Below are 72,089 nucleotides of genomic sequence, written 5' to 3'. Positions count from 1 at the left end.
TGTACTGTGTAAAACAGAGAAAATGACATAGAAAGCAAACGACTGACAAAATATTAGCACTATCCGCTGTGTAGGAAAGGTATTGCCTCATATGATTTTTCCGAATTTTCTACAGAAAACGTAATTAGCCATTCTGCACTGGGTATGTCCCTCTTGCTGATACGTTAACGAGCACAATAATCATGCTTTCTGATACTGGCCTGCTACTTACTTGAAGTATGCACTTTAATACACTTTGTGATTAATATTCAGGGTAGAAGGATAAAGAAGGCACTGGAACGAGCCAGAAAACTTTGAGCGGATGAGAAATGCGGAGAACTGAACAACCGACGTACGTTCTTACCTGGTTTGGTTGAGAGTGGCCGAGAGTCAGAAATGGCACATGGTGTCGCGGCAGCGTCGGCAGACTTCCTCAGCTCATCGGCACTTGTTAACCATATTTAGCCAGCCGTAGTGGCCGAGCGGTTCTAGGCGCTACAGTCTGGAACCGCGCAACGGCTACGGCCGCAGGTTCGAATCCTGCCTGCGGCATGGATGTGTGTGATGTCCTTAGGTTAGTTAGGTTGTAGTTCTAAGTTCCAGGGGACTGATTACCTCAGAAGTTAAGTCCCATAGTGCTCAGAGCCATTTGAACCATTTTAACCACTTTTATGTAACAGGCAGAGATGGATGTCCTATGATGAGACTGTCAGTGTAACAGCGTCTCTTCTTTGTTCTATACGGGATGACTCATATCTACCACGATCCAATCTGGAGGAGGTGAAAGCAGCGAATGAGAAAACGGTGTGGTGAGTACAGAGTTTTGTCAGCTCGGTTCGGGAAAAATGCCTGTCTGCATGCTTACCATTTTCGTGAGCAACGTGCCACGGGCATGTCCCCATCCCACCAGGTGCTCGAGGGTCTGTTGAAGAAGGCATTCAGTTGGCATCTCCAATGAGCGGCAGAGGGAGGAGTTTTTAACGAAGTGACCACGTTCAAATTTATCAAGCACGTGGTGGACGAAAAGTTATCGTCATTGGTGTCGGCAGTGGGTGTCGCATTGGAGGAATACGAAAACTATTGACTGGACGCGAGGTTTCCACGAACTGCGTGTGAGAAAGGAATCACGCGAGTAACGAAACGTTTGAAGAAATTACGAAACGGTACATCTACATCTACATCTACATCTACATACATACTCCGCAATCCACCATACGGTGCGTGGCGGAGGGTACATCGTACCACAACCAGCATCTTCTTTCCCTGTTCCACTCCCAAACCGAACGAGGGAAAAATGACTGCCTATATGCCTCTGTACGAGCCCTAATCTCTCTTATCTTATTTTTGTGGTCTTTCCGCGAAATGTAAGTTGGCGGCAGTAAAATTGTACTGCAGTCAGCCTCAAATGCTGGTTCTCTAAATTTCCTCAGTAGCGATTCACGAAAAGAACACCTCCTTTCCTCTAGAGACTCCCACCCGAGTTCCTGAAGCATTTCCGTAACACTCGCGTGATGAGCAAACCTAACAGTAACAAATCTAGCAGCCTGCCTCTGAATTGCTTCTATGTCCTCCCTCAATCTGAACTGATATGGATCCCAAACGCTCGAGCAGTATTCAAGAATAGGTCGTATTAGTGGTTTATAAGAGGTTGCGAGGTGCCGGGGCTAGCAGTGTATTTAACACTAAATTCTTCTAGAATCTACGTACGTAAATGATGCTCTAAGCCCCCCCTATTCTAACTCCGACTTTTGCTGTTGCACAAGGATTTAAAAAAATACGCGAACTGACTCTAATCAACCCTTCCAGTGGAGTAGAAGAGAGTTTGGCACCTGCAATAATTTAATTTGATAAATAAGTTAAATAAACGAAGGTTTCATTAACATAGTGAGGAATGATAGGGTTGCTCTACCGATTAACAGAATGAAAGTTCTGTCCAAAAATAACAATATGATTTATTAAGACTAAACACAAAATAATAAACAAAAACATATGAAACATTTACAATACATCAAATTGGCTCAAATTGGATACTCAAACAAACGCTGTGAATGTGAAGTTGTCCCTAAACTAGATTGTGAGGATTATGACAAAGTGGTATGTGAAGCCAATTCCTTGCAACTCAAATCTTAAGAGAAAACACATAGCAAACCCATCATTAATTGCTGCTAGCCAAGACAGAACAAAGTTGGAAAAAGACGAACAGGCGCGCTCTGCTGAGCTCTGATTATCACCTAGGAAAATCCCTGTCTGCCGGTGCTGCGGACATACCTTACCAATCTGTCTTCTTAACTGCAAGAACACGCTTTGGCGTACCGGAGGCGATGGCTGGTTGCTTCGACGTCCTCGACCGAAAAGCGAGAGCCGACTACCTAGAGCACCCGTACAGGCCGAACACACAACATTCCCGCCCCCACGACAGTGGCCGTGGTTAAACGTTCCAATCAGCAACTCGAAAACCGGCGGAAAACTCCACTCTATTGCCGGAGCACTACTATTCCACCAATGGAGATTCTTGGCGCCAATTTCTGCGCTGATTTTGCTACGTCACGGAGCTATGCCCTGAGCAAGCCAATCACAGTTACTATTTTGCAGAAAGCGCGGGAATTTTCCCGCCACAACTGCCTGGGTACACAAGTCATTCCCACACCTCGTTGGTAGCCCGCCAGAAAGTGTTTTCGCAAAGTTTCTGTGAAGTAACGGAACCTCTAGCCCAGCCGCTACTTCAGACCCCTCCGGGCGTGTCTTTTGACAATATCGGCGTCTGCAAAGCATTCACTCGACTTCCTCACACCCGTAGGCTTAACCCTTTCCAGATCAGAAGAGCCCGCCTGTCACCGGACCACCCGGGGGACGAGAGACGCTGCGTGGGAAGCCCGCGTGTGAAGGAATAGCGACTTTTCACTGCATGCAATTAGAGAGGAAAATCGTAAGATAGAAATATGAGAGGGAGCTCATGCCACCTCTCATAGCCCCTACGCCATTTTAGATTGTAATTGGTGAGCGGTTGGCTCTCTTAGGTGCAAGGTAGTGGGTCAATCGCCCAAGAACAATCTCGCAAACTAGCTGCACATGCCGCACTCTATAAAGAGAATCACTGCAACTGAAAAATGCAGCTCATAGAGGGAGGATTATTTATGATTTAGCCAACTTCACCTTCTTAATATGGAACACTAACACTCACATCACACATCCATACCCAGGGAGCCTCTTCCGAACACCGATTCACACAGACATTCACTCTCTAAATATGGCCCGGGCATGTGAACCAAATATGGAGCAATTTATTCTTTACAATCAGAGTTGGAGTGCTCCGCAATTAAATGCCCAAGATGTTACAACAATTTTAATCATTAAACTAACCTGAACTCACTCACACATGATACTATTTAAGTTAACAATCTCTTTGTGAGCTTTCAGAATCTAATTACAACCTCCAATTGATTCTGTGTCCCAGCAGCAGGAATAACCTTTACAAAATGTTCCCTGAACTGATGGTCCATTCACAATGACAGTGGTGGTATCTGCTTCAGTTTATGGGGACTTCAGGCACACTGTTTGCATACACACAACAATAAATACAAAATACAAAAAAAACATGGTGTGGAGAACAATACAGTAATTTGTAATAAGAATTACAGTGTAAAACACAAACACATACAAGGTATAACATACATTACAAAAACAACGCTAGAGAAAGAAATTTAAGAAAAAAAAACAAGGTTCATGGGGCATCAAGTTGTGCGTGCACACTGCACAAAGTTCACGACTGAGCTGAGAATGAGGCACTAAATCACATTGTTAGAAATATTCGAAGCTCTTCACAAATTCCACAGTACTGACATCACATAGGGCTAAACGTCGGCTGTTGTTGTTACGTTGTTGCAACGGCAATAGGGTGTGCTGGAGCATCTGCAGTACTCTGTTGAGATTGCACCAAGACCCACGCATATGATCACGGCAGTACGGTAGGAAGACACAGTGATAGGCTCTCCTCACGTCAATTAATTGTCTCTGAGGTCTACTTGTTGGGATACATCACTAGTCTAGGTCTCTTCTCTCACTGGACAGTACTTTACGTTTCCCAATATTGCAGTTCGACGAGGGATGATGGCACGTGGAGTGACTCCACAAGTGTGTGAGGTCATCCATACAGGATCGAACTAGGAGCGACGATTGCTAAAACTGCTCTCAAATAGAGAGGAGAAGTTAGAAATGAGATCATTCATTTGTTAGAGTGTGTGGCACAATACTGCTTTGTGTATGCAGATCGGCCAATGCTAGTGAGTTGTAAAAACCCAAACAGGTGAGTATATAGCGTCCCTTTCTGTCCTGAGGCACATGAGGCGGGTTCTGACACGATATGTGATCTTCTTCGTGTACTCACGACAACGTGGTCTGCCGCAGGGAATCCCTCCAAACGGCTGCCGCGTCCGGAGAGCTAGCAGGCTGTCGCGTGTGGGTCGCGTGTCAGTGTCAACGGCCAGCCTCCCTTTCACTTGTGGCCCGGCGAGGATCCCGCCTAATCCTTCAGGTATACGGCCCGGTGACTGTCAGCTTGCAGGACCGGACGCTCGCCTTCTTGCAGGTAGCCGAAGACCTCTTGTTTTTGTGCAAGCTGGCCTCTGCATTGCCATGATACCCGTCATCTGCACAGTTCTGACAAAAATCTTATGCCTAACTTTTTCCCATGATCTTCTATATTATAATAAATTTACATAATGACACATTGATGGTCTGTCATTTCAGACACTCTTATTTTACTTTTATAGTTATTAATCTATGGCTATCATTATAACAAAATCTTGGTGTATCAAATTTAGACATGGAAATAATTTATCTTGATATTTGTGTAGAGACCGGTCTCACTACTGTACATGGTGTGTGACGCTACAATGGATGAACAGCTAAATGTGCGGGCCCGCACTAATATTACTATTAATTATACAGATCGACAGTAGACATGCTCAAGAATTAACTACCATTTGCCAACGATCTACATTCTATGTCTTTTGAATAAATTATGTTATTATGCAGGTCGAAGTTTTACTGAGCTTATAAAGATCAAGCAACTATTCTACGTTCGCTCGCCGGCCGTCCCTCCATCTTGGGTCTGTGATTTGATGACCTGAAAAATAACATCCCAACAGGTGCGCGCCAAACACTTGTGGTAGAAAACCCCCACAATATTAATCTAGTTATTGTTAAATCCTACAGTTTAACTTATCCTAGTATATCGTACCCCTTTTTTTGTTTGTTTACCTTATACAATACTCTTACATAATGCCTGTTACGTTGAGATGTCTCGCTGCTCGCCGCTATTGACGACAGTGATGTGCGCGCCGTACGACATGACCTCCGAGTTTTCATTACGCCTCACTGAAACTCCAGAGCCTGGGTTAGCCATGGCTATACACGACAATAAATTTATAGTTGCAACTTCCTTCTCTATGTGATGCGGTTTTCGCGATCAAAGCACACCTTTCCAGAGGCAATGTAATATGACCAAGCCAGGACTGGTTCCTGTTGAGGATTCAGTCGCCCAACACACGCCAGCTACACAGTATGTCACGAATATCCAAGTATAAGTCCCTGGTTATCCATCTGTGACAGTCACGAGCAGCACGCTATATCCCCAACCAGCACATTGGCATGGTAGGCTTTATGCCCGCATTTCTCTCGTCTAGGGCACCATTGGAGTCAAACGCTCACAGGTTCACCCCGACTTGCAAGACAACGATGCTGGCGCAGCTCTGCAAAAAACTATACTGCCCATATTCATCCTCGAAATCACGCAATATACCACAATCTTGCAGTGCACTGACGCGTGCCTGCAAGTATTGGTATGAATGTCTCACGAACTGGTTGTGGCCGCTATGGGGCGTATCACGACTTCTCAGAACGGTTCTAAGAACACGTTCTTGTATGCGCCCGTTTGTGCGACATCTCGTCACTCATCTTTATCCCTTAACATGGATACCAGATAGGAAAGGACAAAAACATTGCTCATGGAAAGGTAGTGCCTCTTATCGCAACGACAGAGGAGATCCCGAACATAGACAAAAAAAGTTAACAGCAGTAAATTCTTATGCGAGAAAACGCAGCGTGTAAATACTTTAACAATCTTAATCTATTAATGCAACGATTATTGTTCCCCGAAGAAAGGTTCATATATTTGCCTATTCTACTATGTACACCACTTACACTACTACTATAGCAAGGTTCATGTATTTGCCCATTCTACTATGTACACCACTTACACTACTGCTATTCCACGAACTCCTTTATGTGAGAGATGTGGTGGAGTCCTATGGACTTCTTTCCTTTCAGCGTCTCCAATTCATAAGCATTGTGGTGAGCTGCTCTCCTTATACGGTACGGGCCGTTGTAAACAGAATAGAATTTTTGGCATTTCATTTTTTGTTTGTTCGAAAGTCGGAAAGACTTAACGAGTACCTTTTGTCCAATTTGGAAGTATCGTAGACGGGCTCCCCTGTCGGCACGTCTCTTCCTGACCTCTGCTGCAGCCCGTATCCTCTTGAGAGCCAAATCCACTATGGCTCGGTGCTGCGTTCGCGCCCTTGGTGGGAAGTTTACGACCTCGGTTATCAAGTCCTTAGGAATCCGGTTTTTCAGTACTGTAATGGGTGCCAATTTTGTTATCCCATGGGGTGCCTCATTGATCACCTCCTGGAAGTCTTTAAGGAAAACGTCCCATGTCGTGTGCTGTTTGTTACAGTACAACCGGCACAAGTTTCCGAGTTCTTTAATAACCCGTTCTGCAGCATTCGAGCGCGGATGGTGTGAAGATATAAAAATGGGATCAATTTTACATCGACGCAACGTCTCCTTCCATGTTTTTGACTTAAACTGTGGCCCGTTATCAGAAATAATTCTACTCACATGACCAACCTGTGGTAGGAAATCCCGGATTAGGGCTCGTGATACAGTTCGTCCTGTCGCCCTCTTCAGTGGCGTAAAGGTAACGTATTTGGACGTTAGTTCAAGAAACAGTAATACGTAAGTATATCCTCTTCTTGTTCTTGGCAAAGGTCCCATCAAATCTGTTGCTGCTAATTGTCCTAATTTGGTCGGTACGATTGGGTATAATGGTGCCTGCATGCTCACAGTGGTGTGCTTAGCCTTTTGGCAGTCTTTACACACCGACAGTACCCTCCGAATTCAACGCTCCATGTTTCGAAAGTAACACATGGTCCTTAGCTTGAGATTGCACTTGCGTGGTCCGAAATGTCCATAGCTGAGGTGAGTATGCCATATAACCTTGTTTATTAGGTGTTCAGGGATGCATACCACCCATTCAGTGTCATTTGCATAATTTCGGTGGAAAATTATGCCTTTCCGCAAGAGGTAGAACTGCCTGATGGTGGCGTGTCTTCTGTCTATCCATTTCTGTTTCAATAACACTAGGGCAGGGTCCTTGTCTTGCTCCTTCTTGATGTCCTGCATACTACAGGTAATAAAATTTTCAAAGGCTACTTTCTGCATATAGAAAAGGCAGTAGTGATTTTCCTCCAGATCTTCTTCAATGTTGTGCTCAAATCCGATCGGTGACCGTGATAAGGCGTCTGCAATAATGTTCTGACTGCCAGGGATATATTCTATCGAAAAGTTGTACTGCTGCAGATATGATGCCCAACTAATGAGCCGCCTGTGATTAAGCTTTGCAGTCATCAAGAACTCGAGTGCCTTGTGGTCTGTGTAGACCCTCGTCTTGCGACCAAACAGAAGGTATCTGAATTTTTCAACGCCCATACGATAGCCAACGCCTCTAACTCGGTTACTGAGTAATTCCTCTCACTCTTGGCTAGTACTCTGCTACCAAACGCAATTGTCTTCCACACCCTGTTTCCTTCATGTACATAGTCTTGGAACACCATGACACCCAGACCTGAGTATGAACTGTCCGTTACTAAGCAAAGCTCTTCTGCTAAATTAGGGTGTGATAGGATAGGTGCTTGTAATAATGCGAATTTTAATGCTTTCCATTCGGATTCGGCCGCCTCATCCCATTCCCAAGGAATCTTCTTTCCTGTAAGTTGATGCAACCTAGGACTGCTCTGAGTTTTGATATGTATAAAGCGGTTGTAAAAATTTATGAGCCCCAAGAACCCCCTTAACTGCTTCTTTGCCGTAGGAATGGGAAACTTTTCAATCGCTTCGATCTTTTCGGGACTTGGCGCAATGCCCTCACCCGTGATGATATGTCCTAGAACTTTGACAGAGGACGTCCCAAAATTCGATTTTTCGATATTGATAGTCACTCCGTATTCCTTGAATGTCGCAAGGAGTTCACCGAGGACCGCATTGTGCTCTCCCCAAGATTTCTCCGCGATCAGCAAATCGTCCACATAGCTGGTGACATGACGTTTCAAATTATCGCTTAATATGCCGTCCAGCCCCCGAATGAATGCGGCAGATGAAACGTTCAAACCAAATGGTAGACGACGAAACCGGTAACATCTTCCAAATGTTAAAAAGGCTGTGTACTGTCTGCAATTTGAATGGAGCTCGATCTGCCAGAAACTCGATTTTAGATCAACTGATGAGAAGATTGATATTCCATGGAAGTTTTGTAAGAGTTCCTCTAATCGTTCCGGTCTGTCTGTTTCGGGTTCTATTATGGTATTAATTTGTCGCGAGTCCAAGACTAAACGAATACTACCATCTGCCTTCTCGACTACTCTTAACGGGTTATTATAGGCTGAAGCCGTAGGTTCTATTATTCCTTCACTCAGCATTCGCTTAATTTCAGCTGCTACTTTCTGTCGATATGCCAAGGGGATTGGATAGGGTGGCACACGAAACTGGTTGTGCGGACGTACACGAAATTCATATTGGAAGTTCTTTATTGATCCTGTCTTGGGAAGGGAGACCTCCGCATGTTCTACTAGTAATTTATGAAGTTCTTTGCGGTGGTCGCACCTTATATTCTTTATTGCTTCCACTTTTTCTCCTATTTTCTCCTTTATTTCTCCCATTATTCCGACTTCATTCTCATCCGTGTCCTCTCCCCTACCCGCAACGTCGACCTGTTCTTCCTTTCTGTCTTTCAGACACGCATAGTTTATCCGTACACAGTTAGACGGTAGTTGAGCTGGGATCAGCTGGTCGTCGAACTTAATGTGGACGGGATTCCCTTTCCTCAAAACCACTTCACCTCGTCCTAGATCAACTATCGCTTCATGTTCATTTAGGAAGTCCGTTCCTATTATCATGTCGATCGCCAGATTTGGCACGATCCAGAAGTTAGACTCTATTTTGTGTCCTTGGCAGCAGAATTCCAGTCTTGTTTGTTGGGTGACCGCCGTACATTTACCCGCTAATGCCCCTTTTATTTTGGTTTTCTTAACCGACAGGACAGGCCAGTCCATCTCCTCAGAGCACCTCTTGTATGCTGCCTCAGATATTGCTGTTATGTAGCTTCCACTATCTATTATCGCATTCATACTCTTTTCAGCTATTGCTACTGTGATAAGAGGCTGCCGATCTTGTCGAGGAGTTGCTTTATGTTCCTCGAGCAGGATTTCTGATAAATCTTCGTAATGTATCATCCGTAGTTGGCCAGGTCCGAGATTACGTGCGAAATTCCGGCGGCCTGTGTTCGCACTAGTCTGGCGTCAATCCCTTGTTAAGCTCCCCCTCCTCTGACGTGCATTAGGATTTGCGGGTCTAGTTTCAATCTCCTGGTTCCACTGTTGTCCTTGGTTTCGCTCTCTCCAATTACGGTCGCTTTGCCGTTCGTTATTCCTCCTATCCCAGATTCCTTGTCTAGATTGACCCTGCTCCCTGACGTTCTGGTTTCCGTGTCTTTGGTTTCCATAACCTTGAATAGCGTAACCTTGACGTCCGTAACCCTGGTTTCCTAACTGACCAGTGCGATTATGCGATCTGTTGTCGTCTTCCCTTCCTGGCCCATGGTATTTGTTACTTTGCCCCTTCTTCCTGTCCTTTGCGTCTTGTTTATCAAAGACTACTTCGAGTTAGCGCAATAGACTCTTGAATGCTTCTATGTCAGATCCACACTTCCCGACAAGTGTCTGTTGGTACCTAACTGGCAATTTGGAAAAGCAAAATTTAATGATTTCTCCGTTGCTATATAGACTATCTAAAAATTGATTCTTCTTGAGTAAATGATCAAGAAATTTGGTTGCGCTCCTATGCCCGGACACTTCCAGTTCAGGACAAAATATTATTTCCTCTTCAATCCTGTCTTGCGTTTCCTTTGACCAGTAGGTCCGCAGGAATGCACCAACAAATTCCTGATAAGTCCGACACGTCACTGCCACACCCCGCATCTTTTCCGCGGCTTGGCCTTCGATGTGTCCACACATGAATTCTAATTTTGCCTGGGTTGGCCATGATGCCGGTAATGAATTTGTAAACTGCATCACCCAGCTCTTCGGATGCATCGACCCTCCATTTTCTTTGAACTTCTGGAATTTTAGTATCGACAGGAAGTGATTGTGATCAAAATCCTGTCTCATCCTCGCACTGGTGTTGTCACTCGTTTCCGATACTTGCACGTCTGCTGAGTGTCCTGTTCTATCTTGCTGATAACTGTGATGTGCTACCTCTGTAACACAGTGGAAGTGGGACTCAGAATTCACTCTCCTAAGTGGGCTATAATTATTGGAGCTATTACTCGCTGTTTCTGCGTGTGCATTGTTAGTTCCGCACTCGGTCATTGGGCTAGAGCACGGCGGGCTTTTCCTCGGAGACACAATTCTGTGTACTCCATCATTGGTATCCGAAGGCGCAGTGCTTGTGTGCCCGTTTTGCTCTAGTTTTGCTATCCGACTCTCTACTTCTTCCATTCGTTTCGTGGTGTTCGCAACCGCGATATTACCTTGAGTTTTTAAGAATGCTAGGGATTTTGTGTGGGATTGTGTTGTACGTCGCAAGCGCCCTGCGAGTTTAGAAGTTGCTTCCGCGACTTTCATTGCCCCTATTGCTGCCGTTTTGGCCAGGCCTGCTACTTTTTGTGCAGCCATTGACATTTGTTTTACTTCTCCACATTCTTTCTTTATTCTTAGTAATTCCTCACGAATTTCCCCTATATGCGAAATTATTGCCTCAGTGTCCTTCTTACGCTGTTCGTCAGCTTCTTCCTTCTCCTTCTTACGTTGTTTCTCCTCTTCTTCCTTCTCCCTCTTATGCTGTTCGTCAGCTTCTTCTTTCATTGATCGTACGAAGCTGAGGATTGAGTTTACGTCATCTTTTTGATCCTCTTCAAACGTGGGAGATGTAACTCTGGACACCTGGGCGCTAGAGCTCTGACGTGGCCGAGCTAGCCCCTGTCTGCTCTCATTCGTTTGATTATAAACTTCTGCTACCGTCTCGACCTGTGTGCCTGTCTCTGTTTCATCCTCTACTTCACTATCATAATCACGGCCGCAACGCTGCTCTGAGATCGCGTCCAAATCACCTTCCTCATCAATGACCCTGGCGTCCTGTCCTGCTAAAAATGTGCCCATCTCATCTCTGAACCTATTCCCGTCAGTAAACTGCCCCTTATCCATTATGCTATCCTCTTTTGTCTTAGCTTCGCTCGATAATAGTCGTGACTTACATCTCGTTATCATTCATGAAAAACAAATTTATCTAAAATGCACAATAAAATTAACCTACTCCATATATTTTTTACACATAGACATAAAGTTTCAACAACACCTCTCCTATGCTGTAATTATACGCACGATTTGTTGTGGTACAGAAACTGCACACAAACCCGACAAAGTGGGATGTGATACGGACACACCATCAAAGGAACACAAAAACAATGAACAAAAGAATATACACAGTGAAAACAAAAACTGTAATCATGCGCCGCTTCTTAAAACTAAACACGAAACTACCAGAAAAAAATTAAGCAAAAAAATTCTGAATGTCCCTACTACTAATAATACTTGCTTATCAGCGATTCACTGGACAGATCCTGGCAGGGTCGCCATTTTATGCGAGGTGCCAGGTCTAGCAGTGTATTTAACACTAAATTCTTCTAGAATCTACATACGTAAATGATGCTCTAAGCCCCCCCTATTCTAACTCCGACTTTTGCTGTTGCACAAGGATTAAAAAAAATACGCGAACTGACTCTAATCAACCCTTCCAGTGGAGTAGAAGAGAGTTTGGCACCTGCAATAATTTAATTTGATAAATAAGTTAAATAAACGAAGGTTTCATTAACATAGTGAGGAATGATAGGGTTGCTCTACCGATTAACAGAATGAAAGTTCTGTCCAAAAATAACAATATGATTTATTAAGACTAAACACAAAATAATAAACAAAAACATATGAAACATTTACAATACATCAAATTGGCTCAAATTGGATACTCAAACAAACGCTGTGAATGTGAAGTTGTCCCTAAACTAGATTGTGAGGATTATGACGAAGTGGTATGTGGAGCCAATTCCTTGCAACTCAAATCTTAAGAGAAAACACATAGCCAACCCAACATTAATTGCTGCTACCCAAGACAGAACCAAGTTGGAAAAAGACGAACAGGCGCGCTCTGCTGAGCTCTGATTATCACCTAGGAAAATCCCTGTCTGCCGGTGCTGCGGACGTACCTTACCAATCTGTCTTCTTAACTGCAAGAACACGCTTTGGCGTACCGGAGGCGATGGCTGGTTGCTTCGACGTCCTCGACCGAAAAGCGAGAGCCGACTACCTAGAGCACCCGTACAGGCCGAACACACAACATTCCCGCCCCCACGACAGTGGCCGTGGTTAAACGTTCCAATCAGCAACTCGAAAACCGGCGGAAAATTCCACTCTATTGCCGGAGCACTACTATTCCACCAATGGAGATTCTTGGCGCCAATTTCTGCGCTGATTTTGCTACGTCACGGAGCTATGCCCTGAGCAAGCCAATCACAGTTACTATTTTGCAGAAAGCGCGGGAATTTTCCCGCCACAACTGCCTGGTTACACAAGTCATTCCCACGCCTCGTTGGTAGCCCGCCAGAAAGTGTTTTCGCTAAGTTTCTGCGAAGTAACGGAACCTCTAGCCCAGCCGCTACTTCAGACCCCTCCGGGCGTGTCTTTTGACAATATCGGCGTCTGCAAAGCATTCACTCGTCTTCCTCACACCCGTCGGCTTGACCCTTTCCAGACCAGAAGAGCCCGCCTGTCACCGGACCACCCGGGTGACGAGAGATGCTGCGTGGGAAGTCCGCGTGTGAAGGAATAGCGAGTTTTCACTGCATGCAATTAGAGAGGAAAATCGTAAGATAGAAATATGAGAGGGGACTCATGCCACCTCACAAGGTCTCCTTTACAGATGAACCACATCTTCACAAAATTCTACCAATGAACTGAAGACGACTATCCGCCTTCCCCACAACTGCCATTACATGCTTGTCCCACTTCATATCACTCTGCAATGTTACGCCCAAATATTTAATCGACGTGACTGTGTCAAGCGCTACACTACTAATGGAGTATTCAAACATTACGGGATTCTTTTTGCTATTCATCTGCATTAATTTACATTTATCTATATTTAGAGTTAGCTGCCGTTCTTTACACCAATCACAAATCCTGTCCAAGTCATCTTGTATCCTCCTATGGTCACTCAACGAGGACACCTTTCCGTACACCACAGCATCATCAGCAAACAGCCGCACATTGCTATCCACCCTATCCAAAAGATCATTTATGTAGATAGAAAACAACAGCTGACCTACCACGCTTCTCTGGGGCACTCCAGATGATACCCTCACCTCCGATGAACACTCACCATCGAGGACAACGTACTGGATTCTATTACGTAAGAAGTCTTCGAGCCACTCACACACTTGGGAACCAATCCCATATGCTCGTACCTTAGGAGTCTGCAGTGGGGCACCGAGTCAAACGCTTTCCGGAAGTCAAGGAATATGGCATCCGTCTGATACCCTTCATCCATGGTTCGCAAGATATCATGTGAAAAAAGGGCGAGTTGCGTTTCGCAGGAGCGATGCTTTCTAAAGCCGTGCTGATGCGTGGACAGCAACTTCTCTGTCTCAAGGAAATTCATTGTATTCGAACTGAGAATATGTTCGAGAATCCTGCAACAAACCGATGTTAAGGATATTGGTCTGTAATTTTGAGGATCCATCCTTCTGCCATTCTTCTATACGGGCGTCACCTGCGCTTTTTTCCAGTCGCTCGGGACTTTACGTTGGGCAAGAGATTCGCGATAAATGCAAGCTAAGTAAGGAGCCAATGCAGTAGACTACTCTCTGTAAAACCGAATTGGAATCCCATGAGGACCTGGCGATATATTTAGTTTCGACGCATTCAGCTGCTTCACAACCCCTGGGATGTCTATCACTATGTCCTCCATACGGGAATCTGTGCGAGACTCAAACGGCGGTATGTTTGTACGATCCTCTTGCGTGGAAGATTTCTCAAACGCTAAATTTAAAATTTCAGCTTTCGTTTTGCTGTCTTCCGTTGCCAGGCCAGACTGATCAGTGAGTGACTGACTTAGAGTCTCTGACGTATTCGTTACTCTGTAGCGATACGTACGATGTCCAACAGGTCTCGTTAGCTGAGATGACGATCATTTTGGTCCCAGCACAGGCACGGGAGCCCCATACCTCCGGCCCTCCTTTTCGCCTCCCTTTCCGCCCCTGCCCTGCCCTGCCCTGCCCTGCCGTCTGTGCGCACCCTACGCTTACCTGTTCCCGGGCTCCTCCCCTGTCGCGTTTCTCTTCCCACTTGGACGCCGTGCTCAGCGGACCGTGAGCCGTGAGCTGCGCACCGCGCCCACGTGTTGTTACTCGCCTCGTTATAAAGCAACATGTTCCTTATGCGCTTCTCTTGCAGCACTCGTCGGGCCGGTCTGGATCAATAACTCCGCAGCGAATGAGACGTCGCAGGGTTAATGCACTGAAGGCACGGGAGATGAGCGAGCCGAGTTCGATACTCTGTCTGGAATATCTGAAATACCTTGAAGCGCTGCGAATGGTAGGTAACTAGAAGAGTTCCTTAAGAATGCCCAAGTGTTTTCCGCTGTTAGCGGAAAACTCAGGCACATATAAAACATACGTACTCATAACAAAATGATTGACATTACCCCGGAAATAAATTAAAACAGTTCAAGTCCCCCACTTTCGACCAAGGTTTTAGAGAAGTTTTCTTTGGTGTCAGGTAAACACCGGAACCGGTAAGCTGCCCCCCCCCCCTCCCATCCCCCCATTTCTTCCAATTGGGAGTCCGCAGCTCGTGGTCGTGCGGTAGCGTTCTCGCTTCCCGCGCCCGGGTTTCCGGGTTCGATTCCCGGCGGGGTCAGGGATTTTCTCTGCCTCGTAATGACTTGGTGTTGTGTGATGTCCTTAGGTTAGTTAGGTTTAAGTAGTTCTAAGTTCTATGGGACTGATGACCATAGATGTTAAGTCCCATAGTGCTCAGAGCCTTCCAATTGGGAATCCCTTCAGTCCCGCTACCAGCTGGCCCTGTATTGGCTGAAAAATACCCCGACTCTCTAATGGGCCAGACATAAAACAGCCTGCTCTACTTCTTGGAGAGGAGAATGAATATGCAAAAAGAATACACTGCAAGAAAAGAATGCAACATCCTCAAGGACTGTGGCACCAGAGTGTAATACGTGCATACTGAAAGACTGCGGTCTTAGTTATTCACTTGTCACTGTCACCGGCCATCACCTGGCACTCAGCTGGTTTGTTTGTGCACCCTTTGTTTCCTCTCTGCGAGCAATAACTGTACTGAGTTTAGAGAACAGTGTTTGACCATTCATTCTAGGATACAACCATGCTCCAAAGACGAGTACGTACTCAAGTTGAATATCTTCATCCATTTGAAAGGGCCTGCATTGTTGGCCCGCGGGAAGCTGAATGTACTTGTCGACGGATTGCTGCACGTGTCGGGCACATTATATTGCTGGTGTATTGCTGCTTTCAACGCCTCTAGACCAAGTCTCCCGAACGACTGCTTATTACAGTCGCACGACAAGCTCGACGCAGTGGTGGCCGACCGAGCATCATCCACGGACGAAATCCGAACACATGTTGCACCTCCTGTTTCACCAGGGCCGACTGGGGACGGTCTGCAGGCAGCACGATTAATCACGTGTGCCTCCGGCCAGGGTACCACTAACACCACGACACCGCCAAGCATGGCTTTTCTGGTGTCGTGAAAGAGTTGATTGGTGAGTGGAAGGGCGTCATGTTGTCTTCAATGATGACAGTAGCTTATGTCTGTATGCGTGTGATGAACTTAACCATATATGGCGTGTCCTTGGTGAGCTGCCTATTCCACCGTGCCTTCACCCCCGACATCCAGGCCCCATCCTAGGCTTCATGGTTCATGGTTTCTGGGGGGAGGGGAGGGTGCAGGGGGAGGTAGGTGGGAGGCACCAACATTTGCAAATCGCGGTCATGTTTCTTCAGGGTAAAATAAACAGTGCTCCCTGCTTTTCACAGGCTACCATTCCCGTGCTACTGTCAGTCTTCAAAAGAAAGATGATGTGCTTTCTCAGCACGACAATGCACGTCCATTTACAGCTGCCGCGATGCAACGTGCTCTTGGGGTGCACTCAACTCCCTCGCTCAACTATGTCACCAGATTCGTCAACTGAACTCGTATGGGACATGATGATCTGGGCACTTCCTCGTTCTCCACGGCCTGCTAGAACATTGCCAAATTGCAAACGGGCCTATAAGGTCCGAGATGCTTCGGAAACTCCATGGAAATATGACATTCGGCACCTTTATGATCGTTCGAATGCGAGTTTATACGCCCGCGTTACCGCCAGAGAGGGATATATTGTGTACCGATAAGACTGTTTGGGCACCCGCAATGTGTTTCATTTGGTCTGAATTTGTTATAACATTCTCCTACAGTGATGAACCACATGTCATCTCACTTGTCAATACACTGACCTTGTCTTTGATGATGTTGGACTTTTTTCCGGTAGTGGGTGTACTGGTAAACAGGTTTGTTATAGAATTATGGAACCTATTCAATGATCACGTATTATAAAGTTTTTGGGGACCAAAAAATCTCCTCTGTAAAAATCAACATGGGTTCCGCAAACAGAGATCTTGTGAAACTCACCTCGCTCTGTTGGTCCACGACATCCGCTGCGCCGTAGACATCGGCGTACAGTCTGATGCAGTGTTCCTTGACGTCAGGAAGGCATTTGGAACAGTCACGCACTGACCTTTGGTGAACAAAATACGGGCCACTAGTAGGCGGCTCACATTAAAGAGGCAGAGCTCAAGGCTCCTCTTGAGGCGACTACTATTGTCGTCTGTACGCCAACAGTGGTGTTGGGCACGTTCGGACTGGAATATCATTGACTGGAGTAGAACTGTGTTCAGTGACGAGTCCTGCTTCAAACTGAGCCGTGATGACCAGCGGAGACGTGTCTGGAGAGGCTCCGGACAGCGCTGAGGTGGCAACCTGTCACCCGCCGGACGGCAACATTTATTTTCATGGTAGGACCCCTTTGGTTGTCATTCGCTACACCCTTACAGCGCAGCGGTACGTCGAGGCTATTCTATGCCCCGTTTTATTGTCCTTCATGGCAACCCATCCTGGGCTCACATTTCTGCAAGATAATGCCCGCCCGCACCTAGCGAGAGTTTCTGCCGCTTGTCTTCGTGCTGGCCAAACCCTACCTTGGCCAGCAGAGTCGCCGGATCTCTCCCCAATGGAGAACGTTTGGAACATTATGGCCAAGGCCCTCCAACCATCACGGCATTTTGACGATCTAACTCGCCAGTTGGGCAGAATTTGGCACGATATCTCTTAGTAGGAGATCCAACAATTCAATCAATCAGTGCCAAGCGGAACAACTGCCTACATGAAGGACAGAGGTGAACCAGCATGTTATTGACTTGCTCAGTTTCTGAAGCTCTTTCTCTTGAACAAATCATCCAATTTTTCTGAAATTGTAATCGTTTGTTTGTCTGTACATGAACATCACGTCTACCTATTTGCGTCCCATTCGGTTAATTCCTTCGTGGTTCGTCCTATTTTGTTCTTCTGCTTTTGACTGTGCTTGTGAGCCAAGAACTCGTACAACCTATACGAGAGATTAATAGAAACAATAATTTTTCATGAAGAAAATACACTACTAGTCATTAAAATTGCTACACCAAGAAGAAATGCAGATCATAAACGGGTATTCGTTGGACAAATATATTATACTAGAACTGACATCTGATTACATTTTTACGCAATTTGAGTGCATAGATCCTGAAAAATCAGTACCCAGAACAACCACCTCTGGCCGTAATAACGGCCTTGATACGCCTGGGCATTGAGTCAAACAGAGCTTGGATGGCGTGTACAGGTACAATTGCCCATGCAGCTTCAACACGATACCACACTTCATCAGGAGTAGTGACTGGCGTATCGTGACGAGCCAGTTGCTCGGCCACCATTGACCGCAATTGGTGAGAGATCAGGAGAATATGCTGGCCAGGGTAGCAGTCGAACATTTTCTGTATCCAGAAAGGCCCGTACAGGACCTGCAACATGCGGTCGTGCATTATCCTGCTAAAATGTAGGGCTTCGCAGGGATCGAATGAACGGTAGAGCCACGGGTCGTAACACATCTGAAATGTAACGTCCACTGTTCAAAGTGCCGTCAATGCGAACAAGAGGTGACCGAGACATGTAATCAATGGCACCCCATACCATCACGCCGGGTAATGCGCCAGTATAGTGATGACGAATACACGCTTCCAATGTGCGTTCACCGCGATGTCGCCAAACACGGATGCGACCATCATGATGCTGTAAACAGAACCTGGATTCATCCGAAAAAATGACGTTTTGCCATTCGTGCACCCAGGTTCGTCGTTGAATACAGCATCTCAGGCGCTCTTGTCTGTGATGCTGCGTCAAGGGTAACCGCAGCCATGGTCTCCGAGCTGATAGTCCATGCTGCTGCAAATGTCGTCGAACTGTTCGTGCAGATGGTTGTTGTCTTGCAAACGTCCCCATCTGTTGACTCAGGGATCGAGACGTGGCTGCACGATGCGTTACAGCCATGCGGATAAGATGCCTGCCATCTCGACTGCTAGTGATACGAGGCCGTTGGGATCCAGCACGGCGTTCGGTATTACCCTCCTGAACCCACCGATTCCATATTCTGCTAACAGTCATTGGATCTCGACCAACGCGAGCAGCAATGTCGCGATACGGTAAACCGCAATCGCGATAGGATACAATCCGACCTTTATCAAAGTCGGAAACGCGATGGTACGCATTTCTCCTCCTTACACGAGGCATCACAACAACGTTTCACCAGGCAACGCCGGTCAATTTCTGTTTGTGTATGCGTAGTCGGCTGGAAACTTTCCTCATGTCAGGACGATGTAGGTGTCGCCAGCGGCGCCAACCTTGTGTGAATGCTCTGAAAAGCTAATCATTTGCATACCACAGCATCTTCTTCCTGTCGGTTAAATTTCGCGTCTATAGCACGTCATCTTCGTGTTGTAGCAATTTTAATGGTCAGTGTTGTGTACAAGAATCTCATTGCCGGTAGCACGCGATGTTATGAAACACGTATGGGTAATAATGAAACTATAAAACACTGCCTATCATAACGAAGAATTCTTCTCCAGTTTTTCTTACTAAGCACAACAAACAAGAAGAGCTACGACTTCCGACAGACACCTAAACGCTAAAATTGAGCAAGTGCTACTGCTGGCCTCAGCTCAGCGCTGAGTCAGTGCCTCGGGTCCGGTGCGTAGCGGCCCGGCGTTAAGAATGCCGCCCCCTGTGTCGACACGGCGAGTCATTAGCGCCGGCTGCTGGCGAGAGGAAGGGCGGCCGTGGCGCTGGCCTTGGCAGAGGCCGACATGGGGGCGGGTGCGGCCGCGGGCGGCGGCGGCGGCGGCGGCGGCGGCGGCGGCTTTCCGATTGCGGCTTTGGCGGCGTGGCGCTCGCCCGGGCGGCCGACCACGTTGTCCCAGGTCAGGGCGGCCGCTGTCCACGTCACACCAGGCACACCTGCTGCCCGGGCTCCCTGCGCTCTGCCATACGCCCACTCTGCTCCGCTACTGCCAGCCTCTATAGTGTCCCGCGACGTACCGTGCCTTCCTCCGTCCATTTTTATTTCATTTCATTTATTTACTTATTTATTTATTATTTCCGTTCGTGTCTTCAGTGGACCAAATTTAGTAATGCTTAACATATTCCTGCGTTTTCCTTTCCCAAAAACTCCCCATGTTCCGTCTTCTACTCTTCATCTATCGGTCAGTTATGGGCCTATTACACTGAAGAGCCAAAGAAACTGATACACCTGACTAATGTCGTATTGGGCCCACGAGAGCACACAGAAGTGCTGCAACACGACGTGGCATGGACTCGAATAATGTCTGAAGCACTGCTGGACAGTATTGTCACCATGAATCCTGCAGGGCTGTCCATAAATCCCTAAGAGTATGAGGGGCTGGAGATGTCTTCCGAACAGCACGTTGCAAAGCATCTTAGACATGCTCAATAATGTTCATACCTGTGGGAAGTGTTTAAACTCAGAAGAGTGTTCCTTGAGCCACTCTGTAGCAATTCTGGACGTGTGGGGTGTCATATTGTCCTGCTAGAATTGCCCAAGTCCGTCGGAATGCAGAATGGATATGAATGGATGTAGGTGAACGGACAGGATGCTTGCGTACGTGTCACCTGTCAAAGTCGTATCTAGACGTATCAGGGATTCCATATCACTCCACCCTCACACGCCCCACACCATTACAGAGCCACCAGCACCTTGAACAGTTCCCTGCTGACACCCAGGGTCCATGGATTCATGAGGTTCTCTCCATACCCGTACACTCCCATCCGCTCGATACAATTTGGAACGAGACTCGTCCGACCAGGCAACATGTTTCCAGTGATCAACAGTCCAATGTCGGTGTTCACGGGCCCAGACGAGGGGTAAAGCTTTCTTTTGTGCAGTCATCAAGGGCACACGAGTGGGCCTTCGGCTCCGAAAGCCCATATCGATGATGTTTTGTTCAATGTTTCGTACTCTGACACTTGTTGATGGCCCAGCATTGAAAACTGCAGCAATTTGCGGAAGGGTTGCACTTCTGTCAAGTTGAACGATTCTCTTCAGTCGTCGTTGGTCCCGTTCATGCAGCGATATCGAAGATTTCATGATTTTCCGGATTCCTGATGTTCACGGTAAGTACAGTCGTAAAATGGTCATACGGGTAAATCCCCACTTCATCGCTACGTCGGAGATGCTGCGTCCTATCACTCGTGCGCTGACTACAATACAACGTTCAAACTCACTTAAATCTTGATAACCTGCCATTGAAGCAGCAGTAACCGATGTAACAACTGCTCAAGGCACTTGTCGTCTTACACGAGCGTTGCTGACCGCAGCACCATAGTCTGCCTGTTTACATATCCCTGCATTTGAATACGCATGCCTATAACATTTTCTTTGGTGCTTCAGTGTGAGCCGTGGTAAAATTTGCTGTTTTGAAGAGCGAGCCGCAGCGCGTAGTGTGAAGCAGTCGCCCTTCGTTTCTAGCGGTGGCGCCGCTGTGGCAATCACAGCCTTGGTGTCTCCCTCTGGTGGTAAAGGGGAAAGGTTGCCTGTTCACGTGCATTTAAGGGGCGCTACAAGCTCGCCAAAGGGCAGTTGGTCAGTCGGAGTGAGGCTGGGTCAGCCTCGCGTCACCAGTTGCTGATCTGTCTCTCGTTCGCATTTGTGCGGCAGCTAATGTCTGTCTGTCGTCGGAGTGCTAGTACGTATGTCGTTTGGATCAAACTTTAAGGCCAGAAAATGAGTCTTGCTATTGCGTCAGTAACAGAACTCAGGTATTGATCGTCCGGTCGGGGCTGAGTTCCTGCATGAGTCTGCGCGTTAGGCCGCCAGTCTGCTCGAGTTGCTTGGGCAACGGTCATTGGCGGTGGGATCCATCGGTTGGTCGGTCGCGCACTGAGACACAAAATGACTTGTCCACCTTAAGCGTCGGCGCATGTCAGGTCGCTACGTGAGTCCAGTGGGCCGCGCGGTCGACAATAGAGCAACAGGAGTCAACCTACGACATCGGTCTGGCCGGTGCGAGCTGCGACGCCGTGAGACGGGAGATCGGCGCGCCTTCCTGCGTCCGTTGAAGCGGCTAACAGCGGACGGTTCGGGAGAACGTTGGGGGGTGCTGCTCCATGTCTTCGCCAGAAATCGCAGTTTATTAGAAGTTAAGTGATTGGAGATATGTTGTTTCATTTACTTGTCAAAATTGTGCTTGTTTTCTTGGTGAGGTCACCAGCTGCTTTGTTTTGGGGTCGTCCCACCATTCTTCTCCGTTTTTCCACCCGCGGGAAGGTGGTTATTTACGAATTGGGTGGTCCGTTTTTCCCTTGTGGAGTAGGGTCGGGTTAGAGCGATCTGCGTTGGGGCTGTTCAGTAATCTCCCTGTCAATCGGCCATACGTTAATAGATACCTCTGTCATGTTTGTCGGATTCGGTGTTAACGAATTTATTGCTTAAGGTGTAAAGGCGGAATTGCTGAAATATGTTTTTATCTTGCCTATCATCTTCATAATCGGTATATGTGTAATGTAGAGCATGTTTGTACATTTTATGTAAAACTGCATTTCATGGGTTTTTATTTAAATGGTCATTTTAGTATATAAAGTTGCCACCCTTCCACCTTAAGAGTTTTCTTGTAAAAACAAGTTACACTTTCGGTGGCAAGTAATTTTTTTTAATGTGAGTGTTTTGTACCATTTCCATTCCTCCTACGGGGTGCATAGTTTATGTGTTTGTGTGAGTTGTAAAAAGTTTTAGTTTAAAGTAATCTGGTGTGTTGCAGATTTGCACCAGTGTAGTCTTTCAGAGGTTATTGTGAGCGGTCGTGACTACGGCCGTGTTAAAACGGAGCGGCAAGGTTCTCAGCCCGAAAGCTTATACTGCCAAAAAAAAAAAATTGTTTTTTCTGCCTCTGAATAAATTGTAACTTGATACTTAGAGAGTGCTTTCTGATTATAATTTTTAAATCTGTTTAAAAAAAAGGATTTTTAGGAATAAAGTTTCCATTTGTTGAAAAGAATTTGTTTTCGTCAGTTACCCACTGGCAACTACTTCCACGCTCACATAGTGTGATTAAATGTGTTAATGTTCTTGATGAATCGCTAGTAAATAAAGTAAATTCTTTAAGAAAAGATTTTGAAAGTAAATTCACGGTTCACAGTGTATTTCTCAGCCCAACCTCCCCTGCAACATCCAAACAAGCTTTTCAGACTGTTTCTGAGCACCCTGCATAACGAGCGATCAAAAACTTTCCATTTGATGCGCGACTCAGATGCCAGTACATAAGCAACGACATGCAGGCAAAGGATCAGTGTCGCATTCGTATCTTTTAGACGTTCGTATAGTAAATGCGGAAACGTGAACTATTGGCGGCACTATTGGCTAATGCTTCCGAACAGGACCAATGTGCTGTTGTTCTTCTCTTGGCAGCCGAAGGACAAACAGCGGTAGAAACCCATCGGAGAATGAATCAGCGTGTCTGTCGACAATCACCGTCGTTGAATGGTGCGCCAAGTTACGTGCTGGTTGCGATTCGACACAAGATGCCCTCATGTTGCATATGTCGTAATGCAAAAGTTACGCCAACTGAAGTGGGAGGCACTCGAGTACCCGCCCTGTAGGCTTGTTCTCTCCCCATACGATCATTACGCCTATGGTCCCTTTAAAACGGCGTTGAACAGCTGGCGATTCGTGTCGAACGAGGATGTGCAGCAGACACTTACGGACTTCTTCTCGTTGCAGGACACAGTGTTTAACCAAACGGGTATCTTCAGCCTGGTGTGTCGATAGGAATAAGTACCTATGTGCTCACGCCGGTTTTGTCTGATTGACATCTACATGGATACTCTGCAAATCACATTCAAGTGCCTGGGAGAGGGTTCATCGAACCACCTTCACAATTCTCTATTATTCCAATCTCATATAGCGCGGAAAGAATGAACACCTACATCTTTCCGTACGAGCTCTATTTCCCTTATTTTATCGTGGTGATCGTTCCTCCCTATGTAGGTCGGTGCCAACAAAATATTTTCGCATTCGGAGGAGAAAGTTGGTGATTGGAATTTCGTGAGAAGATTCCGTCGCAAATAAAAACGCCTTTCTTTTAATTATTTCCAGCCCAAATCCTGTATCATTTCTGTGACACTCTCTCCCATATTTCGCGATAATACAAAACGTGCTGCCTTTCTTTGAACTTTTTCGATGTACTGCGTCCGTCCTATCTGGTGAGGATCCCACACCGCACAGCAGTATTCTAAAAGAGGACGGACAAGCGTAATGTAGGCAGTCTCCTTAGTAGGTCTGTTACATTTTCTAAGTGTCCTGCCAATAAAACGCAGTCTTCGGTTAGCCTTCCCCACAACATTTTCTGTGTGTTCCTTCCAATTTAAGTTGTTCGTAACTGTAATACCTAGGTATTTAGTTGAATTTACGGCTTTTAGATTAGACTGATTTATCGTGCAACCGAAGTTTAACGTGTTCCTTTTAGCACTCATGTGGATGACCTCACACTTTTCGTTATTTAGGGTCAACTGACACTTTTCGCATCATTCAGATATCTTTTCTAAATCGTTTTGCGGTTTGTTTTGATCTTCTGATGACTTTATTAGTCGCTAAACGACACCGTCATCTGCAAACATCCGAAGACGGCTGCTCAGATTGTCTCCAAAATCGTTTATAGAGATAAGGAACAGCAAAGGGCCTATAACACAACCTTGGGGAACGCAAGAAATCACTTCTGTTTTACTCGATGACATTCCATCAATTACTACGAACTGTGACCTCTCTGACAGGGAATCACAAATCCAGTCACATAAGTGAGACGATATTCCATAAGCACGCAATTTCACTACGAGCCGCTTGTGTGATACAGCGTCAAGAGCCTTCCGGAAATCCAGAAATACGAAATCGATATGAAATCCCTTGTCAATAGCACTCAACACTTCATGTGAATAAAGAGCTAGTGGTGTTTCAGAGGAACGATGTTTTCCAAGCCCATGTTGACCGTGTGTCAATAGACCGTTTTCTTCGAGGTAATTCGTAATGTTCGAACACAATATATGTTCTAAAATCCTGCTGCATATCGACGTTAACGATATGGGCCTGTAATTTAGTGGATTACTCCTACTACCTTTCTTGAATATTGGTGTAACCTGTGCAACTTTCCAGTCTTTGGGTACGGATCTTTCGTCGAGCGAACGGTTGTACACGATCGTTAAGTATGAAGCTAATGCAACAGCATACTCCGAAAGGAACCTAATTGGTATACAGTCTGGACCAGAAGACTTGCTTTTATTAAGTGGTTTAAGTTGCTTCACTACTCCGAGGATATTTACTTCTACGTTACTCACGTTGGCAGCTGTTCTCGATTCGAATTCTGGAGTATTTACTTCGTCTTCTGTTGTGAATGCATTTCGGAAGGCTGTGTTTAGTAACTCTGCTTTCGCAGCACTGTCTTCGATAGTACAGTATCTCCATTGCTATTGCGCTGAGAAGGCATCGATTGTTTCTTGCCGCTAACATACTTCACATACGACCAGAATCTCTTTGGATTTTCTGCCAGGTTTCGAGACAAAGTTTCGTTGTGGAAACTGTTATAGGCATTGTTATAGACAACCGATTCTGGACTGCACAGCCACGAAACTTTTTGATCACCTCTTATAATAATGCCCAATATTTACTGTTAGGGACTTGGAATAATAGGACAGCGACCGCATTCCGAATGTAGTCTGTCCCCGTTTCACCCACTTGAATGATGCTATCATCTACTGCAGTACACATAAGCCTTCATGAAAGTGGTAGATGTGTGAGACGAACATCTACGTGTTTATCGCTACTCCATCTCTCACTTCAGGAAACCTTTGCAAAAAAAATGGCAAATGGCTCTGAGCACTATGGGACTTAACATCTATGGTCATCAGTCCCCTAGAACTTATAACTACTTAAACCTAACTAACCTAAGGACATCACACAACACCCAGTCATCACGAGGCAGAGAAAATCCCTGACCCCGCCGGGAATCGGACCCGGGATCCCGGGCGTGGGAAGCGAGAACGCTACCGCACGACCACGAGCTGCGGACGAAACCTTTGCAGTGAGCACTGTAACTACTGCAGGATCTTACGGAGGAGCCTCAGCTTAGCTTTATGGGAGACAACAGACCATTGTTGATCTTTCAGAGACCCAAAGCCTGTTGTCACACACAGGACATCCGTGCGTTTCCTCCTGAGTGATGAGTCCTGCACCGGTTATGCGGTTGTCCATTTTTAAGTTCATCCGCAATCATCCACTTCTTTCCTAGAAGGACTGCTGCTACGCAAGTACATACACATGAAATGTTAGATGTTTTTTCGTTACCACGGGTTTGGTACCTTTCCTCATCTTGTGCTAACTTTCCATCTCTACCCCTCTACCCCATTATCACACTGAAAACCCCCTGTAATCTGTATCAAACTCCGACCATATTACTGGGTGATTTATATCTTTCACATCAATTCCTCCTCTACTGATTCACACTTTGGAACATCACATTGCCTTCTATATACTCTTATCATTTGTGTGACTTTTTTTCTATATTTAATCGAAGTTTTCCATTTACTCTTCGCAGGTTAACATCTTTAGATTTCCTTCTCCGAAAGTATGTTTAATGTTCTCGTAGGTTGTGAGGTTTTTCTTTAATCCTGTATTTTTCAATATCTTTACATGTTTCTCTCCTACATTTAGATTTAACTTGTTTGCATTTCCTTTCAATTTTATTCCTAAGCAACCTATACATCTGCATTCATACCGCATCGTATGTCCTTATTTTGTCGTAATATGTAATATATAATGAATGTATCCCACAACAATACGACGAGTATTTTTAATAACCAACAATTTAGGTAATGAAATTGTTAGCTTGGTCTCCCGACCAAAGTTCTTAAATGGTTATTTGGGTTAGTTTCAAAAAGCTCTTCGAAGCTCTTCTACGCTGCCATGATACTAGAGTCATTAGATGAATGTATTAGGACTGTTGTCTTCGATAGACCAGTCAAATGAGCGTTGCTGATTCGTTTACCGGAAGTCTAAAAGGTCCAACGCAACATTTTAGAGACGTAGACTCTACATTACTAAGGACAGCAACAGCCAGTTATACACACTGTTGATGGATTTTGGCTGGTCATGCCATTAAGAATGGTTCAAATGGCTCTGAGCACTATGGGACTTAACTTCTAAGGTCACCAGTCCCCTAGAACTTAGAACTACTTAAACTTAACTAACCTAAGGACATCACACACATCCATGCCCGAGGCAGGATTCGAACCTGCGACCGTAGCGGCCGCGCGTGCCATTAAGAGTCAGAGAAACTGTCGCCTGCTTTACGTATAACAGCCAGACAAAGTGGAAGCGCATCTGCAGTTTCACCTTTTTTGCGAGTCAGCGTAATTTTACCGAGGGATGAATGTTGAAGTATCTGTGTTACATACTGTAGCAAAGCTGCGCTCCCGCGACAGAAATGTGTACATTTGATTATAAAGTTAATGCTCTCACAAATATTGCTTACTGGCTAAAATGATTTCAACGTTTCAGTCAAGAAACAAAAAACACTTGACTGAAGTCCATAATTTAAAAGTGATATCATGTTACTTCTTAGCCGAAAGCTGCGTCATGTTAATGTAATGTTGCCAAGTGTGTTTTTGTATGTCACTTTTGTTTTACAGGGCTGTTGAAAATGACTGAAGTGTCGAAACCTGTTTAGCTATTAAACACGTTTCGTTTAGGCATTGACTGATAACTTTATAAAGTCAAATTTAGTGAGTTCAAGGACACACTACGTCAACAACAATGTAAACGTGTACATTTGGTGCAAACGTAATGAACTGATTTAATATGCGAGTGGTTTTCTTTACTTGTGATTTGTTTCCAAATAATGATTTATGTACCGTATACGATACAGCTCCACAACGACAGTTCCTCGGAAAGTCGTGCTGCTAAAGTGGAAAAGAGATCTCGTTGGAAACACCCGTTAGCTGTTAGACGGTTTGGCAAACTGCTATCGGCTGTTAAGGCCCATGCTAGGTGCTTACACACGGACAACTTCTGTCCCTGGAGAGCGACAGTGGTAGGTTGGAACGAACACACCGAAGGTGTGTGTCGATGGGAAGATGGCCGTGGTATAAAAAAGTTTCCCGTGCCCAGAAGCACGTGGCAGACAAACATTGGAAATACTAGTTGCAGTGTTTTTCTTTGTAAATTTATCTGATGGATCACGAAGTGCCACCAACGATACTGAGAAAAACCTACTACCCTGGAAGGCCACACACTATTAGCTGGAAAATGTAAACCATGGAAAAGAAGAATAACGGTAGTAGAATACTTTTGCGAGAGATAACAGTTTGATTGAAGGCTGGAAGAACCCTTAACATACACAGCATTCTCTTCTGCTGGACTCTTGGAGGACTCAAGAGGCCTTTCAATTTCCTGATGCTTCGAGATGGCAACCTCTCCTCTGATTTCCACTGCCACTGCCACCTGGTCCAGACTCTGCAAATGACACCATCTTGTATAGCAAATGTGGTCCGAGACGCACCACACGTTTAACAGGCGAGGTCCGCCTCCGTAGCTGAGTGTCAGCATGGTCGACTGCTATATGCGGGGCGCTGGTTCGATTCCCGGTACTTCCAGTGGTGTTTCCTTGGTTGGCGAACTAGAGGGGGTCCGCTCTAAAGCTACCCCTTTGGGGCGAGGTCGCAAAAGGCCAATGATGTTTAGGGCAGTCGACGCCCTACATATTGTCTACCACCCAACCACAATATTGGCTGCTAATGGCAACAGGGAGCGGGTCTGTAGTTATCGATTGGTGAGCACTGCATGAGGCTACGAAGAGTAGTTGAACTGCGTAGTCGACGAGTAACTCACAACAGTGCTACTGTGCTAGTGGTGTTGACACAAAGCAGAACAGTGGCAACGATAAACAAAGCAAACATCGCATTATATTTGCATTAACAGTTGCCGAAGTTGACATTTCGACAGAAAGGAACCCAAGTAATTTCAGAGAGTGAAAAAGAAGTGGCAGATGAAATATTAGCGTTTCTGCAAGATGAGTCACGAGAATGTGTGGTGTCGTATACGCTCGACAGTGCGGACAGTACAGTGATGACGATACGTGCTGAACAAGTGAAAGTGGTTCTGAAACAGGTGTAGAACCATTTAGCTCGTTATCCTTGTCGGACAGGGAGCCACAAATCTCGTCTGCAGTGAAACGTAGTAAAGGACAATCGTTGTCCAAGTAGCGGGTATGCCGCGCGGAGTGGCCGTGCGTTTTGAGGCGCCATGTCACGCATTGACCTGCCCCTCCCGCTGGATGTTCGACTCCTTCCTCGGGCATCGATGTGTGTGTTGTTCTTAGCGTAAGTTAGTTTAATTAGTGTGTAAGTCTAGGGACCGATGACCTCAGCAGTTTGGTCCCTTAGGAAATCACACACACACACACACACACACACATGCGCGCGCGGGCATTAAATATAATGACTTACATGGAAGATCATCCGCAGCATAGTAAAAAACAATTATGAAAATATTTCGAATACGTTCGCAGCAATATGATCGCGTAGTGCATAAGAAAAACTACAGATATTCAAGGGAGGACAAGGTACACTCGTTACAAACTAGTGTTTGAGTGTTTCAAGGATGCTCGATAATATTTACAGGATGTGCATGATAGTGATCTACTGCGTTATGCACATCAAAAAGCCAGCGAAATAGATTACAGTGGTTTCAAGGGAAGCAGTGGATGCTTGCGTAACTTCAAACAGTGCTACACAGTTGGAAGATGTAAGGTAATGAAATTTCAAACAAAGCGTCAACTTCACGAAAATTTGTAGATAAGGTAAACAACCATACCCCATCGTTCAGTAAGGAATTTGTTTTCAACTCCGACTAATCGCGATTTGAAAAGAATAAATGCATATTAAAGGAGCCCTGGAAATTACAGGCACCAAGGGAGCTGTATCAATATCAACTAACATCAATGCCTTTGCGCATTTGTATGCAATTATGCCGACTGTTAATCTGGATGGTAAATTGGCTGGAAAGTTATTTATTGTGCTGCGAAAAGTTCGAGGTGCTCTGCCCCCTACGATTCTTTTTCTTGTGCACGATCTTGGAAGAGCCGTTGGGAATATTCACGCCACGGCAAGCAAGAATGGGAAAATGGGCGTAAGAAACTACAACTATGGCATGAGCATTGCTTTTGGCCAATAGCTGGTCCAAGTCACTTGCTTTTGCTTGATTCCTGATCTGCGTATAAGAATTACGAGGTCTGTCTAAAAGGTATCCGGTCTTTGATTTCCCCGCGCAAAGTAGAGACGATAGCGCGGCGCCACTGTACACAGTAAAGGAAGAGACCTTTATGCGCACGCGTGAATTTTGTCCTCGCCATCCAGCGCCTCAGCCGTTGCCTGTCGGTAGCTGAGTGAGGTGCTACACAACTTGTTCGTCGGATTACCGATTCTCTCAAGATGACTGAACGTGTTGAAAAAAGATACTGTATCAAATTTTGTCAAAAGCTTGGTGATTCTCAAAGCGAAACAATTCGTAAGATTCAGCAGGTGTTTGGAGAAGATGCGATGGGTGTAACACAAATTAATGAGTGGTTCAACCGATTCAAAAATGGCCGCACATCAGCGGAGAGTGACCAGCGTTCTGGCAGGCCCCAAACTGCTCGGAGTGCAGCTGTTGTTGAGAGGGTGCAAAATTTGGTAATGGCAGATGGTCGTTTGACCATGCGGAAAATTGCCCAAGACGTTGGAGTGAGTAAAGATGCAATTTTGCGTGATGATTTGAACATGCACTGAGTGGCTGCGAAATTTGTGCCCAGATTTTTGTCTCTGGAACTAAAAGACCTCCATTTGGACGTTGCACAGGACCTTCTGGACACCACCAACACTGATACTGGGTTTCTGAATCCTGTGATAACTGGAGATGAGTTATGGGAGTATGGGTACGACCCAGAAACAAAAAGACATCCGACGCAATGGAAGCATCCCGAGTCTCCAACGCCGAATAAAGTGCTGCAAGTGCGAAGGAAAATCAAGACGATTCTGACTGTCTACTTTGATGTCCGTGGAATTGTGCATCACGAATACTCACTGGAAGGAGAAACAGTGACCAAGGAGTACTATCAAGATGTTCTCCGGCGACTCGGTGATGCAGTTCGGCGCAAAAGACCAGACATGTCGAAAAACTGGCAACTGCATCACGACAACGCCCCAACACATTCATCCCACTTGATCCAAAATTTCTTGGCCAAACATGGAATTACAGCCGTTCGCCAACCTCCCTACTCTCCTTGTGACTTCTGGTTGTTTCCAAAATTTTGAAGAGGCCACTGAATGGATCCCGTCTAGAGAGTAGAGAAGAGATAATGCGGAACACGACAACGGAGCTGAACACTATTCCCAAAGAAGACTTCCAGAGGTGTTTCCGGCAGTGGAAGAATCGGCGGGCTAAGTGTCTGCAAGCACAAGGGGCCGACTTTGAAGGGGATTAGTGTCCCAACCCCGTCAGATTTTCGAAATATTTTTTCTGGCTAATCGTTGGATACTTTTTAGACAGGCCTCATATACTCCTTTAAAGCAAACTATCCCTCCTGAAAATGCATACCACCTGGAATCAAATGGTTCAAATGGCTGTGAGCACTATGGGACTTAACTTCTGAGGTCATCAGTCCCCTATAACTTAGAACTACTTAAACCTAACTAACCTAGGGACATCACACACATTCATGCTCGAGGCACGAGTCGAACCTGCGACCGTGGCGGTCGCACGGTTCCAGACTGAAGCGCCTAGAACCTCTCAGCCACAGTGGCCGGCTCCACCTGGAATCACTGGACAAATTCAGCATCTGGATGTTTGTTTTTTACGTGCCTATAAAAAATATTTCCGTACTGTCTGCTGTGTCTGCTACACGTTAAAGAAAGACAGTTTCACAATACGCTCCATTACCGATTGTTTTGCATTCGATTACATGCCATCATATTCCATCAGTTCTCTCCATCCCGTTACATCAATATGATTTTATATGCATTCTTTAAGAGTGGATAACTAGCTGAAAGGCATCTACTGTTTGTAATTTCCAGGGAGTTCGCTTTCGATCTTGGTGGTGGGAAACCTTGTGATCACTGTGGCTACTAGACGGTTGATACCAACACCTCCTGGACACTCATATTCCGTCGCCCTCCTGATGCACGTGGCGAGTCATTAGCAACTAATATTTTTCCTGTCATAATCGTTAACACAACACTTTCAGATCAACGTTACTAAAGACTGAATTGCGTCTTCGCAGTCAAGGGGTTCCTTGTCAGCATCGTGATGCCAGTTGAGGAGTAGCGACACCAAGTTCGCGAAACCGACAACGGCCGGGAATGCGATGTGCTGAACCCCATCGAGATGGCACCATTGGCCGATAATGACACGGCGGTCGGTCGCTCCCTATTGCCCCTTCTAGGATGAGAGCGGCAGTTCTGATTAATATCATAACAGGTGTGAGAATGTGTCGCTTTTGTGATGTCCTACGTTTCTCGTAGAAGCCATCAGCCGATCGCCTAAACCTCTCCCGCGAGTAAGGTATTTCGGCTAAATAATGGTGTTACGCCGACGAGAAATCCCGAGGTAGGAACTAAGCGAGTATGAGAGCTCGACTTTTTACCATCTGTAGGCGGTCGGTACGAATATCAGTCGCGCTTCACCAGACATCAGCTGTGTACTCGAAGACTGGGTACAGTAGCGTCTCGTACAGCCTCCCCATCACTTGTCTCCTCAGTTCTTCCATGTGCTGACTCCGTGTAGGACGCCTGTCGAGACATCCCAAGTATTAGACCGTGCTTCCCCACTGCACAGCTCTATGCAAGATACCAGTCCGTGGAGACGGGGCATATCGCTAAGGCGACAGTTCGACTCTTTGTTGCGTTGAAGGAGCACCTCCATTTCGCCGCTGGTGACACCAGGCCGTCTCAGTTGGTCTGGTGAATCGGCCGCACGAGATCACACCCTTACCTTCAGGGCGGTTAAGGAAGGTGGTAGTTTCTGCGGCGTGTCAGTGTCTTCCCAGTGCAGACCGGACTTGCTCTTTGAGCAAACAGTACATACATTTAATCTTATTCATCCGAATGTAGACATTCTCTAGTGTTATTTACACTAATTTGCAACGTTTAGCCGGCCGGAGTGGCTAAAAATGGCTCTGAGCACTATGGGACTTAACATCTGTGGTCATCAGTCCCCTAGAACTCAGAACTAATTAAACCTAACTAACCTAAGGACAGCACACAACACCCAGCCATCACGAGGCAGAGAAAATCCCTGACCCCGCCGGGAATCGAACCCGGGAACCCGGGCGTGGGAAGCGAGAACGCTACCGCACGACCACGAGATGCGGGCCCGGCCGGAGTGGCTGAGCGGTTCTAGGCGCTACAGTCTGGAACCGCGCGACCGCTACGGTGGAAGGTTCGAATCCTGCCTCGGCCATGGATGTGTGTGATGTCCTTAGGTTAGTTAGGTTTAAGCAGTTCTAAGTTCTAGGGGACTGATGACCTTAGAAGTTAAGTACCATAGTGCTCAGAGCCATTTAAACCATTTCTGCAACGTTGAAACATATATGATTATAAACATTAAAGTTTCATTGCCTGATGCCACACATTTTAGTTTCCTATCACTATCATCTCTGCTTCAGGATTGCATGTGCGCAGTAGCCTGTTTCAGTCGGCTTTCAATAACCGGCCTGCCACCGAGCTAAATGATTAAATTGAACCCTTTAGTTATAAGCTAACGCCACACGAATAAAATATTCTAACAATTAAAGTCTCAAACTGCATTTAATTAAAACAGAATTGCAGACACCCAAACTATGGGCTTGACATTACGACACCTACGTCAATAGCGAAGGAACAACTTCGACATTTGTCCAACATTCATTCACATATCTGTAATTAGTTCCTCATACCGCTTGTTATTGGCTCTAAGCGCTACAATAACGCAGATGAACGAAAAATCTTTCTAAAATATTATTCAGGTTAATCAGTGTACCGGTGCACGGCGGGAAACAAATATAGATAAGTGAAATCTTGCCGGCCGGCGTGACCGAGCGGTTCTAGGCGCTCCAGTCTGGAACCGTACGACCGCTACGGTCGCAGGTTTGAATCCTGCTTCGGGCATGGGTGTGTGTTATGTCCTTAGGTTAGTTAGGTTTGAGTAGTTCTAAGTTCTAGGGGACTGATGACCTCAGAAGTTGAGTCCCAAAGTGCTCAGAGCCATTTGAACCATTTTGAACTGAAAACTTCTTCGAATCTCGACGTGATCCGATCACATGCTTCCAGAGTATTTCAAACAGCACACATCTTGCAATTATTATGTGAAACACAGCAAACTAGTAGTATTTCGGGGTGGAATGAAACCTTGACAGGTTACCACGTTGATCTTTTGCGCTGCACCTGACGTTCTCGCATTTCCTCGCCGAAATATTTTCCGTTTGTTTATCGATCTAGTTAAATTCCCGCTACAGTTTAGTATCAAATACGGCGCAAATCTTCATAATACTTGTCAGCGCTAATAACAGAATTAGAAATCTATTTTAAGTACTACAAAATCTGAAAAACAAAAAACTGTTGATACGATAGGTACTTCGGTTAAATATCAGTTACTGTTTTCATTTACAATACTACTGTCAATAGCTTGTCTGTTTCGCGTAAATCATCATCTCTTATTGTGATCACGAATGTGAGCGCCGCGAACTACTCCGGTATCTCTGCGATCTTCGGCTTTATTAAGTTTCTCATCCTCGTGGTATTGCAACAGATACATCATAGAAAACCTGACAGCCCTTTAGAGCTGTTGGACTTTAGTGGAGGACTAGAACCATAGAATTAACGTGCTTCTCTGTGAAAACACTTGTATTTCTACTTCCGGAACCGGAGAAATCCTTTGACAGCCGTGCTTGCAACGCTTTCAAACTAATCGGCGGATAATCCTATTTGTTTCACTCCAAAAGTGGTTTACATGCAGTTTCGAATTTAATGAAATTCCTTTCGGAAAATTTTTAAAGAAACTTTCAGATTTCTTTGAAATTGTTGCTTACAGGTAGGCACTTTTCTCAGAGAGCTACCTAAAACAAAAAGTTTTCATCTCCGATTCTGTTAATTCAGAGTACATCACGTAATCTGGACCGTTAACTTCTAAAGCAGCATAACACAGCCTGTAACACGCTTTCTCGTTTTAGCAGCTGTCGTTTGGTAACTTAAGTGATGTACTGCGCAGTTCTCGGAGACTGACGTAATTCTCGTAACGTGATGAAGATCGTGGAGCAACATAAATAATGGACACATCTACCGTGAGAACGGAGGCGTTTTACCATACCTGCTTTGTAATTCTGGAGAGATAAATGTTGTTGAACTTTGAGGGAGATTAATGGCGGCTATAACAGAAAACGGCGTTCGCTAATGTTGCTAATGCCTCAAGCCAGTCGAAAGGCTTGCACGGGATTTATGGAGGACAAGTACTAGTCGTGCGTGGAGCCGTTTTGACATAACAGAATCATTATCCTCACTGAGTGAGACGCAAATGTGAGAATATCTGTAACTAGATATGAGAGACTCGGCTCCGGCACTCTGCCCTGCAAGGCTGCAATGCGTCGGCAAAATATGAAAGGCATTTCCACGTCCTTGCAGGCCCGTCAGTGCTCCTGTAATGCTGAGAATGCGCAGCTTGTTTAGAAGAGGTAGGGAAATGTAATGCCCCGTCGACGTCGATGTCATTAGAGAGTGTGCAGCTTGTTATGTTCACAACCACCCTACAAAACCGGTCTTCGAAGTACCTGTTTCATTTGCCAATCAACTACAACACATGTCATCGCTTATGGTAGCTTTCCGTTCGAAAAACCCTGTGCATGAATCCTTTTGGGCCATACCCATCCTATCCATAGCAATAGGAAAATAATGTAAGGTAAAATCCATCGAGTTAAATGATGGCAGAAGTGTGATAAAATACGTGGAACAGCGACCACAATACAAAGAAGGACTAGGTTGTGTCGTCGCAAACCTAACGTTCGTGACACATTGATTTACAATAACTGGGCCTTTTCATTTTCATCTGATGGTTATTTGGCCATGTATCAAATAAAGTTATATGTACTTAAAAGGAAGACGATTAAAAACGAAAAGGATAAGCTTTGCAATTTGCCACAGTTTATACAAACAGTATGTGGCTCTACCTGCGTAAACTTTTTTCAGGCAACTGTCAACAGCATCGATATACTTGGAGAAACGCATGATACACACTCTGCTATCTCACAATATATACAGTACATTTATTCGCAATCGGTTTCGATCATGCACCACCTTTACAATGGAAAATATCTGTTGTGACAACTTCACATGTTGTACATGCTATTTAACCAGAAAAGTATACGCCATTGCTGACTTGAAAATGACATAAAATGATAATTAACGCCATAATACCAGCTTGTGCCTGGGCAAAGATGCGGAGCACTTACTGCTGTTACATGTTTCCAGTGTTTCCTGCTTACTTAAGTTGGTATTATGGCCTTAAGTATCATTTTTTGACATTTTCAAGTCAGCAGTGGCGTATACTCTTCTGGTTAAATAGCATGCGTGCCATGTCAAGTTGTCACAATAGATATTTTTCCACTGTAAAGATAGTCCCTGATCCAAACCGGTTTTGAATAAATATATTGTAAGACAGTACAGTGTGTATCATGCATTTCTCCAAGTCTCCTGTGTCATTTGTCACAGTTTATACACATTGTGTTTGACTTTAAACTTTTGTGAAGCACTCTGCTGTATAATAAAAAGAGTATTTTGTTAGGAACAGTTTTAATTTGCATTGGCAAATCTACGATCTGTGTCTCTCATTTTTTCGTATCTGTTGGATGTTTTTCGCAGAGTATCACACACTTTTCTGTAAATTTTCTGTTATTCTGTGAGTGAATTCTGCAATTCATTTTAAGTGAGCTCCTATAATTAATCACAAATTCCTTGAGTGAGAGTAGGAACTTCGACGGCAATACTATAATTCCTAAATAAAACTCAAACATACCTAAAGTGCGAAGCGGATCGCACTGTCGAGATCCTTGAGGAAACTTCACACCTGGGCGACTTTGGAAACGATCTTATAGTTGTTGTTGTTGCTGTGACCGAATATCTTCACGTGGCGAACACATTTGACTCATTTCATTCAGACTGGTGATCTAAATGGGACAAATGTCATGTCTGAAATATTTTATTTTGCTAGACAATGTAGTGGCATGCTTGGGTCGTTTGGTCGCGTATCACACATCGTATTCAACAAATACAGTTGCTTGCGCCTTCCTTCCTAAAGCCGCCATTTGAAAGTGTACCAGTACATGCTGAAACAACACCAATTACATAAATGATTACTTCTTTCAAGCAATAACTCACTCACCTCATATTTTTATTTTGTTTTATTTCTGTGCAAACGTTTCTTTAGTTCTTTCTTATGTCTTCTCCGTACAATTCACTTTGCAAACACTCTCTTGGTGATTTTGACATGCAGCGGTGTGGCAGACCACACTAAACATCTACACAACGGCTAGATTCTATCTTTATACGGCCGGCATTTTACAGAGGCACCTCCCATATAAAAAGTTAAAGGACTTCGCATCGCCGAAGGGCGATAAAAAACGTCACCCGTGTCCTCGGTAAGACACGAGGCCGAGACCGTTCGGTTAGAGTTTCTTCGGTCTAGCGAGCACAGGTAATTGGCCATCGGTAGCCGAGCACAGAGAAAAATAAATGTGCGGGCACTCACACACAGTGTGACAGGTGCCTTAAAAGCAAACAATGCGTGTTGCGTACGGTCACAAGCCAAGCGCGGCGCGGAAAGGTTATGTTTGCAGAATAAATGCGTTTTGATGAATTATTTACAGTACATTCCTTGGCTCCCCACCAGGAGCATATGTTCTGGATCCATCTTTATTCCTCAGAAATGAGCAGTTGGTAATATAATAAATCCAATAGCTGTACATTCATAATAACTATGTGTTGTCCGACGCTAAGAAACCTTAATCAAAACATAATACAAAATGTAACAAGAGGCTTTTAGTCTGTACGAAAGTATTGACGCAGTTACATAAAACCCAAAATCCGCCAGTATTTAGAGTGCATGCCTCTTCCATATCTAAACGCTCAGCAATTTGTGCTAGTGTTCATTCGTTCTTTAATAAATACTGCACACCTTTTAGCTTTAGTTTCTTTGTTTTTTCTCAGATTTGAGTAGAATTTATTCATCGAGTGGTTGCAGGAGTTGACGTCCGGGGACTGAAAAGTGTTCAGAAAACCTGTGAGGAACAGTGCGCAAACGGGCTGTTACTGCCTGTGCTGTTGAAAGTAGAAATCTCCCACAATTTCCAAGCACTCCATTTTCTTTCTGGGTGATCCCTTCATGTACTAGAAACAATCCGTATTTCCATTTCTAGAGGCCAGTTCAACAGAATCTGACGTTGATCGCTACGCCATAGTATCCACCACTTTCATACTTACCGTAGTCTGTAATTTTTTCTCGTCGTTGGCAAATTTTAGCTCTTCTTCCATATAAAATTTCAATAATTTCGAAAAAAGGTACTTCTGCTCTCATCTCTAAACATATCATTTTACCATAGAAGACTATATTTTCATCAAACAGCAGTTTTTTTCTTTTTTGGTGTGCTCGAATTGGTATTGTATGTCTTCTTTAAAGATACGCTAAGCCTGGATAGCTCACATTTTATTACATTTCTGACATTTGTAAAAGCCGCAGTGGATTGCTGTTGTTGATGTGGTCTTCAGTCCTGAGACTGGTTTGATGCAGCTCTCCATGCTACTCTATCTTGTGAGAGCCTCTTCACCTCCGAGTAACTACTGCAACCTACATCCTTCTTAATCTGCTTAGTGTATTCATCTGTTGGTCTCCCTCTATAATTTTTACCCTCCACACTCTCCTCCAGTACTAAATTGGCGATTCCTTGATGCCTCAGAGAGTGTTCTACAGAACGATCCCTTCTTCTAGTCAGGTTGTACCACAGGTTCCTCTTCTTCCAAATTCTTTTCAGTACCTCCTTATTAGTTACGCAATCTATATTTCTAATCTTCAGCATTCTTCGGTAGTACCGCATTTCAAAAGCGTCTATTCTCGTCCTGTCTAAACTGCTTATCGTCCATACATGACTACAATCCATATACACACCTTCAAAAAAGACTTCCTGATACTTAAATCTATATTCAATTTTAAAAAATTTCTCTTCTTTAGAAACACTTTCCTTGTCTTTGGCAGTCCACATTTTATATCCTCCCTCCTTCGACCATCATCAGTTATTTTGCTCCCCCAATAGCAAAATTCATCTGCTACTTTATCATTTCCTAATCTAATTCCCTCAGCATCACCTAATTTAATTCTACTATATTCTATTATCCTCGTTTTACTTGTGTTGATGTTCATCTCATATCCTCCTTTCAAGACACTGTCCATTCTGTTCAACTGCTCTTATAAGTCCTTTGCTGTCTCTGACAGAATTACAGTGTCATCGGCAAACCTCAAAATTTTTATTTCTTCTCCACGGATTTTAATTCCTACTCCAAATTTTTCTTTTGTTTCCTTTACTGCTTGATCAATATACAGATTGAATAGCATCGAGGAAAGGCTACAACCGTGTCTCACTCCCTTCTCAAACACTGCTTCCCTTTGTGCCTCTCCACTAGTACAACTGGCATCTAGTTTCTGTACAAATTGTAAACAGCCTTCTGCTTCCTGTATTTTACCCCTGCCACTTTCAGAAATTGAAAGAGAGTATTCCAGTCCACATTGTCAAAAGCATTTCCCGAGTCTACAAATGCTATAAACGTAGGTTTGCTTTTCCTTAACCTATTTTCTAATATAAATGGTAGGCTCAGTATTACCTCGCATGTTCCTACATTTCTACGGAATCCAAACTGATCTTCCTCGAGGTCGGCTTCTACCAGTTTTTCCATTCGTCTGTAAAGAATTCGTGTTAGTATTTTGCAACTGTGACCTATTAAACTGATTGTTCGGCAATTTTCACACCTGTCAGCACGTGCTTTCTTTTGAATTAGAGCCGGCCGCGGTGGTCTAGCGGTTCTAGGCGCTCAGTCTGGAACCGCGCGACTGCTACGGTCGCAGGTTCGAATCCTGCCTCGGGCATGGATGTGTGTGATGTCCTTAGGTTAGTTAGGTTTAAGTAGTTCTAAGTTGTAGGGGACTGATGACCACAGATGTTAAGTCCCATAGTGCTCAGAGCCATTTGAACCATTTTGAATTAGAATTATTATATTCTTCTTGAAGTCTGGGGGTATTTCGCTCGTCTCATACATCTTGCTCACCAGATGGAAGAGTTTTGTCATGGCTGTCTCTCCTAAAGCTTTCACTAGTTCTAATGAAATGTTGTCTACTCCCAGGGCCTTGTATCGACCCAGGTCCTTCAGTGCTCTGTCAAATTCTGCACGCAATGCCGTATCTCCTATCTCCCCTTCATCTACGTCCTCTTCTATTTCAATATTGCCATCAAGTACATCACCCTTGTGTACACCCTCTACATACTCCTTCCACCTTTCTGCTTACCCTTCTTTGCTTAGGACTGGTTTTCCATCTGAGCTCTTGATATTCGTACACGTGGTTCTCTTTTCTCCAAAGGTCCCTTTAATTTTCCTGCATGAACATCTATCTTACCCCTAGTGATATATGCTTCTGCATCCTTACTTTTGTCCTCTTGCCATTCCTGCTTAGCCGGCCGAAGTGGCCGTGCGGTTAAAGGCGCTGCAGTCTGGAACCGCAAGACCGCTACGGTCGCAGGTTCGAATCCTGCCTCGGGCATGGATGTTTGTGATGTCCTTAGGTTTAACTAGTTCTACGTTCTAGGGGACTAATGACCTCAGCAGTCGAGTCCCATAGTGCTCAGAGCCATTTGAACCATTCCTGCTTAGCCATTATCACTTCCTATCGATCAAGTCTACTGATTATCTCATTATCGTCATTATTATCATCATCGGATAACTGACATCGTGTTGTATTAATACCACCTGCTGTCGGATTTTCCGTGCATTATACTCTTCACCTATTCATATCCATGTTCCTCCTGCATATTTTCTAATCTACTCATATTCCATTAAGTCGTCATCTCGGCCTTTCCTAATCTCGTGGAAACCAGCGAAGAGCTTCCCTAGCCCATCGGTAATCCATTTGCCTTCCTAAGCGTCTGCCGGCCGGAGTGGCCGAGCGATTATAGGCGCTATAGTCGGGAACCGCGCGAAGGCTACGGTCGCTGGTTCGAATCCTGTCTCGGGCATGGGTGTGTGTGTGATGTCCTTAGGTTAGTTAGGTTTAAGTAGTTCTAAGTTCTAGGGGACTGATGACCTTAGAAGTTAAGTCCCACAGTGCTCAGAGCCATTTGAACCAACCTAAGTGTCTCGACCATCTCAAGTGCATTTTCATTATGTCCAGAATTACGTCTTCCACTTCAGTTTGGTAACTGATAACCTTCGGTTTCCCGCCTCTCTCTTTCTGTTGCTACTTGAGCAGCCTTAGTCTTTAAATACTGAAAGGTAGCGAAAGCTTCTGCAACTTTTCATTGTCAATCGAAATGGGGAGACTGCAGAAACACATGTTTATTTCCAATTGCAATACAACAACATGGATTGCACAGGTGATTTCTTTCTTTCCTTTCCTTTCGTTTCTGCCCTTGTAGATACCCCTTGCGTGTGTACTGGGTACTGTTTAAGATGATGTCAATGAGATTTGTCTGTCGCAGTGCACACTAATCTTGAAAATGAACTTATCATCACGTACCACCCTACCCTAAATTTTGCCAACTATAAATCACTCCAATTTTATTTTTCTTATTTTATTATTAGAGTTTGTTACATCTGGAGTACGCTTCTTATTGTATTGTTTCTCAACGTTTAAAGACACTCAGTTATTGTTAATAAACTCAGGGATTTATTATACCTTTGCATTTCTTTTCATAGCTACTCAACCCTTTCAATACTTCGTGAAAATTTATGATTACCCCTAACCTTTGCTTCACTTCTGAGTCGAAAATTAGCAGTTACACTAGCCTGCATGGTATCAGATGACTGAAAGCTAGTACACTGAAGAGCTAAAGAAACTGGTACACCTTTAGGGCCTACGTGAGCACGCAGAAGTGCTGCAACACGACGTGGCACGGACTCGACTAATGTCTGAAGTAGTGCTGGAGAGAACTGACACCATGAATCCTGCAGGGCTGTCCTGCAGGGCCAGGGCGAGGCGTAAAGCTTTGTGTCGTGCAGTCATCAAGGGTACACGAGTGGGCCTGCGGCTCTGAAAGCACATATTGATGATGTTTCGTTGAATGGTTCGCACGGTGACACTCATTGGTGGCCCAGCACTGAAATTTGTAGCAATTCGCGGAAAGCTTGCGCTTCTGTCACGTTGAACGATCATCTTCAGTCATCGTCGGTCCCGTTCTTGGAGGATCTTTTTCCGGCCGCAGCGATGTCGGACATTTGATGTTTTGCCGGATTCCTGATATTCACGGTATAGTCGTACGGGAAAATGCCCACTTCATCGCTACCTCGGAGATGCTGTCCCCCAACGCTCGTGCGCCGACTATAACACCACATTCGAACTCACTTTTATAGGCGTTGCCGACCGCAGCGCCGTATTCTGCTTGTTTACATATCTCCATATGTGAATACGCTTGCCTATACCAGTTTCTTTGGCGCTTCAGTGTATGTGGTACTACCACAACATTTTACGCTTATTTCAAATCTGATTTCAGTTTCATCCTATCACGTACAATTTCGCCGCAATTTGATTTCAAAGATACGTTGCTGTGCCAGTAAGTTACGAGTATTGTTGGAGGGGAATTTCTCAGTACGACCCCGTATACCTTTAGGTTGTTACTCCTGTTGATGCTAGTTGTTGTGCGAAACGGAATCAATAATTATTAATTCCTTTTCACACAAGTTAAGTAACATGTTTCTTTGGTCAGAGATCTAAGTAGTCAGCTACTTAATCTCTAACAGATCGTGGGGGGCGGGGGGGGGGGGGCGGAGGAAGGAGCGATGGGGGCGGCTTTCGCAGGTGGTCGCCCGTATGGTTTTGTTATGAAAAACGGATCGCCAGGTTTATAACAAATCTGTTGTTAATTTTTCTGATCCATTTACCTCCTTCTAACATAACAAAATGCAGTAGTGGAAAACAGCATAAAGGGAAGGCTATTTGTAGGCCAGTAAACGTTGTCGGTTGGAATAGCTCATCACAGTGTATATGCAGTAGTACGAGATCCATTATACCGACAAATGCAGTCAAATGGTATCGCATTTAATGTCAGTAATACAGTATATAACAAGACGTCAACAATAATTCAGGTGATAGAGAGTGGAACTCGGTACAAAGGCAGTCGGCTCTGTATGACGTTAGTGTGTTCAAATGTGCCCTTCCCGCTGATGGGAAACAGACACCATTAGTTGCAGTGCGTGCTATGTACATAAACCACGATTGCTACAATGCCACGCAGGTAACAGTTGTCATGTGATGAAAAAGTAAAAATCTGTGCATAGAAGGAAACACGACACTCTAATCGCCAAGTCGCCAAGAAGCTGAACCGTTCAAGCACAGTGATTGATAATATCGTTAGACTGGGCGCGAAGGCCGTTGTGGTCGAGCGGTTCTAGGCGCTTCAGTTTGAAACCACGCGGATGCTACGGTCGCAGGTTCGAATCCTGCCTCGGGCGTGGATGTGTGTGATGTCCTTGGGACTGATGACCTCAGATGTTCAGTCCCATAGTGCTTAGAGCCATTTGAACCATTTTGAGACTGGGCATACGATATGGACAGAATGGAGAATATGTCCAAAATATAAAATTATCTGAGGCATCTAAGCGTTTACTTTTGCACAAAGTAAGGGCCGCAAACCTTTATTCTTCCCTAGTTGCTGCTGACTTACAGCGGCCAGTAACTGCCAGATTTGTACGACACATTGTCCTGTATTCAAGAACCGACTGCAGAAACCTGTTCCAAGCTAGACTCAAGTGTGCTGAAAGACATGAGCCACACACTTCAGAATGGGATAAAGTGATCTTCAGTAATGAGAAGAAGTTTAATTTAGATGGACCAGATGGATTTCAGGATTATTGGCACGATCTGAGAGAAGAGCATAAGGTAGGAATGAGCGGAAACTGCTGGTGGAAGTGCTGTGATTCTGACAGCCCTTTTGATTAGAGTGTATAAGGACCAATGGGACGAACGTCTAATGTTTCAACAAGATTATGCGTCTGTGCATGTTACTACAACAACTAAAAAGTGGTTGGAAGATAAAGGTATCGATCGATGTCTTTCCCAGGCCTGCACGTTGCTAGGATTTGAACCCCATGGAAAAATTTGAGGAATACTTGCAAGGTGTGTTTGTCACGTTGGAAGGTAATTTGAGACACTGTGTGAACTGCAAAGAGCAATACAAGAAGAGTGGGTAACAATTTCACTGCAAGAGCTACAAAACCCTAACGGAATAATGCCGAAGAGATATTATGAGGTAATTAGGAAAAATGGAGATTGGAAAAAATACTAACATTGCAACAACACTTCAGGATAGTGAATGCATTTACACCAATTTCCACCCAGTAATTGCAAACGCCTTATTTTGTTACTCGTATTATGAAACAAAACTATGTAATTCCATCATTATTGTTTATGTCTTATTTATATCTACTACCTTCATAATAAACTCGATACACATATGCTTCAGTTCCTGAACCCTGCATTATGCTGATTTCCACTACTGAGGTAAGATTTATGCGGTGGGAAAACGTATTTTAAATATACCAACCAGTACTGGGAGCTGCAAATGCAATACAAAAATAATTTCTACAGTACTAAGGCAATTGTAGTATCATGTTACGCTACTGGCCATTAAAATTGCTACACGAAGAAGAAATGCAGATGATAAACGGGTATTCAGTGGGCAAATATATTATACTAGAACAGACATGTGATTACATTTTCACTCAATTTGGGTGCATAGGTCCTGAGATATCAGCACCCAGAAAACCACCTCTGGCAGTAATAACGGCCTTGATATACCTGGGCATTGAGTCAAACAGAGCTTGGATGGCATGTACAGGTACAGCTGCCCATGCAGCTTCAACACGATAACACAGTTCATCAAAGTGAGTGGCGTATTGTAATGAGCCAGTTGTTCGGCCACCATTGACCAGACGTTTTCAGTTGGTGAGAGATCTGGAGAATATGCTGGCCAGGGCAGCAGTCGAACATTTTCTGTACCAAGAAAGGCCCGTACAGGACCTGAAACATGCGGTCGTGCATTATCCTGCTAAAATGTAGAGTTTTGCAGGGGTCGAATGAAGGGTAAAGCCACGGGTCGTAACACATCTGAAACGTAACGTCCACTGTTCAAAGTGCCGTCAATGCGAACAAGAGGTGGCCGAGACGTGTAACCAAAGGCACCCCATACCATCACGCCGGGTGATACGCCAGTATGGCAATGACGAATACACGCTTTCAATGTGCATTCACCGCGATGTCGCCAAACACGGATGCGACCATCATGATGCTGTGAACAGAACCTGAATTCATCCGAAAAAATGACGTTTTGCCATTCGCGCACCCACGTTCGTCGTTGAGTACACAATTGCAGGCGCTACTGTCTGTGATGCAGCATCAAGGGTAAGCGCAGCCATGGTCTCCGAGCTGATAGTCCATGCTGCTGCAAACGTCGTCGAACTGTTCGTGCAGATGGTTGTTGTCTTGCAAAGGTCAGTATCTGTTGACTCAGGGATCGAGACGTGGCTGGACGATCCGTTACAGCCATGCTGATAAGATGCCTGTCATCTCGACTGCTAGTGATACGAGGCCGTTGGGATCCAGCATGGCGTTTCGTATTACCCTCCTGAACCCACCGATTCCATATTCTGCTAACAGCCATTGGATCTCGAGCAACGCGAGCAGCAATGTCGCGATCGATAAACCGCAATCTCAATAGTCTACAATCCGACCTTTGTCAGAGTCGGAAACGTGATGGAACGCATTTCTCCTCCTTACACGAGGCATCACAACATCGTTTCGCCAGGCATCGCCGGCCAACTGCTGTTTGTGTATGAGAAATCGGTTGGAAACTTTCCTCATGTCAGCACGTTGTAGGTGTCGCCACCGGCGCCAACCTTGTGCGAATGCTCTGAAAAGCTAATCATTTGCATATCACAGCATCTTCTTCCTGTCGGTTAAATTTCGTGTCTGCAGCACATCATCTTCATGGTGTGGCAATTTTAATGGACAGTAGTGTATTTTATTTGATATACACTAGATTCCTGAGACGAACTTCATCTGGAGCTAACTGCTGGTAAGGCCTTCTTACTAAAAGGTCAAAACGTAAGAAAATATAAATTTGCCATGGATCTAATTTTAACTGTAAACTGCGCGCTCCAACCTGCGCTGTAACTATCATTGGTGTTATTTAATGAAATAACCATTTCCTCCACTGAATTTTCCGGGACAGTTTTGTTCTGCTATGCTCTCTCCACGATGTGTTTAATGGAGAAATATTGGTTCCATAAGCCCCACCTTTCTAAGGTTATCACTTACACCGACGTTACGAGGCTGAAGGCGATCAGTCATTCCCTCCTTTCGCTTTGCCGTGGTAGGTACCTTCTCGACAACAATTGAATGACAAGGAAGGTTATCTAGAACAACTGGTAAGGGTTTTCCCAGACTTCGAATTAGTGGCTGAACGAACCACTTTGTAAACGTAAAATGTTTCATTTCTTCATGGTAATCTCCTGTCTCCTTTGATTTGAAGGGCAGGAGACCGTTCGAGAGAAAACCTGGTGAGGTGCCTGCACGACAAAGAATAAGACTTTCCCCCTGGCAGGAAGGCATTTCCATTGTTCTTTTGTTGCGTCATCTGTCAAGCCCTGCTTCACAACGAGACCAGAATTGACACACGTTTCATCAATCCTCGCCATTCGTCGATATTCATGCCACGGATATACCTTAAAAATCGGCTTCGCCTTGCAGCGACGTTCTCCTTCTCCATCAACAGCTTACGGCCACAGACAAATCCATAGCCTAGGTCATGCAAAACTGTGAATAATGATAGGCGACTGCCATGAAAAAGACTTAATTCCTCAAGAATTGTTGGATTTTACTTTATGAGGTAATAATCATAAACATTATCAGCTTCGATGTGTATCCAGCTTCCTTCCCTTTCTCGAACATTTCCTCGCTAATCTTCACAACAGTACTGTTGCTTATATTCAAAGCTGCAGCAATTTTTCAGTCCCACAGTACGCACGTTACACGTAGAGCTTTTCAGTCTTAAAGTAGGAACGTTACGCGTAAACCATTTCTTTCGACTGACATCGTTCAGCAGTCCCCTGGCCAAAAGAAAGAAGCGGAACTTTTGCACTCATAACTTTCAACGAACTTTTTTCCAGCATTCAGGACCACACAACAATTAACAGTAACAACGAATAAAATAGTAACTCATGTGACGGTAAAAACGACAAAGAATAAAATCGCAGGGAACAACGAACACGCAGCACAGCAAACTGCCTGAAACACAATCCCGTGCAAGTGGGAAATGACATGGTGGTGGTGCTGTGAAGGTTTGGCAACTTCAGGTGCTTGCTGCGGCTACAGGTCTCACGGGATGGACGAAATGTCTCATTCCTCCCGCATGGTCTCACCCCCCCCCCCCACCTCTCCCTCACCCCTTGTTACTTCCGTCGTAGCTGTCAATCTTACAGTAGATTTGAACATACATATTTATTCTGAGTAAGCCTCTTGGTCTGTACATATTACCTGCCACCTACATCCATTTGAACCTGTTTACAGTACTCAAACCTTGGTATCCCTCTGCATTTTTACCCCCAATAATTTCTTCCATCACAAAATTGACGATTTCTTGATACCTCAGGACGTGTCTTATAAACTGATTCGTTCTTTTAGTCAAGTTGTGCCACAATTTTTTTTCCCAATTCGGTTTAGCACCTCATTAGTTATTCGTCCAACCTATCTAATTTTCAACATTCTTCTGTAGCATCATCTTGACAAAACTTTTGTTTTCTTCTTGTCTGAAGTGTTTATCGTTCGTGTTTCACTTCCACACAAGGCTACACTCCAAACAAATACGTTCAAAAAACTTTCTTAATACAGAATTTATGATGGAATGCTAAAAAGTAATGCCTCTGTATCTTTTGTGTGAAAAGTCTACAGCTTTTTAAATAAGCAGCGTCGAAGAGAAAGAGAGAAGTTTAAGGCCACAACTGGCGGGAAAGCCTTGTTTGCCGACCCACGGAATAAGATGGAAATGTGGTGTCACCGCCAGACACCACACTTGCTATGTGGTAGCTTTAAATCGGCCGCGGTCCATTAGTACATGTCGGACCCGCGTGTCGCCACTGTCAGTGATCGCAGAGCGAGCGCCACCACACGGCAGGTCTCGAGAGACTTACTAGCACTCGCCCCAGTTGTACGGACGACTTAGCTAGCGATGCAACACTGACGAAGCCTCGTTTATTTGCAGAGAAGATAGTTAGAATAGCCTTCAGCTAAGTCAATGGCTACGACCTAGCAAGGCGCTATTTATCCTTTGCTATGTATCTAATGAAGCATGTCTCATCAAGAACGATGTATACAAATGGTGGATTAAAGTTAAGTATTCCAGCAGCTACGTACTTTTCTTTATAGCATTCATTACGTATCCTGTTTCAGACCTCACGCCAGCCTGCGTGAGTCAAGCGCGTGCCTTTCGGTTACCCGTCACTGTGGACTGGGTGTCTTGTCAGTCCACAGCAGGAATAACTTGGGATTTTATCATGATGATGATGATTTTATAATCTCTTTTCAAAATACTATACCTTTTGTTTAATTGCTCTTTCAGGTTCTGTGCCATCTCTGACATAACTGCAATGTCCTCAGCTAACCACAAAGTTTTTATTTCTTCTTCCTGAACTTTAATTCCTTTGCAAATTTCTCCCTCTCTTCCTTTACTGCTTGCCTATTACACAGAGTGAATAACATCTCAGAGAGACTGCAACCAGTGATCAGAAACGGGACGAATACGAGTCTAATGTTGAGGAATGCGTAACTTAGAAATCGAGGCGTTGCTGTTACTTCAGTAGTATACTCGCCTGTCTTCTTCTCCCCGAGTACGACAAGTCTGAGAGCGGTGACCCTGCAATCTTTCCCTACTCATCGACAAGTTCACTCTTACTGAAGAGTGCAAGGGTGTAAGGCAAATCGTAACTCAGTACGCAAGTTGTTGTAATATACGACTGACGGGACAAATAGACCAATCGTCGGGATCAGATGCTCTCTAATAATGCTACGTTTCATCGGGCTGGGCGGATGCAAGACGAGAATGAAGTGATGCAGTATGTACAGTAGCAAATGTGCTCCATTACAGGAAGAGTGATGTCCGGACAAAGTTAGCTGCTGTAGTCCGCCTTTCAGACGAAAAACGTACAAATTTTGCCCAACGCAAACAAAATGGCTTTATTCTTTTTTTATTTCACCCCCACCATGAGGAAACATGAGCTCCGTCAAACGACTGCAGGGTACAGAGAAACCAGAAAGTTTGTATATGTGTATTGTTTTAGTTACGGTAACTTGCGTTTATGGGATAATAGCGAGTTTTGTAGTTCATCATTTCCCCCATGAACTATGCACCTTGCCGTTGGTGGGGAGGCTTGCGTGCCTCGACGATACAGATAGCCGTACCGTAGGTGCAACCACAACGGAGGGGTATCTATTTTGAGGCCAGACAAACGTGTGGTTCCTGAAGAGGGGCAGCAGCCTTTTCAGTAGTTGGAAGGGCAACAGTTTGGATGATTGACTAATCTGGCCCTGTAACACTAACCAAAACGGCCTTGCTGTTGTGGTACTGCGAACGGCTGAAAGCAAGGGGAAACTACAGCCGTAATTTTTCCCGGGGGCATGCAGCTTTACTGTATGACTGTATGACTAATTGACGATGGCGTCCTCTTGAGTAGAATATTCCGGAAGTAAAATAGTCCCCCATTCGGATCTCCGGGCGGGGACTAATCAAGAGGACGTCGTTATCAAGAGAAAGAAAACTGGCGTTCTACGGATCGGAGCGTGGAATGTCAGATCCCTTAATCGGGCAGGTAGGTTAGAAAATTTAAAAAGGGAAATGGACAGGTTAAAGTTAGATACAGTGGGAATTAATGAAGTTCGGTGATAGGAGGAACAAGACTTTTCGTCAAGTGAATACAGGGTTATAAATACAAAGTCAAATAGGGCTAATGCAGGAGTAGGTTCAATAATGAATAAAGAAATAGGAGTTCGTGTAAGCTACTACAAACAGCATAGTGAACGCATTATTGTGGCCAAGATAGACACGAAGCTCACGCCTACTACAGTAGTACAAGTTTATATGCCAACTAGCTCTGCAGATGATGAAGAAATTGATGAAATGTATGATGAGATAAAAGATATTATTCAGGGAGTGAAGGAGACGAAAACTTCATAGTCATGGGTGACTGGAATTCGACAGTAGGAAACGTAGTAGGTGAATATTGATTGGGGCTAAGAAATGAAAGAGGAATCCGCCTGGTAGAATTTTGCACAGAGCATAACTTAATCATAGCTAACACTTGGTTCAAGAATCATGAAAGAAGGTTGTGCACATGGAAGAACACTGGAGATACTAAAAGGTTTCAGATAGATCATATAATGGTAAGACAGAGATTTAGGAACCAGATTTTACATTGTAAGACATTTCCAGGGGTAGATGTGGACTCTGGCCACATTCTATTGGTTATGAACTGTAGATTAAAACTGAAGAAATTGCAAAAAGGTGGGAATTTAAGGAGATGTGACATGGATAAACTGAAAGAACCAGCGGCTGTACAGAGTTTCAGGGAGAGCATAAGGGAACAATTGACAGGAATGGGAGAAAGAAATACAGTAGAAGAAGAATGGGTAGCTTTGAGGAATGAAATAGTGAAGGCAGCAGAGGATCAAGTAGGTAAAAAGATGAGGGCTAGTAGAAAGCCTTGGGTGACAGAAGAGAGGAGGAGGAGGAGATTAGTGTTTAACGTCCCGTCGACAACGAGGTCATTAGAGACGGAGCGCAAGCTCGGGTGAGGGAAGGATGGGGAAGGAAAGCGGCCGTGCCCTTTCAGAGGAACCATCCCGGCATTTGCCTGAAGCTATTTAGGGAAATCACGGAAAACCTAAATCAGGATGGCCGGAGAACGGATTGAACCGTCGTCATCCCGAATGGGAGTCCAGTGTGCTAAGACAGAAGAGATACCGAATTTAATTGATGAAAGGAGAAAATACAAAAATGCAGTAAGTGAAGCAGGCAAAAAGGAATACAAACGTCTCAAAAATGAGATCGACAGGAAGTGCAAAATGGCTAAGCAGGGATGGCTAGAGGACAAATGTAAGGATGCAGAGACTTATCTCACGAGGGGTAAGATAGATGCTGCCAACAGGAAAATTAAAGAGACCTTTGGAGAAAAGAGAACCACTTGCATGAATATCAAGAGCTCAGATGGAAACCCAGTTCTAAGCAAAGAAGGGAAAAGGTGGAAGGAGTATATAGAGGGTCTATACAGGAGCGATGTTCTTGAGGACAATATTATGGAAATGCAAGAGGAGGTAGATGAAGATGAAATGGGAGATATGATACTGCGTGAAGAGTTTGACAGAGCACTGAAAGACCTAAGTCGAAACAAGGTCCCGGGAGTAGACAACATTCCATAAGAACTACTGACAGCCTTGGGAGAGCCAGACCTAACAAAACTCTACCATCTGGTGAGCAAGATGTATGAAACAGGCGAAATTCCCTCAGACTTCAAGAAGAATATAGTAATTCCAATCCCAAAGAAAGCAGGTGTTGACAGATGTGAAAATTACCAAATATCAGTTTAATAAGTCACAGCTGCAAAATACTAACGCGAATTCTTTACCGACGAATGGAAAAACTGGTTGACGCTGACCTCGGGGAAGATCAGTTTGGATTCTGTAGAAATGTTGGAACACGTGAGGCAATACTGACCCTACGACTCACCTTACAAGAAAGATTAAGGAAAGGGAAACCTACGTTTCTAGCATTTGTAGACTTAGAGAAAGCGTTTGACAACGTTGATTGGAATACTCTCTTTCAAATTCTGAAAGTGGCAGGGGTAAATTACATGGAGCGAAAGGCTATTTACAATTTGTACAGAAATCAGATGGCAGTTATAAGAGTCGAGGGGTATGAAAAGGAAGCAGAGGTTGGGAAGGGAGTGAGACAGGGTTGTTGCCTCTCCCCGATGCTATTCAATCTGTATTTGAGCAAGCAGTAAAGGAAACAAAATAAAAGTTCGGAGTAGTTATTAAAATCCATGGAGTAGAAATAAAAACTTTGAGGTTTGCCTATGACATTGTAATTCTGTCAGAGACAGCAAAGGACTTGGAAGAGCAGTTGAACGGAATGGACAGTGTCTTGAAAGGAGGGTATAAGATGAACATCAACAAAAGCAAAACGAGGATTATGGAATGTAGTTGAATTAAATCGGGTGATGCTGAGGGAATTAGATTAGGAAATGAGACACTTAAGGTAGTAAAGGAGTTTTGCTATTTGGGGAGCAAAATAACTGATGATGGTCGAAGTGGAGAGGATATAAAATGTAGACTGGCAATGGCAAGGAAAGCGTTTCTGAAGAAGAGAAATTTGTTAACATCGAGTATTGTTTTAAGTGTTAGGAAGTCGTTGCTGAAAGTATTTGTATGGAGTGTAGCCATGTATGGAAGCGAAACGTGGACGATAAGTAGTTTAGACAAGAAGATAATAGAAGCTTTCGAAATGTGGTGCTACAGAAGAATGCTGGAGATTAGATGGGTAGATCACATAACTAATGAGGAGGTGTTGAATAGAATTGAGGAGAAGAGGAGTTTGTGGCACAACTTGACTAGTAGAATGGATCGGTTGGTAGGACATGTTCTGAGGCATCAAGGGATCACCAATTTGGTACTGGAGGGCAGCGTGGAGGGTAAAAATAGTGGAGGGAGACCAAGAGATGAATACACTAAGCAAATTCAGAAGGACATAGGCTGCAGTAGGTATTGGGAGATGAAGAAGCTTGCACAGGATAGAATAGCATGGAGAGCTGCATCAAACCAGTCTCAGGACTGAAGACCACAACAACAACATTCACTTTCGAAGACCGCTGTAAATTTATTTTAAAAATTAATCACCGTTCAGATAATACATTTCATCGTCATGTCCTGTTTATTATAATATCACCACAGACTCGGTAATGTAGAAAGTGTAAGTATTTCAGCCTAATTGTTAGACGTTCTCTGGGCAGAGATAAAATATTAAAATAAATTTACAGTAGCCTTCGAAAAAGTTTTGTGCGTATCCACATACAGACGGATATATATATATATATATATATATATATATATATATATATATATATATATATGCACAATTTACATAGATACATATTTACACACACACACGATTCAGAAAAGTCTCATATAAGCCCAACAGATATTTTCAGCAGAAAGATATACAGACCAGAAATTATCAGATGGGAACCAGTACCAGAGAATGAAGTCGGCGCCAGATCACGCACAAGGTGGACTAAAGAAGGAAAAAGAACTGAAGGAGAAAAGAATGAAACAGAATAGCCTTGCATGATGCGATAGGGTCGAATGGCACATTGAATCGCACGCAAAAAAAGTTTTGCATCACCCCGGTTCCCAGAATTCCTGAAGATAGACGTTAACTGTGGATATTGTATCACAGACACAGTCCCTTTGACTGTTCAGAGATGTCACTAAACCCGCCAAAAAATGTAAACAACCATGCATGAGCAGCGATTATTAGAATGAGGGCGTCCAACAGCCGATCAGTTCCAGCCATTCCACCAGGAAGGAGGTACACGGCTCTTGTTGTCTGTAGTGAAACCAACAGCGGTAACGTAAACAGGCATAATATGCACTATTGGGCAACGGAAAATCCACGATGGCTGCCACAGGTGGAACGTCAGCGACCTTCGCGGGTTAATGTATGGTGCGGCATTATGGGCGGAAGGATAATTGGCCCCCATTTTATCGATGGCAATCTAAATGGTACAATGTATGATGATTTCCTACGTAATATTCTAACGATGTTACTACAAGATGTTTCACTGCATGACAGAATGGCGATGTACTTCCAACATGATGGATGTTTGGCACATAGTTCGCGTGCTGTTGAAGCGGTATTGAATAGCGTATTTCATGACAGGTAGATTGGTCGTCGAAGCACCATACCATGGCCCGCACGTTCACCGGATCTGACGTCCCCGGATTTCTTTCTGTGGGGAAAGTTGAAGGATATTTGCTATCGTGATCTACCGACAACGCCTGACGACATGCGTCAGCGCATTGTCAATGCATGTGCGAACATTACGGAAGGCGAACTACTCGCTGTTGAGAGGAATGTCGTTACACGTATTGCCAAATGCATTGAGGTTGACGGACATCATTTTGAGCATTTATTGCATTAATGTGGTATTTAGAGGTAATCACGCTGTAACAGCATGCGTTCTCAGAAATGATAATTTCACAAAGATACATGTATCACATTGGAACAACCGAAATAAAATGTTGAAACGTACCTATGTTCTGTATTTCAATTTAAAAAACCTACCTGTTACCAACTGTTAGTCTAAAATTGTGAGCCATATGTTTGTGACTATTACAGTGCCATCTATCACAAAGCGAAAACAGTGGTCCAAGTAAATCATTCATATTTCTTTTCGTACTACATGAACGTGTAATAAAGAATGGGGGTTCCTATTTAAAAAAAAAAAAAAAACGCAGTTGATATCCGTTTGACCTATGGCAGCGCCATCTAGCGGGCCAACCATAGTGCCATCTGGTTTCCCCCTTCAAGCTAGACAAGTTTCGATCTTCGTATTTTTTTCGTTTGACGCTTATTTCGTAAGATATTTGGCCCGGTCACGATCAGTGGACCACCCTATATATAATATATACACATCGAATAATATTCACTGCTAAGCAATCACTCATTGTATTGGTATATAACAATAATAATAATAACATAAGAGAATAATAGTATTATAATAATAGTCATGCCCAATGGTTGCTAATGTAGCAGCGGTGCCGCGAGTCCTCAGTTATATTTGGGAGCTTATGTGTTCACTCTCCTTTCTACGCTAGCAGTTTTCGCTTGTACCCGGCAAGAATCAAGTGACGACTTTATGGTTATAAATGGGCACGGGCGGAAACTCGCGAGTCGAGTCTCCGAGCGTACGTATACTGCGAGTTGGCAGATAACGTCATACAGGAGGACCCGCTGGCGTGTTTAAAGCGAGTACACGGAGCTCATTTCTGATCTCTAGCTACAACCATGTCTCACTCCCAGCTCGCTTATTGCTTCCCTCCCCGACTTTTGACACTTATAATTGCAATCTGGTTTCTGTGCATGGCGTAGATAAGTTTTCCCTTCCTCTGTTTCACCTCTGCTATCCTACGAATTTCAAAGAGTGAGTTTCAGTCAACACAGTCAAAAGCTTTCTCTAGATATCAAAGTATTATAAAGGCAGGTTTTCCTTTCTTCAACTTAGGTTCGTCCTTGAACCTCATTGACTGGTGTAGAATCTGTCTTCAGTGATGAGTCCCGCTTCGAACTGGGGCCCGATGGCCACCAAAGTCGTGTGTGGAGACGCTCCAGATAGCCGCGGGCTACCAACTTGACTCTCGCCCGCCTTGCGGCCCGACATTCGGGCGAGATGGTCTAGGGCGCCATTTTTTGGTTGTCATCCGCATCACCCTTCAGCACAACGGTAAGCCTACCGCCGACAATATTATACGCTCCGTTTTGTTGTCCTTCATGGCAAGCCATTCTGGGCTTACATTTCAGCAAGATAATCCCCGCCCGCTCACGGCGATAGTTTCTATGGCCTGTCCTCGTGCTTACCAAACCCTAACTTGGCAATCAGCATCTCCGTATATCTCCCCAATTAAGAATGTCTGGAGAATTATGAGGAGGACCCTCCAACCAGCTAGAGATTTTGTCCTTATAATGCACCAATTGGACATAATTTGGCGCGATATATCCCAGGAGGGCATCCAGCAACGCTGTCAATCAATGGCAAGCAGAATAACTGCTTGTACAAGAGCCAGAGGTGGACAAACACGTAACTGACTTGCTCAATTTGTGAAGCTCCTTCTCTTGAGTAAATCATCCAATTTTTCTGAAACTATAATCATTTGTTTGACATTCGGATAGGCCATTCATCCGCCAATAGCTATGTCTGCCACAAGAGAGTGTGCTGAAACCTGGACTATTTGATGCATCCGCCAAACAGTTCAAATGGTTCAAATGGATCTAAGCACTATGTTACTTAACATCTGAGGTCATCAGTACCCTAGGCTTAGAACTATTTAAACCTAAAAAACCTGAGGACATCACACACATCCATAACCGAGGCAGAATTCGAAGCTGCGACCGTAGCAGCAGCGCGGTTCCGGACTGAAGCGCCAAATAGTTCAAAGGCTGACGTTATACACCGAGCGCATTATTTAAGCGACCGTACGCTGACCCTCTGCCAATTATCGCCCAGTCATTGGCCAGTTATCATGCAGTTTTCGCCCTGTACCAGCAGGTATTTAGTTTTACAGTTGCCTACGTGTGTCTACAGTGCCAACCAGTTGTAATTGACGGACAGTTTACGCCGTGTATCGAACATAAGTGGATATGGTAGTCAAAGTGTTTAGCTTTTGAGAGAGTTTAAGCTCTCTCAGAACTGAATTTCGGTTACATTAGTTAGCAATCATCTACTGTCCTAGGTTAGCTTAGTGCAGAAATTCACATCAGTGCCACGCCTTCTCTGGAAGCCAAAGATGAGTAAATTTTGATACACATTATTTCGATAAATGATCGTTACTATAGCCGAGCCGAGTAGCCGCGCGGTCTTGCGCCTTGCCATGGTTCGCGCGGCTCCTCCCGTCGGAGGTTCGAGTCCTCCCTCAGGCATGGGTTCGTGTGTTGTCCTTAGCATAAATTAGTTTAAGTCAGGTTAAGTAGTGTGTAAGCCTAGGGACCGATGACCTCAGTAGTTTGGCCCCATGGGAACTTACGATCACCATCGTGTGTTGTCTAATGATTTTGTTTTAGAGATATTGTCCTGTGAAGTCTGTAGCTAGAATGCAAGCAGGTCACTTCTCTTTGGCTACGCATATTTGTGGCAGGGGGTTCACGTCCTGTTGCCTTTATATTGAGCTGCTCCATTTGGTGAACACAACATTGGCTTAATCTTTAACATGACTACTGTATAAAGCTTCCTCGTACTAAAAAGCGTGTAAGCCTGTGGCGTAGCAAGTGTATACTTTGAGCAGTAATATAAATCCACTGATCATCGTATAATTTTGTCCGTCACGTATCGCTTGTTTCAGCCTAGCTGTGGCCTGTACATCTGAAAAATGCCAACTACCACCGTGTTTCGAAGCCCTCGTTAGACTGCAGGTCCTTGTATAAGTGGCTACGTAAGACAGTTCAGAGGTCGGAGGTCAGCAATGCCATATCCTCTCTATCAAGTCCATGCCTAGTATAACACTGTTTCACCAAAAACCAAACTTCGGGTTCGGGTCAGATTTGTTTGTACTGAAGGGTAGCTGACAATTAAGAGGCATCCGTTCTCACAGTAAGCAACGCGAAGTTATTTCCTCTTTCCTGAAAGACGACAACGCTTGGCCCATAATCCCACGATACACTTCTGAAGAAAAAAAAATGCAACACCCTCAAGAACAGCGTTCAGTGGCACCAGCATATAATACACTATGAGATCAAAAGTATCCGGACACCCCCAAAAACATACGTTTTTCATATTAGGTGCAGTGTACTAGCACCTACTGCCAGGTACTTCATATCAGCGACCTCAGTAGTCATTAGACATCGTGAGAGAACAGACTGGGGCGCTCCGCGGAACTCACGGACTTCGAACTGGGTCAAGTGATTTGGGTGTCACTTGTGTCTTACGTCTGTACCCGAGATATGCACACTCCCAACATCCCTAGGTCCACTGTTTCCGATGTGATAGTGAAGTGGAAACGTGAAGGGACACGTACAGCACAAAAGCGTACAGGCCGACTTCGTCTGTTGACTGACAGAGACCGAGGACAGTTGAAGAGGTTCTTAATATCTAATAGGAGACATCTATCCAGACCATCACACAGAAATTCCAAACTTCATCAGGGTCCACTACAAGTACTGTGACAGTTAGACGGGAGGTGAGAAAACTTGGATGTCATGGCCCAGCGGCTGCTCATAACCCATACATCACGCCGGTAAACGCCAAACGACGCCTCGCTTGGTGTAGGGAGTATAAACATTGGACCATGGAACAGATGAAATAAGTTGTGTGGAGTGACGAATCACGGTACACAATATGGCAATCCGATGGCAGGGCGTGTGTATGGCGAATGCCCGATGAACGTCATCTGCCATTGTGTGTAGTGCCAACAGAAAAATTCGGAGGCGTTGGTGTTATGGTGTGGTCGTGTTTTGCTTGGAGGGGGTTTGCACCCCTTGTTGTTTTGCGTGGCACTATCACAGCACAGGCCTACACTGATGTTTTAAGCACTTTCTTTCTTCCCATTGTTGAAGAACAATTCGCGTAGTGCACGGGCTGTGGCCGAGTGATTGGACGACAATAATATCCCTGTAATGGACTAGCCTGTACAGACTCCCGAAATGAATCGTATAGAACATCTTTGGGATGTTTTGGAACGCCGACTTCATGCCAGGCCTCACCGACCGACATCGATACCTCTCTTCAGTGCAGCACTCCGTGAAGAATGGACAGCCATCCCCAAGAAACCTTCCAGCACCTGATTGAACGTATGCCATCGAGAGTGGAAGCTGTCGTCAAAAGTAAGGCTGGGCCAGCACCATATTGAATTCCAGCATTACCGAGGGAGGGGGCAACGGACTTGTAAGTCATTTTCAACCAGATGTCCGGATACTTTTGATCACGTGGTGTATGTGCTTACTGAGCGATTTTAATGTTAGTGATTGACTTGTCACTGTCATCGCCGATCATATGGCGCTCTCGAGACCTGTCTTTGCGCTGTCTGATTCTGCTCTTCAGGCAGTAACTGCGTAGACGTTAGAAGCGAACAGTGTGGACAACATTCGTTCTAACGTACAACAATGCGCCGACGACGATTACATGCTCCTGTAGCAACTACAGCCATTTGAACGTGGTCGCACTATGGACCAGCGGGGAAGACTGAGGGACGTATCGACGCTGCTTTCAGCAGTGGACTGTCGAACATTACTATGCCTGTAGAACAGGTTTTTTTCGTCCACATAGCACAGAAGCACGTCAAGATCAATGCATTATGAGAGCTTCAGAGGTCGACTGAGCATCGTCCGTGAGGAAATCCGCAGCATGTTGCGCCTACTGTGTCAGCAAAGACGATTGGGAACCGTCTACTTGCAGCAGGACTGCGACCACGTGTGCTTCTGGCCTGGCTGCCGGTGCTACCACGACACCGCCAGTCACGGCTGCTCTGCTGTCGTGAGAGAGTCGACTGAAGGGAGGAACACCACACCGTCGTCTTCATTGACACGAGTAAGCGCTGCCTGTACGTGACTCATGGACATGCGATGCTTGCCCAGAAAGTGATGCACCAATTTTTTTTCCTCAGCCGAAAACAATGCTATGAACGCGTAACGTTACGTATGTATTATTTGAAGTCTCCTGAGTGAGCGCGCCAAGTTTACGTCACTTCCGACGGGCAGCTTAGCTGCAGGATAGTTTCAAAATGGCGTCTGTGGGTTATATACGTTACAAGCAACGTGCCGTCATTGAATTTCTCAGTGCAGAGAAAGAAACTGTGAGGAATATTCACAAACGCTTGTGCAAAGTCTATGGGGCTTCTGCTGTCGACAGAAGTACAGTTAGTCGCTGGGCGGTTCGGCGGAGCTCCACCATTTGCAGCGGTCGGGTAGACCATCCGCGGCTGTCACACCTGACATGTTGCAGCAAGCTGATGTTGCCATTCGCGTGGACGGACGTATTCGTGGAAGACATTTTGAGGACGATGAGGAAGTGATTCACACAGTATAGCACTGGGTCCGCCACCAGGACAGGGCATACACGCCCTTGTTTCGCGCTGGAGGAAGGCCATAGCCGGCCGCGGCGACCGAGCGGTCCAAGGCGCTTCAGTCCGGAACCGCGCGACTGCTACGGTCGCAGGTTCGAATCCTGCCTCGGGCATGGATGTGTGTGATGTCCTTAGGTTAGTTAGGTTTAAGTAGTTCTAAGTTCTAGGGGACTAATGACCTCAGATGTTAAGTCCCATAGTGCTCAGAGGCATTTGAACCATTTTTGAAGGCCATAGAACGGGATGGAGATTACGTAGGAAAATAGAGTGTGTAGATATAACACCATTCTTTCGTGTGTGTAATTCTATTTATCTTCTACAAAGAATTGTTAAAGAAAAAAATGCGGTGCATTACTTTCTGGGCAACCCTCGTACATGTGTACGGTGTGGGTGCGGTGATCGGCCTATTCCAGAGTGTTTTCGCCCACGACAGACAGGTCTGGGAGGGGCATCAGTTACAACTCACGTTTACATTTGGTGTTTGAGCAAGGTAAAGCAATCAGTGCCCACTACGTTTCAAATGTTGTTGTCCCCGTGCTGTTGCCGTTTCTTCGACAGGAAGGCGATATACGTTTTCAACAACGCAATGCACTTTCACATACGATTGCTGCGACCCAGCGTACTCTTCATGGTGCACAACAATTGCCTTGCCCAGCAAGATCACCAGATTTCTCCCCACTTGAACACGTACGGGACATGGTGAAGCTGGCCTGCAAGAACCACTGCGAAATCGCAACGACGGGTGCAAGATGCTTGGGACACTGTACCACAGGATACCATTCGGCACCCTTAACATCGTTTGCATGCGAGAATACACGCCTGCGTTGCTGCCAGAGCGGGTACACTGTGTATCGATGTGACTGTTTGCGTACCGCTTGCTCTGACATGGGTGTTTCATTTAATGTGAATTTGTTACCACATACTCCTTCAATGATGACCTACCTGTCACATCACTTCTCCATAAAGTGGCCTTGTCGTCGAGGATGTTTTTTTTTTTTTCGGCAGTGTATTTTTGGCTACAGTGTGCTGCAAGGTGACACAGAGTAGAGCCACCTCAACAATGTTTGTGATGGGACTGTAAAAGTGTACGTCGTGCGGGTGCTTGCGTTTAGGCCAGCGGGAAGTACAGATGGCGTACTGGTACGCATGACGTATTAAGTAGGAGTGAGACGTGGAGGGGAGCCAGTGCATCCGTCGCGCGGCCGGGAACATCATTTCAGAGCGACGCGTACAAGTGGCTGTGGCGCGCATCAACAGGCCCAGGCAGCGCGCAGCGCGGGGCGAGTGTATTTGCGCAGCTGGCGCCTATAAAGCGCACAGATTACGAGCAGCGGAATGAACCCAATGTCCCTGCGGCTGACAGACGAATGCCTGAGGGGGAAGTTGCCGGATCAATAAGCCGCCACCGCCGCCGCCGCCGCCGCCGACGCTGCCGACGCCGACTCGCGCACACGTTTGTTTGTAAGCTCAATGAACGTTCCGCGCGCTGTATTTGCTAACGTCTGCCTCCCTTCTGCTTGTTACGCCACACAGTCAACATTTCTTTCGGGAAGACTGTTAAACGAAAGGACAGCTTTCGCACAGCAGATAGTAATAGCCTTCAGTAACTACCAAGTTACGAAAATACGACGAATACAGCACATAACAGTGTGCTTAGAAACGTTGGCAACAAATTTTAAAGATTGAAAGAGAGTACAGAATAAAAAATCTCGAGACTGGGCAAATTGTTCTCTAGCGTTATCCTCAGTCAGCAAATGATATTGATTTCAAGTGTTTTACCTACATGAAGACTACATTCCAATGAACTTCTTTTAAACTGTATTCTTTCTGTTATGTGCTCTGCACAATGGTATACGTTGATTTCCCAGATATGTTTGCACGTTCCATACAGGTCTTGCGTTGTCCTGCGAAATTTCGGGACACTCGTTAGAACATCCCAAGCATTCAAGAAAGCACATGTAAATATCCTAACCACTGAATCCTGTACCGTTATCTCGTGCGTCAAACTTTTGGTGTCCCCAAGAAGAAACAGTCAGGGGACGTAAACATCAGAGAAGGGCTAAGGAAACCAAGAACATTAAAGTCAATGGAGTATTTACACCTACTTAGTTTTCCTCCTGAGATACCTGTTTAGCGCCCACGTTGGTCTAGCGGTTCTAGGCGCGCAGTCCGGAACCGCGCAACTGCTACGGTCGCAGGTTCGAATCCTGCCTCGGGCATGGATGTGTGTGATGTCCTTAGGTTAGTTAGGTTTAAGTAGTTCTAAGTTCTAGGGGACTGATGACCACAGATGTTAAGTCCCATAGTGCTCAGACCCGTTTGAACCATTTTTTTGGGACTTTCAGCTGTGCTGGCTACAGCATATGATTGGTAAGTAAAACAGCATGGTTCCAAGCCCTGATCTTAGTATGCAAAGGGTTCTCGCCTCTTTCTGTGTGCTGTGCTCTGTTCTCTTCAGCTCCAGCCTTACGTAGTACTGATCGATAACTGTGGAGGATTTCTGTCCTGTCATTTCCCAACGCTAAAGTACACGCGATTTGAAAGTTATGTAAAGAATTTAAAAAAGTCAACAATAGTTTCTGTCTTTTTAAAAAGCACGTTTGCTAGATTCCGTTTTGAAGAAGACTTAATGATAACGTTCTTAATGGGACGGCTGGTTTTGACGGCACGCTGTTGATGTTCACGGAAACGCACCATGCCTCTGTAGGTCATAACGGGAGCGGCGTATGTTTCTTTCCTTAATTTCCTGTTATTTTCACTGTAACAGCAGTAGAGATCTGTTTTTAGGTATTTCCAAGGAAAAAAAACAATAAATGGTGTCTCTCGAGAGGCTTTCCAAATTATCTGGTGTCGCAACTCACAGAAACCAGATAACAGGGCCATGTTTATCTGTATATCGAGAGTGAGTGACTAAAAGTGGGAGCTGTGACACCATCCTGAGGAAACCACCCATCCTCCTCGAAGCTCATTCCGTCGTGGTCGCAACACGTTCTATACGACAACGTCAATTCAGTCTGGTGTAAGAGCTGCAAACGTTCCTAACGACGGACCAGAAAGCTACAACGGATCTTCATGAAGTTCACGAAAATTATTTACTGCCAGATACCAAATGTTTTGCTTCTTTTTGGTGTTGCACACCTGAAAACGAGTCTCATCGCTTTTCAAGGGGTCATATTATTGAGGAAAAGTTCAAATGTTTTTTATTCCAGTCTTTGATCACAATAGGAATTCTTTAGACGATGACCGGTTTCAATCCGTAATAACCGTCCTCAGATCTATATTATACAAATATATACACCTAGCAAGCAGTTTGTCTTTCAACATAATACAGCAATACGTATCACAGTATACTATCATACAACCAGGGAAATGTACAGAAAATATGGTAAAACGTACCTTTTTTACACTATGTCCTAAAGTGATAGGGCCATAATGGCATCGTCAAAACATATAAATATAATCAGTACAGCATCGTCATATACATCTAAAATAAGGTGTAGAATAGGCCACATCGTCCACACAGTCATTATTGCAACTGGTTACTGAAGTACAGTAGCTACCAGAAATCTTTTTACCTACATCCTCCCTAGATGTCGCTACTGTGGACTTAGATGTAGTCATCATTTATGCAAAACACATACTCTGATAAAAACATATTATGTAAAATACATGTAGCAGACTTTTAAAATTGATAACTATCAGGGAGACCAATTGGGATACATTAGAAGAGGAATACAGTTACCCATCTAAAATTATTAAAAGGAAATATATGAATAGAATAGAATCGATCTTTTTTATGGCGAATTTACAGTTAACAGTTAATATACGTAATACATTGCCTGTAGCAACCTGTAAATTGCCTATAAAAGATAAATGTCTATATGACAGCGGAAAAAAGGACAGATCAATGATCAGCGCCCTCTGTTGGGTCGGCTGCCAGGAAACGTTCGACTGGTTCCCTGATTCTTCCAGTCAGTGGTAGGATTAGCATATCTTGTTGACATGGATACCAAGCCCCTTCAACAGCATCTTATCCACACTTTAACAGGAAATTGCAATACACACTCTAAGACAAAAAAAGTAAACGATGCCACATGGAATTATTCGAATGGGAAGGAAAGCGGCAGATGTGATTTACATACACAGACAAACAAATAACTACAGTTTCGGAAAAACTGAATGATTCATTCAAGAGAAAAAGCTTCACAAATTGAGCAAGTCAATAGCGCGCAGGTCCACCCCTGCCTCTTATGCAGGCAGTTATTCGGCTTGGCATTGATTGATAGAGTTGTTGGATGTCATCGGGACATCGTGCTAAATTCTGTGCAACTGGCGCGTCACATCGTCAAAATCCCGAGCTGTTTGAAAAGCCTTGCCCCTAATCCTCCAAACGTTCTCATCTGGGGAGAGATCCGGCAGCCATGCTGGCCAAGGTAGGGCTTGGCAAACACGAAGACAACCAATGGGAACTCTTGCTGTGTGTGAGCGGGCATTATCTTGTGAAATGTAAGCGCAGGATGGCTTGCCATGAAGGACAACGAAGCGGGGCGTAGAATACCTTACACGTACCATTGTGCTGTAAGGAATCCTGCTACGAAAAGAAATGGCATCCCAGACTACCACACCTGGTTCCCGGGCCGTATGGAAGACGACAGTCCGGTTGGTAGCCCATCGTTGTCTGGAGCGCCTCCAGACACGTCTTCGCTGGCCATAGAGACTTAATTCGAAGCGGAACTCATCACTAAAGATAATTCTATTCCAGTCAACCACATTCCAGACCGAAGACATGTCTGAATTTTAACAACCTACCGCACCAACTGAACAGAAAATGACACGATATTCCTCAGGAGAACCTCCATCAACTCTTTTGCTTGTGTAACGGACAGAGGTGGACTATCAACTTATTAACTTGCTCACTTTGTGAAGCTCTTTCTCTTGAACAAGTAATCCAATTTTTTTTCTGAAAATGTAATAATTTCTTTGTCTCTAAATGTAAAACACATTTAACGATTTCCGTACCATCCAGATAATTCCTATGTGGTTAGAGTGTATGGCACCGTGTTGTCTGCCGAGGGATGTCATCAGTTTCTGAACAATATCAAATGTTCGAGCTATCGAGGACGTGCAGGTAACATTTGTTTTGTCTTTGCCCTCGGAGCTCTGGTACACCAAAGACCTGCTCCTACAGTTTATCGCGCTGCTAGCGTGGTAGGGAGGTGAGCCACATCCGGATCAAATCTATACGGCGCAGGTTGAGTCTGATTTTTAGGTTGTTTTCCACACTCGTTTAGGCAAAAGCTGGTGTTTTCAAAGTTTACACGATTCACAGACAGACGGCGCACACTACATGTTTCCTTCACGTTAACTAAAGAATGGGGCGACAGATAGGGCATCCGGCCTCAATGTTAAAATAAAAACAACAGTTGTCAGCTCAGAATAACAGCGGACCACGTAGAACATGATAAAGGTTAGTGAAGAGATAATATACGGAACTCAAAATAATATCGTATCCCTATCACGAATTGGAATACATCGACAACGTTTTAGTGTACAATGCTGTCTATACCTGTTATCGTAGTTTCACTGTTCATGGCAAATGATCCGACTGACAGACTACAAGCCACTGTCCAGATTGTAACGCGAACATGCTACCTACTAGTGCACCGTCTTTCAGCCAGAAGTTTGTAAGATCTCATTTTAGGATCGGAGACTCTTGCAGTGTCCTAGCAATCTATCTCCCCTGAAAGAGAAGCGTCAGGATCCTTTTAACGTGTCCAGATGCTTCGCTGAACAAAGAAGAACGTAGAGGTGTTTACTGAGATCCTGCTGCCAAAAGCAAGCGATAGTTCATACTCCTACAGGAGACACTGTTCTGATGGCAAAACTGACAGCTATCCTAGACGATCTGCAGTATGTCCGCCTATACGTGGAAGAACCGATTAACATACTATCGGATTGTAGGTTAGCACTTACTCTCCTGAGGCCATTATACGCCAAAAGAAGCAATCACCTCAATATGTAAGATATATAGCAACTGGAAATATTATTCCACGACCTTCAACGAAGTGGTAGATGTTCCAGTTGAATTGACCACTCACAAGGTTGATATTACTCACTGTGGAATCGTAGCTACAAATTTTATTGTTCAGGTCTAATCCTGATGAAAGCCGGCTCTTATTGATGATTTCACTAACCATTTTATTCACTGTAATGGGCATGAAAGCTGAAATACCTGAACTACGTCACCAGCACCTAAAATTTATTCAAGAAGAGTAGTTCTCATGAAAAGAATTGATGATCTTCTTCAGGCTGATGTAGTCGACCTGACTACCTGGAACTGTGGTTGCAGATGCACGTAGAAAAATATATAGAAGTAATACGATTCCAAATCATTTACGAACTGGCTTAGGTAAAGAATTTTATAACACTCATTTCAAGAAAATACTGTAGAAACATAAGATTAATCACTATTCATGGTTTTCTACTTTCAAAGCTTCATGTGTAAAGCAGTTCAATAGAATTCTTAGAAGTGTGATGTTTAAGTGTGTCACAAAACAGGGTTTTTTCAAATGGGTTGATACGGAGCAAGATTTAGTACGTCAGTACAGTGTCACAAAGCATAGAATAATTAATGAGGTGTGTTGATATGAAGAATAGCCTTTTCTCTACCGTGTGTAAGAAGACCAAGATGATAACTCCAAAAAAAGCTAAGTTCAAAGTTGATGATTTTGTTAGAACTAGCGAATATAGCTAATAAAAGACAATTTTCGAAATGGACGTCATCCCAGTCTTGTCTAACAAGATATTCAAAATTTGAGCATTTCAGGAAACAAACCAAGGAACGTATCTGATGGAAAATTAATTGTTGCGACCTGCAGCAGGACGTTTCTCCGCCGTAAAAATACAGAAAAGCACATATCCACCTACATATCAATGGACATGACCATCAGTATCGCTATGCGATATCGATTTATTTCAGGGCCGGCGGATTTTACCATTTTTACGTTGGCGGTCAGTTGGGCTGTCCTTTTGTAACGACTGAGGAGCCAATCGTAAAATCTCACTGTATCAGCCATGCCTCCGTTGCGGCTGGCCGGGTTTTACGCGTCAGGCTGAACACCCCACCCTCCTGCCTTTTGAGTGCTGACGAGGAGTGCCAAGAGGGCAGCAGTCAGTGTATCCCCTGCCAACCTTTGGAGACAAGTGAGTACAATAATCAGGCTGCTCTGTGCAGTCATCTTGAGGACTGATGCACTGGTGCCAGCTGAGCGTTGAAGCGGCGCCTCTACTTCGCTCCCGATCATTATTCAGCCAATGAGACTGCGTTGATTCGCATAGCATAGGGCGCGGACGAAGCAGCCAATCAGAAATAGCATGGTTTTATTCTGGTACCCACTTCGTAAAGGGGGCATGTTTTCTGTCTTCTCCCCGACTTCTTGGAAATTTTGTGGCGTTTCTCGACCGTCATGTTGGCAATAGTATAGAGCCAGCCCCTCCACCTACGACTTTTATTGGAAGGGTGAAAGCTAAGCAGGGAGAAGAAGGTTCGGAGACTCGAGGACAGAAGTTCGAGTGACACGGACGCTGATCGAGAGAGATGGAAGCTGCTGGCCGTCTGTGGCTGACTGCATTACAACAGAGGTGAGTTTTCACAATGTACTGTTGCGCGATCGGAAATTTGAACAAAGTATATCTACTTAAAAAAGCTGATAAAAATGCTCTAAACGTGTTTTAAGAGGCAGTCTTCACTCCTTCCGATCTGATCATGTAAGTGTAGAAAAGTTGTGGAATGTTTTCAGAGAGATAATATCGACAGCAATTGAGAGATATATACCACATAAATTAGTAAGTGATGGCACTGGTCCCCCATGGTACACAAAACGGGTCAGATCGCTGTTGCAGAAGCAACGAAAAAGCAAGCCAAATTTAAAAGAACACAAAATCCCCAAGATTGGCAAAGTTTTACAGAAGTTCGAAATATGGCGCGTACTTCAATGCGAGATGCTCTTAATAATTTCCACAACGAAATTCTGTCTCAAACTCTGGCGGAAAACCCAAAGAGATTCTGGTCAAACATAAAGCACACCAGTGGCAAGACGCAATCAATACCTTCACTGCGCGACGACAACGGTGAAGTCACTGATGACAGTGCCACTAAAGCAGAGTTATTAAACACGGATTTCCGAAACTCCTTCTTCAAAGAAGACGAAGTAAATATTCCTGAGTCCCAATCAAGAAGAACTGCCCAGATGAGAAATATAGAAGTAGATGTCCTCGGAGTAACGTAGCAGCTTAAATCACTTAATAAAGGAAAGGCCTCCGGTCCAGATTGTATACCAATCAAGTTCCTCTCAGAGTATGCTGATAAAATAGCTCCATATTTAGCAATTACATACAACCACTCGCTCACAGAAAGATCCGTACTTAAAGACTGGAAAATTGCTCAAGTCACACCAATACCCAAAAAGGGAAGTAGGAGTAATCCGCTGAATTGCAGGCCTATATCACTAACGTCGATTTACAGTAGGGTTTTGGAACATATACTGTATTCGAACACTATGAAGTACCTAGATGAAAACGTTTTATTGACACATAGCACGGATTCAGAAAATATCGTTCTTGTGAAACACAACTAGCTGGCTGAAATGGCTCTGAGCACTATGGGACTTAACTTCGGAGGTCATCAGTCCTCTAGAACTTAGAACTACTTAAACCTAACTAACCTAAGGACATCACACACATCCATGCCCAAGGCAGGATTCGAACCTGCGACCGTAGCCGTCGCGCGGTTCCAGACTGTAGCGCCTAGAATCGCTCGGCCACCCCGGCCGGCCACAACTAGCTCTTTATACTCATGAAGTAATAAGTGCTATCGACAGGGGATATCAAATTGATTCCATATTTTTAGATTTCCAGAAGGCTTTCGACACCGTTCCTCACAAGCGTCTTCTAGCCAAACTGCGTGCCTACAGAGTATCGCCTCAGTTGTGCGACTGGATTCGTGATTTCCTGTCAGAAAGATCACAGTTCGTAATGAAATGAAATGAAATGATCGTATGGCATTGTTGGTCGGGAGGCCCCATGCAGGGAAGTTAGGCCACCGTATTGCAAATTCTTTAATAGACGGAAAGCCATCGAGAAAACGGTAGTAATATCCGGCGTTCCCCAAGGAAGAGTTATAGGCCCTCTGTTGTTCCTCGTGTATATTAACGACATAGGAGACAATCTGAGTAGCCGTCTTAGATTGTTTGCAGATGATGCTGTTATTTACCGTCTTGTAAAGCCATCAGATGACCAAAACGAATTGCAAAATGATTTAGATAAGATATCTGTATGGTGCGAAAAGTGGCAATTTACCCTGAATAAGGAAAAGTGTGAAGTTATTCACATGAGTACTAAAAGAAATCAGCTAAATTTCAATTACGCGATAAGTCACACAAATCTGAAGGCTGTAAATTCAACTAAATACTTAGGGATTACAATTACAAATAACCTAAATTGGAACGATCACGTGGATAATATTGTGGGTAGAGCAAACCAAAGACTGCGATTCATTGGCAGAACACTTAGATGGTGCAACAGGTCTACTAAGGAGACTACTTACACCACGCTTGTCCGCCCTATTCTGGAGTATTGCTGTGCGGTGTGGGATCCGTATCAGCTGGGACTGACGGATGACTTCGAAAAAGTACAAAGAAGGGCAGCTCGTTTTGTATTATCGCGAAATGGGGGAGATAGTATCGCGGACATGATACGTGGTTTGAATCATTAAAACAAAGGCGTTTTTCGTTGCGACGGGATCTTCTCATGAAATTTCAATCAAAAGTTTTCTCCTCCGATTGCGAAAACATTCTGTTGGCACCCATCTACATAGGGAGAAATGATCATCACGATAAAATAAGAGAAATCAGGGCTCGCTCAGAAAAATTTAAGTGCTCGTTTTTCCCGCGTGCCGTTCGAGAGTGGAACGGTAGAGAGACAGCTTGAAGATGGTTCATTGAACCTTCTGCCAGACACTTTATTGTGAATAGCAGAGTAATTACGTAGATGTAGATGTAGACTTTACTTTTCATACGTTTGAATGCTCAGTCTAAGTTGCTGATTTAACTCCAACTCGAATTTAACTTCTTTGATCTCGCATCAGGGAGCTGCACAGACAAGGACACATTGGCGCTACTGCTTCCATACAGTCTTCCTCCCGTGGGGGCCCTCCTATGGTTTTAATCTCATCCAGTCGTTTAAATTAATTTAAAGGTCATTTAATTTATTTCGTTCATTGACAAATTTTAATTAATATTTGCTCAATTCAAGAGCAAAAATGCGATTCTGCGAACAGCAGATTAACTGTACCTTTCATTGTCAACGTTGGTTTAATACTTAATCAGTTGAAGAGAAAAATCAGATTTTGCTAAGAGCAGAGTTATTGTAACTAACCTCTGTTTCATAAAATTAAAAGTAAAAAAGTTGTGTTAAAGACAAATAACATTTTGACTCGTCTTGCCCAACTTTAAAATAAATAAAAAAATTGTTAAAAGCAGATTCGACGTTCAGTAGAAGGCTCGTAACTTCTGGTTGGATAGGATAAAGATAACCCGGTGCACTATCAAGCTGTGCTTTGCAGTGTCAGTGGTGTCCTTTGCTTACAGTGGCCAGATTTAACGTAAGAACATTGTTGTTTCTCTAGCTGCAGCAGAAATAGTTTGAGCAGACACGCTGTACCATGCATCTCAAGACGTAAATTAAGATGAGCTCCTTTCAATCTAATTGAGAAAGTCATACAATGGAAACCCAAGCAGTATCTGGGTTTTGACAGCACACACAATTCCTGGATACCTTTGTAAGATGTTGCATGTGTAAGGACGTACCTGCACACAGACAAGCGAAGTACACACCTATTCCAACCTGAAAGGCGATTAATTACGCAGTTGCATCACCACTTGGCAAGAATGATGTGACGTCCCACCGATTCTTACCACAGGAAGCTCTCTGATCGGTTGTTTCACTTTTATGGCAATAAAATATTGAATTGTGATTTGAAGATCTAAATATGAGTGTTGGCTTAAAAGCTCGTTGATTGATCTATATACAAAGAAGGAATTGGGGCGGCAAAAGGATTAGCTGAAGAACGGGAAAGGGAGTGAAGGAAGGATGGGGATGGGAAGGGAAAGGGTGACAGGAGGTCAAAGTCAAGGGCAAAGGTAAATTTTGACCCAGAATTCCTGTTGTCCTCCGACTAAAAATGAACCAGATGAAGGCGAAAGCCCAAAATTAGTTGTATAAATTGTTTATAAGATTAATATTTATGTGATTTCTTGTAAAGAAGGATGTAGGCTGCAGTACGTACTGGGAGATAAAGCAGCTTGCACAGGATAGAGTAGCATGGAGAGCTGCATCAAACCAGTCTCAGAACTGAAGACCACAACAACAACATATGTGCAGTTTAGATGAATTGCTCTGTGCCGTGCTGATTGACATACGGTGGTCTTCCACTTTTTATAACGGACGAAACGGATAAAAGACTCAGCAATATCGTAAAGTGATTTCCACTGTATTAAACCCAAATTAGTTTCCAGTGGAAAAAAAATGTAACTGCAGTTATTTGGATTCTGCTCTTGCACAAGGTTTTTAAGTAAATTGCTCTTGTATCGTTTGTATGGTCACAAAGGCAGAGATCGCTGGAAGCAAGCTTCCAATCGTCAAAACCAGTACTGACAGGCAAAACGTCAGAAACGTGGGTAAACAAATGTCGGTGTTGTAATGGATCGCCATTCTTTATACATACAATGTTTTTATTACACCCGACGAATTAATTTGTTTGCTGTCACACTGTATGTGCATACGTCCTACGATGGTAATAGATAACATCTCTCATAAAGTTACCAAAT

Source organism: Schistocerca piceifrons, chromosome 1, assembly GCF_021461385.2.
Source record: "Schistocerca piceifrons isolate TAMUIC-IGC-003096 chromosome 1, iqSchPice1.1, whole genome shotgun sequence".
Lineage (NCBI taxonomy): Eukaryota > Metazoa > Arthropoda > Insecta > Orthoptera > Acrididae > Schistocerca > Schistocerca piceifrons.
Note: the sequence above shows the minus strand (reverse complement) of the source record.